This window comes from Octopus sinensis, unplaced genomic scaffold (assembly GCF_006345805.1).
Source record: "Octopus sinensis unplaced genomic scaffold, ASM634580v1 Contig13491, whole genome shotgun sequence".
Classification (NCBI taxonomy): Eukaryota; Metazoa; Mollusca; class Cephalopoda; order Octopoda; family Octopodidae; genus Octopus; species Octopus sinensis.
Window position 1 is genome coordinate 1 of NW_021832990.1, and position 59,263 is coordinate 59,263.

The 59,263-nt window shown below is 30.3% G+C and overlaps 5 protein-coding genes and 3 long non-coding RNA genes across 8 annotated transcripts; 3 read left to right on the plus strand and 5 right to left on the minus strand.

Moving 5' to 3' along the window:
* Positions 1-8,517: 8,517 nt before the first annotated feature.
* LOC115229680 lies at positions 8,518-9,099 on the plus strand. Its single transcript, XM_029799996.1, has 4 exons — positions 8,518-8,627; positions 8,679-8,842; positions 8,873-8,998; positions 9,034-9,099. Exons 1-4 carry the CDS (start codon positions 8,567-8,569, stop codon positions 9,097-9,099), a joined length of 417 nt encoding a protein of 138 aa, XP_029655856.1. The 5' UTR covers positions 8,518-8,566.
* Positions 9,100-9,599: 500 nt separating this feature from the next.
* On the minus strand, positions 9,600-10,008 carry LOC115229679 (coiled-coil domain-containing protein 124-like). Its single transcript, XM_029799994.1, has 3 exons — positions 9,815-10,008; positions 9,734-9,779; positions 9,600-9,699 (listed from the first exon to the last, which is right to left on the minus strand). Exons 1-3 carry the CDS (start codon positions 9,975-9,977, stop codon positions 9,666-9,668), a joined length of 243 nt encoding a protein of 80 aa, XP_029655854.1. The 5' UTR covers positions 9,978-10,008; the 3' UTR covers positions 9,600-9,665.
* A 2,783-nt stretch (positions 10,009-12,791) lies between these two features.
* LOC115229681 lies at positions 12,792-13,269 on the minus strand. The gene is made up of 3 exons (XR_004997371.1): positions 13,081-13,269; positions 12,944-13,050; positions 12,792-12,912 (listed from the first exon to the last, which is right to left on the minus strand). It is a non-coding gene; the product is annotated as an uncharacterized LOC115229681 (long non-coding RNA).
* An 835-nt stretch (positions 13,270-14,104) lies between these two features.
* Positions 14,105-14,569, minus strand: LOC118761429. The gene is made up of 3 exons (XR_004997370.1): positions 14,432-14,569; positions 14,287-14,398; positions 14,105-14,252 (listed from the first exon to the last, which is right to left on the minus strand). It is a non-coding gene; the product is annotated as an uncharacterized LOC118761429 (long non-coding RNA).
* A 6,643-nt stretch (positions 14,570-21,212) lies between these two features.
* Positions 21,213-22,444, minus strand: LOC115229682 (nuclear pore complex protein NUP98B-like). The gene is made up of 2 exons (XM_029799998.1): positions 22,402-22,444; positions 21,213-21,967 (listed from the first exon to the last, which is right to left on the minus strand). Exons 1-2 carry the CDS (start codon positions 22,442-22,444, stop codon positions 21,213-21,215), a joined length of 798 nt encoding a protein of 265 aa, XP_029655858.1.
* Positions 22,445-23,359: 915 nt separating this feature from the next.
* Positions 23,360-23,783, minus strand: LOC115229685. The gene is made up of 4 exons (XR_003883357.1): positions 23,717-23,783; positions 23,583-23,685; positions 23,431-23,470; positions 23,360-23,396 (listed from the first exon to the last, which is right to left on the minus strand). It is a non-coding gene; the product is annotated as an uncharacterized LOC115229685 (long non-coding RNA).
* Positions 23,784-30,190: 6,407 nt separating this feature from the next.
* Positions 30,191-31,000, plus strand: LOC115229683 (kinesin-like protein KLP2). Its single transcript, XM_029799999.2, has 3 exons — positions 30,191-30,234; positions 30,288-30,478; positions 30,668-31,000. The coding sequence occupies exons 1-3, from the start codon at positions 30,194-30,196 to the stop codon at positions 30,928-30,930; spliced, it is 495 nt and encodes a 164-aa protein (XP_029655859.1). The 5' UTR covers positions 30,191-30,193; the 3' UTR covers positions 30,931-31,000.
* Positions 31,001-58,037: 27,037 nt separating this feature from the next.
* LOC115229684 (probable 28S rRNA (cytosine(4447)-C(5))-methyltransferase) lies at positions 58,038-58,675 on the plus strand (the record flags this gene model as incomplete). The annotated part of the gene is made up of 3 exons (XM_029800000.2): positions 58,038-58,181; positions 58,236-58,534; positions 58,570-58,675. Coding segments are annotated over 3 exons (549 nt in total), but the record flags the coding sequence as incomplete, so codon positions are not given.
* Positions 58,676-59,263: the final 588 nt, after the last annotated feature.

Genomic DNA, 59,263 nt, shown 5'->3' on the forward strand with positions numbered 1-59,263 from the left:
TGGCAGCTGTCCATCTGTGAGTCCAGATCACATCAGCAGTGGACCTGCCAGTTCTAAAGCCACTTTGTCCCGGTGACAGAAAGTTTTCCACCTTGGTTCTTATCCTCTCTAATGCGATCAACGACAGTGTTTTCCGAAGCGTCGTTAGCAAAATAATAGGTCTTAGGCTGGATAGGGGTTATAAATTTAGAAACTTTTCCAACATTATTTTCATTTTTACTAAGAAGATGGATTTATTACATTGATTTTTTAATAATGAGGTAATTTAAATAATTAACAATTACAATCCTGGTTAAAATCGAAACTAAACATAGTAAAAGGGGATTAAAAGTTTACATATTTGAAAGTCCATTCTAATCACTTTTTTAAAAATCTTTAAGGTCACTAAATCTTAATAATAAAATGGTATGGTGTGTGTCTGTCTGTCTGTCTGTGTGTCTGTCTGTCTGTCTGTGCACACCCACATTCAAATTGTTACAAACCAGATCAAATTGTCAAAACCTTCCCTTTTGTAGTTATTCGATAATGAGGCACAATAAAAGGTTGATATCCTCTAAGAACCTTCCTGTCAAAAAATTTTAATAAGAAAGAATATCCTCGATGATGAGGTCCCCCAAAACCTTCAAGTCAATTTTCTGCGTTTTTGTTAAAATGAACAACAAGAAAGTCCTCGACTCACATGATGTGGTCCCCCAAAACCTTCAAGCCAAAAAATTAAAAAAAATTATTTTCTGCGTTTTTGTTAAAATGAACAACAAGAAAGTCCTCGACTCACATGATGTGGTCCCCCAAAACCTTCAAGCCAAAAAATTAAAAAAAATTATTTTCTGCGTTTTTGTTAAAATGAACAACAAGAAAGTCCTCGACTCACATGATGTGGTCCCCCAAAACCTTCAAGCCAAAAAATTAAAAAAAATTATTTTCTGCGTTTTTGTTAAAATGAACAACAATAAAGTCCTCGACTCACATGATGTGGTCCCCCAAAACCTTCAAGCTAAAAAATTAAAAAAAATTATTTTCTGCGTTTTTGTTAAAATGACCAACAAGAAAGTCCTCGACTCACATGATGTGGTCCCCCAAAACCTTCAAGCCAAAAAATTAAAAAAAATTATTTTCTGCGTTTTTGTTAAAATGAACAACAAGAAAGTCCTCGACTCACATGATGTGGTCCCCCAAAACCTTCAAGCTAAAAAATTAAAAAAATTATTTTCTGCGTTTTTGTTAAAATGACCAACAAGAAAGTCCTCGACTCACATGATGTGGTCCCCCAAAACCTTCAAGCCAAAAAATTAAAAAAAATTATTTTCTGCGTTTTTGTTAAAATGAACAACAAGAAAGTCCTCGACTCACATGATGTGGTCTCCCAAAACCTTCAAGCTAAAAAATTAAAAAAATTATTTTCTGCGTTTTTGTTAAATGAACAGCAAGAAAGTCCTTGACTCACATGATGTGGTCCCCCAAAACCTTCAAGGTAAAAAATTAAAAAAATTTTCTTTCTGCGTTTTTGTTAAAATGAACAACAAGAAAGTCCTCGACTCACATGATGTGGTCCCCCAAAACCTTCAAGGTAAAAAATTAAAAAAATATTTTCTGCGTTTTTGTTAAAATGAACAACAAGAAAGTCCTCGACTCACATGATGTGGTCCTCCAAAACTTTCAAGCCAAAAAATTAAAAAAATTATTTTCTCTGCGTTTTTGTTAAAATAAACAACAAGAAAGTCCTCGACTCACATGATGTGGTCCCCCAAAACCTTCAAGCCAAAAAATTAAAAAAATTATTTTCTGCGTTTTTGTTAAAATGAACAACAAGAAAGTCCTCGACTCACATGATGTGGTCCCTCAAAACCTTCAAGCCAAAAAATTAAAAAAAATTATTTTCTGCGTTTTTGTTAAAAAATGAACAACAAGAAAGTCCTCGACTCACATGATGTGGTCCCTCAAAACCTTCAAGCCAAAAAATTAAAAAAAATTATTTTCTGCGTTTTTGTTAAATGAACAACAAGAAAGTCCTCGACTCACATGATGTGGTCCCCCAAAACCTTCAAGCCCAAAATTAAAAAAAAATTTTTCTGCGTGTTTGTTAAAATGAACGACAAGAAAGTCCTCGACTCACATGATGAGGTCCTCCACAACCTTCAAGCCTCGTGAGGCCATTAATTAGCTTAGCTATCTTTTTTCGATGACATAAATTCTTTTTTGTTAAATTTTCGTTAAAAAAATAAAATAAAAGCTCTAATTGTTATCGACCATGAATAGACTGTGCAATTATCAGATTTTGAAAACCACTAAAAAGGAAAAAGCAAAAATATTAGAGATTTACATAATTGATTCTTTTTAACTGCCGAAACTGACAAATTCGATTATGCTACTGTTTAGATTTCTTAAAAGATAGAGGCAAATAAAATTTAAATTAGTCATGTAAATTTCAATTTGCCTATATTTAAATCTCCTTGATTTAACAGGCTTTAATTTTTTTTCCTTATAATACTACAAAGATGAAGCTGATTATCATTTTCTTTACCGAAACAGACAAGTTCGATTATGCTAAAGTTTCAATTCCTTTAAACATAGAGGCAATTAAGTATAATGGCTTTGATTGGATATACATAACTTTACATAATTTCACTAAATAAATTTACGTAGAAAATTAATATAAATTACTGATTCGCGTTTACAAAATCATAAGAATGTCCTATAAAGAGAGATCTGAGAATGTTAACAAACAAGAGAATATGAACCATATAACAAAAAAAGAGAAACGAGGGAAGATGTGCTTAAATGGTGAGGGAACTTAGACAACAGCTGAACAAGGTCAGGACTGCTGTTAGACTCAACTACGGGTAATAGAATTATGCATTCTAGGTTAATTGTTTGGGATGAATGTACGATGGCTCATAAAGGCGCATTCAAGCAGTTTACCGAACATATAGAGATATCAAGAATTGTAGCGACCATTTGTTTGGGGGAGCATTAGTTGTATTGGCAGGTGATTTTAGACAGACGCTGCCAATTATTCAAAGAGGGACGCCTGCGGATGAATTGAATGCCTGCCTCAAATCGTCATATTTGTGGACACACGTGAAAAAGGTAAGCTTAGATGTAAATGTACATGCACATTACAAGGCGTTAATAGCATATTCCCACAAATCCTTCTAGATATTGGAAATGGGGCAATCACTCACTCAAAATGCACGACCAGAAAATTAGGCTACCGGAAGAATTATGTATTTTCGTAGAAACAGCAGAAGAATTATTGAATGCCGTCTATTCCGAACTATCTGAACACTACGTGAATTTCGACTGGCTGCGTGAACGAGCTATATTAGCTCCACTTAATGAGGTACTTAATATAAATTTAGATTATTAATGAAAATCCCTGGCAGAGAAAGAATATATAAATCGGTCGACGTTATTATGGACCATGAAAGGGCCTGCGATAGATTTAAGATACAATTTCCGCTGAAGAAGTTTTGCTATGACAATAAACAAGCCCAGGGACAGTCTTTAAAGGTAGTAGGCTTATTTTTTAGAGAACGAGTGCTTTTCACATGGCCAGCTGTATGTGGGTGCTCAAGGGTAGGTAGAAGAGAATTATTTATATTTGCCAAGGATGGACGGACTGCAAACATCGTTTATCCACAGGCCTTAGAATAAGGTTATATCAAAGCAGGTCGCATTTATATATCTACATAAATTTATAGTTATTTAAGGAAACTGCGAGCGTAGCGAGCAGGGCCTCCGCAGGAGCTAGCTCGCAGTGAGCGAAGCGAACTGCTGAGCTAGTTAAAAATAATTGTAATCCAATTATTTGATTTCAATAGAAAGCATGACTTTATGTCCAGATAAATTCAGCTATCTTTTGGCCCTTTTTTGCGGGCGGGAACCAAAAATTGGGACTAAAATTTAAAAATAACCAGATTTTTAGTAACAAATCTTATTTTTTTAATTCTTTGGTCTTGTATTTATGTAAATTAAAATATTTAAAAATTCAAAATTTTAAATAAAATTTTCCAAGAGGCTGGAATTTTACCCACAACCACCTACTTCCAAAAAAAACATGGTTAATAAATAATTCACCTTACGTCAGTTCTAGTGGAACTTATATATTATTAAAAATTAAAATTTATTAAAATAACACATTAAATAAGGTTTAATATTTTCATCTTTGAAGTTTCTGCCTTTCGCTAAAAGTTTATTTAGCATCGAGAAACTTCTTTCGACAGATAATGTGGTTCCCGGACATTTCAATAAATACACGAATAATTCAGGAGGGAAATCTCCCGAATTAGCTTCTTGAATGCTATTCCATGGCATTGAATTTGTTCTTTTTTTAAATATTGTGCAATCGCACATGGATCTTCCCCAAAGTCGATAGAATTAATACCTTGAATAGCATCTTTAACAGTATAAAAATTATCTTCACATTTCTTTATTCACTCGCTTAGACAGTTGTAAAATGCTATGTTTGCTAGGTTCCGCTCCGGTGAATCAAAATTTATCGCCTTCTTTGCATTCAAAACAATTTTTCCATTATTCGATAACGAGGAAACAATCCTTCGGATTTTGTTCAAATGTTTTGAATAATATGTTGCAGCATTAAGCAAGCTGCCCCATCTTGTGACAACAACATCTGGAGGTAGACCAAATTCTGAAAAAAGCTTTTGACGACCTTTATTTTTAAGCGTCACAATCTTCATCGATGATATTAAGAAATCGATGTCTTGATAGTGAGAACGCACTTTTAGTGCACAATTATGAAGTAAATGGGCGAAACAAGTAAGGTGAATCATATTCGTATGCTATACGTATGCGTAAAATATACGTATGCTAGTTGCGGCTGACATCATATACGGTGCAGCATCAGTTAACAACAAAACAAAGTTTTTTCTTTCAATTTGGTAATTTCGTAAGCAATCATCAATTGTTTGACAAATTGAACTTGCATCACACGTCTCAATCGAATCGTGAAGGCCGGTCTCGAATCGGCGGGCCATTCGTGCCTCCTCGAATTAGTCGGACTCGATCGGGGAGACGGCAAAAGGCCTGACGGGATGACAATATTCCCGTACTCGTCGGGGAAGGCCCTCGTATGGGATGTTACCGTTATGGATACCTTTTCAAAGTCGAGGATCCATTCTTCCGCCGCGAACCCTTGTTCGGCTGCAAACCACGCCGAAAAGATCAAAATACAAAAATATTCTTCGTTCGCGGACCCCTACCGCGTTACGCCAATCGCCCTGGAGACCGCTGGAGCCGCGGGAAAGGAGACTGACTCGTTCCTCAACGAGGTCGGGCAGTCCATTGGGAGGAGGTTCAAGGTCCCGAGAGAGGGCCTCTGGTTCTGCCAGCGCATCGGTCTGGCCATTGTTCGCGGAAACGCATACTGCGTCCTTGCCGCTGGGACTTAACGCTTTTCTTCTATCTCTTTGTTTTGTAAAAAAATTAGGTGAACTTTATACTTTTGGAAAAACTTAAATAAAACAGTTATGTAATAGAAAATAAAATTATATTAAAAATAAACAATTCTCCAAAGACCAATTTGATCCACTGTACCTTCCATAAAAATTTCAGAATTTTTTTCTGAAAAATATAATGTACCTATTTCTTGTATAGATCTATGATAATCTGAAAATAAAAGAAGAAATATTTTAAATAACTTAAGATCTGACATTTTTCTTAAATAATATTTAAAGTTTTGTGAAATCGATAATGATACGATTTCTTAGATTAATTCAATAGATGCTAAAGAAGCCATTTTGAACGATGAAATTATTACTCAGAAAGGCAAAATATTTGCTTCGGAATGAGGATTCAATGATTTTAAAGAATGCAAGGGTGGCTTGTTAAATTTAAAAAAATGAATGATTTGAAGTTACGAAATATGCATGAAGAATCTGCAACTTTAAATTTTGACCTTAATGTGATATCAAATTAGCCGAATTTTTAATCAATTCTTTTTGAAATAAGAAATTGGGGAAACATAATAGAAAAAATTTATAAATTATGAAAACCCTGTCATTAAAAATTACGAATATATTCTATAAAAAATGAACATAAGTGATCCTCTAGAAGAGAGAATTTATATCGAAATTGACTACAGTAAAAATGAAGAATTTGACTTGAATGATTCGGAACATTAGAACAAGAAATTTAGAGAAAAGTCAGAAAGCTGTAACGAAGCTTTTAAGTTTTAAATAAATTTCATAGTCAAGAAGAATTCTTAGATGTTGAAAATCTTGAATCCATTGAAAGCTTAGATTTTCAATGAACAGAACTCTAAAAAATCAAAAGTTACTGAGTTTTTGTTATAAATAATTTTTTTGCTTTACATTATGAATGGATGAAAATTTGCTTTTTTGCATCCTGACACTTTCTTTTTGCTCCCATCAGACACAAGATCAAATTATCCCGAATAATAATTAAACTTGTAAGTAAATTATATAATATTGACATACATGTGATTGGACATAAACCATCTAGTGATCCACAAATTTCTTTTTAAGAATTAAATAAAACCAAAACTCTGGTGAATATATTTCACTGACTATTTCAATAATTTATGGCATGATACGCCGTGAAGGGACTCAAATTTCTTGACAAAAACGATAGACACCGTCCCATCCATAAGACTTGTAGAAATTGCAAATACTCAGAAAAGAATAATCAACATTCTTTTTGAAAAAAACTCAGAAAAGATGTTTTTAGAGGAAAATTGATTTTTCAGTGAAAAATTATACACATCTATATTTTTTAATTTAAAAATGTCGTTTGAGAAATTTCACAATTCCGTAAGTCTTTTATTTTGACATTTTATTTTTTGTTATTTGTATAAATATAATTTTGCTATAGAAACCATATAAATTTTTTTTGTGATGAAAAAGGAAAATGGTTTACAACAATATTAATTTTCAGTATCAACAAATCGACAAATGACGGGAACGGCAACTCGCTTATCTACTGCAGCTGTATTTAATGAAGCTTATTTAATATTATAGAGAAATCAACAGTCTTCAAAGCCTTCTGGAGTAGGTATTTATTGATTATTTGAATCTCAATTTTTGCACTATAGTCATTAACCCGCCAATCAAAATTCAAGACCGTCCCACAACTCAGCATGGTCTAGGAGGACTTCGGATGGATACTGGTTGCTTAGTGAAATCATGAATTTATAGCTTCCACGCGAACTGTTCAAGATAAAACTTATTATATTGGACTTTTGAGGTTGCAATTTGTATTTATCATTTTAAAGGAATAAGATTAACGAAATTGTGGCTGAAAATAACCGACTGGACGAACAAGTTGAGAAACAAAAAACTGAAAACGAAATGCAATCTTTTTATAAACAAAAGTATACAAATATAATATTTATCCATTAGACTAACTCAAATCACTATAGATAATGAAAATTTAAAAGATAAACTTGCTCAATACAATACGGTCTTATTTATTGAAAATTTTTTAGTTATTGGAAAAAGTTAACATCGGAGAAAATATTAGCGATCTAGAAAGAGAAGTCAACGAAGTATAATTAAAATAAAAAAGCTAGATGAGTTTTGATAATCATAAATTGTCAAAAGAAGTCGACAAATTACTTCACAGTAAAAAAGAGTATGGATTAATATTCAAAAATATCTACTTCTAGACTTGACAGACAAATCGAATTTTATGAAACACAGCTGAATGATAAAATGTACGATAATATAATTGCAGATATGGTTTATTTAAAGCTTATTCTATATGAAGGATGAGGTAATGATCCAAGAATATCGAAGCCTTTTGATAGAAAAAAAGCAGTGTGAATTGAAATTAGATAATGATCACTCACAAATCATATCCCTACAAAACATAAAACAAGAGATTTTAGAAGTAAATTATAAATTCAAATGATTTTATAGACTCTTTCAGTAGACCCCGACAAAAGCGAAATTGGTAAGTTATTTTTAATTTGATATTCACATACCGAACGTGTGATTAATGATTGTAGTCAATTTACTTTACGAACTAAACAATCTGACAAACAAAAGAGATGAATTGTACCATGAAAACTCGCCCAGAGTCGATCCAGCTAGAGAACGTGAAGATTTATTAGCAAAAGTGATTCAAGACAACCAAGAAATATCCATCATGGAAAGACAGTAATGAATTATTTATTTTAAATATATAGAATTGAAACTTCAAAATCTGAGATTCAACAACTCGAAGATGAACTCTCAAAATTAAATTGTGAATTAAATTCAAGTGAAGGTTTTTAAAACAAAGCTAACCTTAAAGGAGATTTAAAAGCCAAATTAGAAGAATTAAATAATGAGCAAAAATATATAAATGGTAAAAAATCAATTAAATGGCAGAATTTCTTTACGATTACCAAAATATTCAAGACGATAAAAACGTATTTTCAAATTTAATTTTAACACCAAATAGAAAGAATTAAAGAGTATTAAAAATCAAATTGATCAATTGAATATGTGTATACAATCTGTATGTTTTCTATTAATAATATTTTTAGAAAGAAAAACAAGCAAGAACAGTTCCCTCTGAGATAGAATTAAGTACAATACGATCTCGAATGCAAAATGATATGAAAAATATTAGCAACTCAGGAATATCAGTTACAAATTTACTTGCAGGTTACAATTATGTGTGCTAAAATATTTTTTTTCTGATGTTTAATTAAGCAGAATCCGAATCTCGTAATTCTGAACTTGAAAAACTTAAAAACATTGAAGAACAAATTGCAGCAGAAGCACAGATATTACAATTTGAGTATAATCAGATGCAATCTAGCATTCCTCTACTTTCAGATTTTGATAAACTAAAGCAAGATTTTATAGAAAAAACACAAGTTTTATGAGATAAAATATTCTTTATAAAGAAAATTCAAGAAGATATTGATATGTTTAATAGATCTGAAAAAATATATGATTCATTTTTGGAAGGTATCGCGGAAGAAATTAAATCAATAACTACAAAACTTTCGGGAAATAAAAACTATAAATATGTATATTTTAGTTGTTAGACTAATAAACTCATTAGATCTATTCAATGAAAAAAAGATTGAAACATTTGACAGAATCTAATTACACTTACAAACAAGGTTGAAATTTTTTTAATTATTTTAGCTATTCAACAAAAAATGAATGAAGGAGGATTACAACCTAGTAGAAATGAGCTTAAAAAACTTTTAAATAGTTATAATGCTGTCTTAATTAAACATTACGAATAATTACTAGCTTATTGATTTAAAATCTTCAAAAATCATTTAAATTATAGATAACATATCAAAAACCAGTTAGAAAAATAAAACTTTACTCAAAAACAAGGGGTTAATAATATACAGAAAAAACTTTTTTTTAAATATTGAAGAATCAGCAAAAATTTTTAACATTTTATCTAGATAAATAATCTTAGAAGAAAATCACAATATAATTTCTGTAACTGCCAGGCCATCTTATGCGCCGAAGTTTAAAATAATCTTTGTCGGTGTTAGATAAATCTGAAATCATTAATTTTCTACAACTAGTAAGTAACTAGCAAGAACTATTTCTTAAAACTAAGATATTGAAAATAAGAGATAGTAAAGAAAAATTATTCTGACAAATACCAAATTAAAAAACGAACCAAATACGATTGCCGAAAATTTGGAAGTTAGTCAAAATCAATGCGACTCATTCCTGATGATTCTCACACCCTGTTTCCAGACTAATAAAACTCAAATCAGTATAATAAAAATCACCTCAACTTTTCCAATTTCTTCTCCAGAACCTTAACTTTCCTTTCATCTAATATTAAGATAAAGTTAACAAATATGGAATACCGGGAGCATTATACGACATGTGAGGCTTATTCATTGGATTAACATCTGATTTTTCAAATTCGTCTCTTATCATCTTCAAATGTTGTTTATATCGCATTTTTGGAAATTCTTTGCGTAATTCAGGCAACCGAGCTTCCTCAAATTCGCGAAATGCAAGCTTCATTCTTTTTTCTGGATGTCGATCAATTTTTTGATCTTTTTTATTTCTAAAATTTTTAGGCATAATTTTACCTTGAATTTTCATTTTCATACTCGGCTTCCTCCATGTTCAAAGATTTATTATTAATGGAAAATTCTTCATCAAATAAAATGTTATTTTCAGCTAAAATATACACATAAAGAATTACCGATTCTGCTAGGAGCCTTAATAGGCTTCGGCTGAGGAACATATTCAGGTTCAACTTTTAATGGGGTTCCAACTATTGCTTCTGTGCCTTGGTTTTCCTGTAATTCAAATTCTTTCAATTCTCTTCGGCGAGTTATTTTTTCTTGTTTTTTGGCTTCCTTCTCTTCCTGAATGAATATATAATTTAAAAGTAATTTACATTTCTTTTTTGTTTTTTTAAAACTAATCTATCATCATCCTTCCACAATTCGTCTTCACGTTGTTTTTGTAGGGCATCTTCAGCTTCCTTTTTGTTGAGCTTTCCGTTCTCTTGCTATGACTGCTTTAGTATTTTCAGTTTTAAATTTTTTCGGCATCTGTAACTTTTCGTTAATAAATGATGCAACCACAAAATCACTCAAGAAATTAATATTTTATAATATTGGTTATAAAATTAGAATATTGGTTTTAAAATTTAAAATTAAAAAAATTACATATTATAAGAAAATAAAAGAGAGATGCTATTTTTTAAGAGAATGATCATTTATTTGTTCTCGATTTTTCTAGCCAAGCTTGAACAAACTTCATACTATTAAATTAATCATTTGATTTAATATTTCGGTGAAAAATTTTTATGAGCAGAAAATGATATTTTGACAATTATTTTTCACTAATAAAATCAGTTTAAGTCATTTTTTGCAATTAAATTCTTAGGAAACGATTAATAAATCATTTAAAAGCTTCTAAGAGATTATATTTTAGAAAACCCAATCGTATATTTTACTGTTTCCGCTGAATTTTAAAATTTCTAGAAAACGAAATTTTTGTATATCTGTTTAGCGGTTCTATGTTTTTAATAAAATTGTTTTTTGTACTGTCTTTTTTGATTTTATAATAATTTGGACGAAATATCAATTTGGTCTAATAAAATTTTGACAATCGGACTCGAGAAGAAGGTTAAAATTTTTTTAGAATATTGCCATTCTGTATTTCTTTTTTATTAATTTATTGCCCAATCAGTTTATTGAAACTAACATCACTCTCACCTTTTTAGGGTCTACGTTCAGTCACGAATGGGCAGATCCATGACAGCGCACTACCTCCTCAGCAGGCATCGATAACCAGTACCTTGTCTTGGCTTACATGTTCTCTTAAGTCTTCTGCGACACCAAGGTCTGGATATATTTCTTCACTCTGTCCTCCACTTCGAGCACCTTCAGGTGGTTCTTGAAGAATTTTGACACAATTCCGTTCAGGTCATAACGACAGGGGCAATCTTCAGTATCGTCTGGTGGATTGCTCCTAGTTCTATTTGCCGGAAAGTCTTGTGAAACTTTTCCACTTCGAACGCTTGACACAATTTTGTGAAGTGATCCCCACCTCGATAAGTGTAATTGTATTGATCGATTTGTTGTGAACAAAAATGTCGGGCCTGTTATTTGGATAGCATTATCTTATCCTTCAGGAGTTTTGTGTCAACTCGGATTTCCACAAATTTTTGGTGGTAACAGATTAGACTGAATGGGTTTTTTAATTTTTTCGACTTTTTAATTCTATATTGGCGACATAGATGCAGATGGAGGATTTGACCACTTTGTTATGGCATCTAAGATAGGGGCCGTTATCCATTTGCCCACACCTGGTGGTAATGTGAGTTTATATAATAATTATTCAAAGCAAAGAAATAATTAATAGTCATTCAGTTTCCGTTTTCGTTATTTGTAGTGTTTTGTTGCATCAACATCACCCTCTTAGGACCCACGTTCAGTGCACGGATGGGCAGATTCATGTCAACGTGCTGTCTAAATTCAGTGGGTACCTCCTCAACAGGCATCAATAACCGTGCCTTGCCTTGCATGGTCTCTAAGGTCTTCCGCAACACCAGTGTCTGAATGTATGCCTTCACCCTGTCCTCCACGCCAAACGCCTACAGTTGGTTTTTGAAAAATGTTGACACTATTCCGTCCCCAGTCATGACGACAGGGACGATCTTTACTTTTATTCAATTTTCATTACTTCTTTTAAAAAATTATTGTAAAATAACGTGATGTTTATTTTTATGTAAAAGGTATATTATTTTTTAATTAGTAAGCATTAGCTTTTAAATTATTGATACACCTGAATTCGATGGCAAATTATCTAATTAAAATAAAAATTTCACTGACATTCGATGGTAAAAACATAATTTCTCTGAATTTTTTTATCACTCAAACCATAAGGCTGTATGTATCAAGACTAATTAATTTTTTATTATTGACTTGAAAACTCCAAAGGTGGCCACCTAAATATAATATAATAAAAATTTATTCAGAATAAAATCAAAGTCCCCTTAGTTGATTGCGCAGGATACGAATAGTATCTGCTCTTTCACCATTCTCTTTATAAGCATTAACTTCAGGCATACTATTAAAATTAAGAAAAACTAATAAACTCGATAATATCTATTTCCGCATCATGAGCACATTTTTCAATCCAGTTATGATGCTGTTTTGTTTTTTCATTTCTATACTCCGTTATTATAAGGGAAAACGTATGTTCTAATTTCATAATCTTGACTGCAATTGAAACTCGTTCTTTCGACTTTTTAAGCAAATCAAAATCCTTTATCTCAAATGTAGCCATATTAGAAACTAATAATCAAGACATAAAATAAACCTCTATTGAGCTGATGTTGAATATTCAGAAATCTTTTATGCTCATCGTAACCAACGATAGTAATAGTACACCCAGGTTTATCAGCCCTCGCCGTTCTTCCACTACGATGGACATACACCTAAAAATAATTATATTTAAAATTAAATAACTTCAGTCATAGTCGATACTTGATAGTGTATGACATTTTCGATATCCTCAATATCCAGTCCGCGCGAAGCTACGTCCGTTGCGACCAAAACGGAAGGGCCCCTTGCAGCTAAAAGATAACTATGACAGCTTAACAAACCACGGAATCTTTCAATATTACGGAATCGATGTTTTTGAAGCATGTCGGCATGTAGAATGCAAACAGAAAAACTTCCAGTATTAGGAGGAGATAAAATTCGAAGAATTGCAGCAATTCTGCGCGTGCAATCTTTTGAGTTTGTGAATACAATAGATCTCCCTTTTAAAGATTCCAATATATAATAAAGATAATCATCCTTTTATAAATTATAAAATTAAATGCCTTTTCTTCTCGTTTACAATACAGCTTTTGCTCGTAAAGAGTGTTTACAAGGAAAGAGGTATTCGATAAGTCAATTAAAGTATAATTTCGCCTTATTCCAGTCTTACTCACCAATGATTCTAATTATTAGTTAGTCTTATTGAGCTCACTAAGTTTTGACTTGAGGGTTTGCTTTTTTCCATTTGGATTTTGACGATTTTTTGTATCCTGAACAAATGTCATTGTGGCCGAAAATACAAATGTCCGTCTCATTGATCTCCCAGGAGAACTGTAAATATAAAATATATAGAACTACCTATTCAAGTCGTCAATTATGAATGAAAAATGTTCGAAATAATCTTTTCCAATCATTCGATCTGCTTCGTCGATTACCAGAAATCTAACATTGCGGATTTTAGAAGCAAAATCAAATCCCTTAGTTTCAATTTTATGAAATAAACATCTTGGATAAGTTGCCATAACCGCCCTGGAGTTGCAACTACGATTTCAGGGCAAGATTGAAATATTCGTTCTTGTTTAACTTGAGCAATTCCTCCTACAATACATTCAACCTAAAAACTAAAGATTAAACAATGACCTTAATATCGGCAGTATTCACAATACGGAGAATATGCTCACGTATTTGAATTGCCAATTCTCGAGTAGGGGTTAAAACAAGTGCTTGGGGCTGAAAATTTATAAATTAAAGTAACATTTAAATTAGATTTCGTTTTATTTTTGAGAATGAAATCAACTATTGGAATCCCAAAAGCTAACGTTTTCCCACTTCCCTTTAAATTTATTTTCAAAGTCAACTGTTTGAGCACATCCAATGATGTCTGATTGAGTTTTTAAAGCGGAAGAAATGGTTTTTGATTGAATTTCAGTCGGTTCATAAAATTTTAGCTTTTTTAGCGCAGAAATAATTTTTGGATGTATTTCTAAAACGTTCCAGGCAGAAATTTCAGAATCTAGGCAAATTTGGATAAAGAGGATCAATAAAACCAAAGTTCACTGTATTTTCAATTTCCTCATTGTATGTCTTTTTGGATTTTCTATTTCCTTTATGTCCCTCCACATGCTTTCTTTTTTTTGAAAACTTCAAAGTAGTGTGGATCTGAATTTCTATGTGTACACTATTATTTGGAACCTTCTTCGTTGTTTGTAGGCAGTAGTCATTAGTTTCCTCAATGTCTATTACACCATCGAAATTATTGCTTTTTAAATTTGAATTGTCTACTTTTTTCCAGTTTTTGGAATTGGTAATCATTTATTTCAAGAACACACGTCGACTTAATACAAACGCTAATATTTTATTTATAAATTTAAATAACATGTTTCACACAATCTTCAATATAATAAATCTTTAGTTATATCTTAATTAGATTATTACTTAATAAGTCTGGTCATTATTTAGGTTGGTTTCATACACATTTCATAAAATTGAAGGGAATAATGGAGAAATGTGCTGTATTTTAACAGCTAAAAGGTTTTCATGATTATTTAAGCACTGATAATAACAAAATAGTCTACTATATATTTTGAATCTGAAGCATTTTCTGGTATATTGTTTATTATGAATTCTATTCCTTCTTCCATATCTCTAATGGGCAAAAACGCAAGAGCGTCTATCATAGCGCAAAAAATGTTTAAATTAATATTATCTTTATATTCTTTTACAAAATCCAATTCTTGAATTTTTTCCAAGTTGACTGCCTTAAATGATAATAACATCCTGTAATATGAATCACATTTTGAATAGTCTCAAAAAATTCTTCGTAAATCTTTTTTGATTTAAAAAGTAATAATCCATAAATAGTTGTAATTCGACTGGGATTGAACTCAATTCTGATAAAATACATTTCTTAAATATACATGGTGCCATAGAGAAATTTATATCCACATACCATGTGGAATTTTCCAATAACGTTAAATTAATATTGGTGCTAAATATTAAAATTCTATTGTTTGTTTTATGATTATCATAAATTAAAAAGTTTTATGAATCTGGACTAAAAGTTAAAAATGATGGAATATCTTTGAGATTTGAAATATTTTTTTAGAATAAGTAGAGACAAGCTTTAGTCCCTTATTGTTCGCTTGAAAGAATCTGCAGAAGGGAGAATAATTCTGGATGCTGTATCACATTTAGAAACAACATTTGAATAGATTTGTAAAAAATTCTGGTACTTTTGTCGAAGTGGTCGCAGTTTTTGTTAGGCCTTTTAAAAAATCTAATAATTTTTGAGGTGGAATATATTATATTTTATTTAAGTCGCTCTATCAATAATTTAAAATATTATTAATTTTTTACTAATTTATTTTCTAATTTTTTTAATATTATGGCGAGCATGTACCTAATATTGATATAAACTGGCACTATAGGTCACATGAAATTCTGTTGTGGACTTATGCAACATCAAATTCCGACACAGCTCCCAATAAGTAAGGAGGATGCTTGCATTTTCTGCAAAATGTGGATATCCTTTCAAATCACGTATATGTCCGAAGGGACATCAGATGGAATTAGTCTTGGACCGAAGCTCAATTGGAATAGTAATTCGATATGTCGAGGTGGGAAGCATTATTTATAGTGACTGCTGGAAAGGTTAGCATTATTTGATTAACATTTAGGGTATTCAACTGATCATTGGTGGTTGAAACGGCTACACACACGAAACCGTAACCATAAGTAAGGAAATATATATATTCAGAAAATTCTTTGTGGATCCAACGACGGAGTGCACACCCAGACAGTAGAACGAATGTGGGGAAGTGCAAAATGCAAGAATAAGCTCAAAGAGGAGCTGTAAGACATCATCTGGGATCTTATTTCGCAGGTTTTTTTTAGTTAGTTATTTTTTCAGAATTTATGTGGCGAAAACAAATACAGAACTATAAGGAAGTTTTGCACAGATTGTAAAAGACATAATTCCTTCTACAGTCCTGGAATTTGGATGCCGCGTACTAAATGACTAAATTGGTTAAATAAATTTTTAAATAATTTTAATAACCATTAAATTATTGATAGAGGTTATAAATTAAATAATCTATTTTTCACTAAAAAAATTATTAATTTTAATTATCTTCTAAAAAAACTAAATTCTTTTGGCTCTTTTTTTCATAAGTTTTGCATTGTTTCACAACTTCATCAGTTTTATTTGATTTTCGTTCAAATAATGATTGTAATAGATTCCTTTGTTAGGAAACTTAAAGTTATGATCTGTTCTTAAACTTCTGCATCCTTTTGAAGATTTTTTAGCACAATTAAAAATCATGCAATGAACCTAATTGTCAAGAACGCTTTGCATGCAGCTGGTTTCCCGGCACAGCTGGAGCCTCCTGGTCTCATCCGCACAGACGGAAAAAGGCCTGATGGGATAACAATTTTCCCGTACACCAACGGGAAGTGCCTTGTTTGGGACTGCGCCTGCACCGACACCTTCTCAGAAACAAACCTGATCGCCTCAGCCTCCTCTCCAGGATATGCTTCACAGAACTACGAAAAAATTAAAAAATTAAAATATTCAGAGCTCAAGGACAGGTTCATAGTGCAACCGATTATTGTGGAGTCATCTGGAGTCTTCGGTCCGGAATCAATCTCTTTCATTAGGAAACTTGGATCCCTGATCTCGGTTCAGACGAAAGAAAGAAGGGAGACCGAATGGCTGTTTCAACGCCTTTCAACAACCGTTTTCAGGGGCAATAGCCACGCTATCCTTTCTGCTCTTAAGCAACCTTAATTAACCTATATTTTCTTTTGTTTTAGTTTCATTAAAAATTACATAATATTTTATTGTCAAATGCCTTGTATATTATAACCTTTGAAACAATTTTTTTCCTCCTTTCTTAGATGATATTATCTCCATTTTGTCTTTTATTTTGGCGGCATACATAATATTTAAAATAGATAGGCCTTTTAACATAATATAATTAAAATATACAAACTTTTAACATAAAATACATTTCCAGATAGGCCTTGAAATTGATTACAAGTCACTTTTATTATAACCTTGAAATTGTTAAACTGATTTAGGGAAAGCGATTATTTCAAAACGAAAAAAAGTCAAGTTCGTTAGCGAAATTACGGACTTGACTTTTTTTCCGTTTTGCGCAAAATTTAGAACATTTATAACGGAAAAAATTTCAAAATTTGGAAAATAGAAAACCGGAAAAAAATTTAATTATTGAAAAAAATCGTTAAAAATTAAAATTTGTTATTATTCCTATAAAGATACGATATAAAGTAAACAAAGAAGACTTGATCTTTTTCTACTCGACTTTTTCCGCTTGACTTTCTTTCCGCATACCGTGTTAACGCAAATATTGAAGAAATTTTTTGAGCATTACATATTAATCTGACTCAAAAATTCAAGTCTGACTCAAAATATATTGAATCTGACTCCAAAATTAAAGTATTCTACAAGTTTATATCCGATTGTAACTCGAACAGATCCATTTGAAATTTGTCAAAAGCAAAAGCAGAATCAATATGAATGGGTACTGAGAATACTTTTAAAAAAGGCAAATGCTTTTTGAATTTATAAAAACGTTTATCACATTCATTAATCATATATTTTACTGTGAGTTTTGTAGTTTATCCCAACATTATTTGATTTCATAACGTTTATCCACCATGTGGCATAAAAGACGTGTGCCTTGCTGTCTTTTTCGATTATAAAGTATCCCAATCAGTTTTTAAATACACGATTCTCTTCTTTTTTTTCCTAGCTTTTTTAAATAATTCTCGTACGAATTTTGACAGGTCATATCATACAGATATTCAATAATAACAACAATGTTTTGAACACCATCATTTAAAGACAATACATACCTAGCCTAAATTCATTAAATAAATTTAATTTGAAAAAGTAGCTATGGGAGCACAAATAAAATTCGAGAACTGCTGATCTAGTTAAAGATGATCTAAAAATAAAGAAAATGTGTGATAATATCAGCAGCTCCTTTTGAAGCAAATCGTTCTATTGGTTATTTGTTAAATAACAACAAAATTTCTATGAAAATGATACTTATTTTATGAAATAACGTTATTGAAATTAATTAGTTAAGATCTGACGCTAACCATTTATTCCATTTATTTTCTAATCTATTAATATAACTCCTTTCGCACACAAATCTATAATTTTTAATTAAAGCAAGATTATACCTATTTTCATAAATTTTATACAAATCTTCATCATTTTTACGTGTTATATCTTTGTATTCTTCTGAATCATGTGGTTTGAATATTAAATCAAACTCATTTAATGTTTCATTTATATCAAATTTTAATAAAAGACTTGAATTTACATCTAATTCAGATAAATTTTTTAAATGAATACCTTGACCATTTTGTCCATATGCAATTATTTTGTAATTTTCAGTTATTATAAATCCTTTAAAGAAAAAATCGTCGAATTTGAGGTTTAAATTGCATAAAATATTATTTTTAATTACATCAATAACAATGATCCTATTTGTTTGCCCAACAAAAATCTGTAATATTTAGAAAAATAATTACTAGATCTTTACAATAATCAAGACTTTTTAAACTTTCTATTTTACCCTCTCTTCCAAATTCATTTCTTAAATAGTCATTTAAGACGCCACCTTTGCAATACTAGTGAAACTTCAGATTTCTTGTTACAAAATTCTATTTTATAAATAAAACTATCTTTGAATAAAATAACAACGACTCCGTGGTTCTCGTTTTTATAACAAAGCTCATTTATAAAAATCATTTTCTTAACTTTATGTATTTTAGGTATTGAGGTGACAACAAGTGTTTCATCTAAAAATTTTATAATTAAAAAATTGTACTTGTTGAATAATTTTTGATCACAAATACGTTATCTTTTAAACTATAAATAAAAATTGATTTTCTTTTTGCCGTTGAAAAGCATGTAATGCTGTCTGAAGTTGGGACTAACGAAATGGGTTTTGTATCACCTAATTTGGTAAATACGCAGCTTATACTTGTTTTCTGTAATTTGTAACAATAAATATTATTATCTCCTTCCCAATGCATGTAAAATTGTAAAATTCCTTAAATAATTTCAAATATTTCATTACCATTTTTAGAAAACGAAATTTTGCCTGGTCTTAAAATTAATTGCGTAATGAATGTTAATTAATTAAGATTCTAAATTGAAATTACCCAATATTATAAGATATCTCTGTTTTATTAAATACTCTTGAATAATTTTCAAAGAAGGTCTGCGTTAGCAAATGATTATTTCCGGTCGCAATACATTTATCATATTCACTTTTATTTAGCAACGATTGTATTGAGTTTAACGTAGGAGCTAAATGGATAATAAAAATTAATTAATTCAACGACTCAGTTTGCTTGGAGGAGAAATTCTAAAAAGGAAGACAAGGGGAGAAAAACTAGATGACTTGTCCTAAAAATATTTTAAAGGTTTCTAAACAATTATTAATGTATCTTCCACTTCAAATTTTATTATATTAAGTTCATTCTCCCAATTTTTTCTAGGAATTTCATAAATTTCTACGCAATAAGAATTATTTGGTTCTAAATTTATTATTTTCATAAAATTATTACTCTTAATGTTAATTGCAATAAAATTCTTGCATATGAAAGTGTAAAATCGTGTATTGCATCATCATTATTTGATTTCTGAATATATTAAAAATGAAAATTACTAAATTATCAATAGAACGTATAACAAAAATGTTTTTATTTTGATAAAATATAAAATCCATTCTACCTTAAAAAGTCATCATTATTAAAAAACCTTCACTAGTTAGAAATAAACAAATTTGATGACAACATAGTTCGTCAAATGGAACTCCATGTATAACATCATATTCAAATTTCATTAGATTTACAAAAGATGAATCGTATATTAAAATAATTCGATCAGAACCAATTATAAAAGTTCCAACAATACTGTCATGAATAACAAAATTTATAGAATGTTCAATCTAAAAAATATTAATATAAAATTCTAATTTTTTACATCAAATGTATCACTATGTTTGATATGTGTTTCGCATTCAATTTTATTTTCTATTCTTAATTGCTTAAAATACAGTAATTCAAAAACGTTATCCAATATTGACAGAATAAGTTCTTTAACTATATATATGACTCAGTGCATGAATACCATATAAATTATTTGTAAACTGAGAATCACAGAAATTAATGTCACACCCAAAAGACATGAAGTAAATATAACCATGGTAACATTAATAATTTTTGGCAAAAAAAATAAATATCATAATTAAAATATATGAATTTAACTTTAATGAGTAGTCAACACTTGAGTATGAATAGTAATGTTAAATGTAATTTTACTACCTCGCGACATTTAAATTCGCATTGGAAAGTAAATCGCAAGTAATTAAGATACATGCTAAAACTACTCAATTGTAAAATGGGTAAAAGTGTGACCGATTCACATCATAAAATTATCTTCATAAAATTGTTTGATGTTTCAACATAATAATTTTTTTATAAAATAAAAAATGGCTCATGTTGGAAAAGATCTTACTATCAAAGATAATAATGATTTGTTGACTTCCCAGTTCTGGATATAAATGAAAACTTATATTTGAAATTACTTTTGTAATTGGCAAAAATTATGTTGAAAATAAAGTTTATTTCTGTTAGAAATTAAATAAATCGTCAATATTTGAATTCTGGGTTGTTGTTTTATTGATGGAAAAATTTTGACGAGATTGTTGGTTTTGAATCGGATATGTAGTTCGTTGTTCAGCTGGTTGATTTTGCCTAGACTCAAATGGATCCTGTGCGAATGACTGAGTTTTAAGATTGGATAAATTAGTAGTAGATTTTTCACTAAAATGGTGATTTTGTCCAAAATTAAAGGGGTCTTTAACAAATGGCTGTTGCTGCATTGGATACGTAGGTTTTGAATCAATTAGCTGATTTTTATTTTTTTGATCTAAATATTAATTTTTCGGAAAACCAGATTGATAATGCATAGATCCAAAAGTGTTTTGTGTAGATCCAAAAGGAGTTTCTCCAAATGGCTGATTTTGTGCGGATCCAAAAAAGTCTCTCCAAGTGGTTGATTTTGTATGGATCCAAATGGAGATTTTTTTGTTGATGCAAAAAGAGTTTCTCCAAATGACTGATTTTGTGCGGATCCAAATGGAGGGTTTTTTGTAGTTCCAAAAGGAGTTTCTCCAAATGACTGATTTTGTGCGGATCCAAATGGAGGGTTTTTTGTAGTTCCAGAAGGAGTTTCTCCAAATGACTGATTTTGTGCGGATCCAAATGGAGGGTTTTTTGTAGATCCAAAAGGGGTCTCTCCAAATGGTTGATTTTGTGTGTATCCAAATGGATGGTTTTGTGTAGATCCAAAAGGGGTCTCTCCAAATGGTTGATTTTGTGTGGATCCAAATGGAGGGTTTTGTGTAGATCCAAAAGGGGTCTCTCCAAATGGTTGATTTTGCGTGGATCCAAATGGAGGGTTTTTTGTTGATGCAAAATGAGTTTCTCCAAATGGTTGATTTTGTGCGGATCCAAATGGAGGGTTTTGTGTAGATCCAAAAGGGGTCTCTCCAAATAGTTGATTTTGTGTGGATCCAAATGGAGGGTTTTGTGTAGATCCAAAAGGTATTGTCCAAATGGCTGATTTGGTGCGGATCCAAATGGAGGGTTTTGTGTAGATCCAAAAGGTGTTTCTCCAAATGGCTGATTTGGTGCGGATCCAAATGGAGGATTATGAGTAGATCCAAAAGGTGCCTCGCCAAATAATTGATTTTGTGTGGATCCAAATTGAGTTTCTCCAAATGGTTGAGTTTGTGCGCATCCAAATTGTGGGTTTTGTGTAGACCCAAAAGAGGTCTCTCCAAATGGCTGATTTTGTGTCGATCCAAAAGGACAGAAAACGTCATTAGAACAAAATGGATTTGATTTTTCTTGAATCACTGGCTCCTGCTGGAAATATGTACTTGACTAAAATATTCTAAAGGACGTTAACTATATTAATTTGATTATTAACAGCAGACGATGAATCATACTGCTTCATAATATCATCAATAACAGTTAGATTATTTTGTTTTGAAGAGTCTCGAACTTCTAAAAGATATATGTTTAATATTAATGCTTTGATGTATGATAATTACCATTTTTTGAGGAACTAAATGGTTGGTCAAAAAACGAATCCATATTTTGACCGCAAGAAATTCTTGAGGGATCTTCCATATACTGAAAAGAAGTTGAATTAACTTTTGTTGAGATACTGAACAGAAAATGTCTCTTGCGGGCTCTTAACGTATATCCACATTTCAATTACCATTAAAGGAGAAAAGATCATCTAATTCACCTAATTAGATTAATATATTCCCGTACTACCTGAAACAGAATTGATTGGATTTACATTAATTACTGACGGTCGTGGGGATGTATCTAATCAAATTTATTAAATACATATTAGATAAATATATACGTCATTATGTTAATGTGCTTAAATTAGTTAAACCTGTAAGAAAATCAGTAGAAATTGGTAATAAATTTTTTTTGCCTACTTATTTAAAAAATAATTTAACTTTGATTCGGCTTTTTTAGTTGTTCTGAGACGCTGGCCTAGAATTTAAAATAATGGAAAAACCGAAATTTTTTTCATTGATTTTACATCCCTGCCGTCAATGCTGTTCAAATGATTCTCCATAGACTCCAACAGTGCAGGAGATACCTTAAATAGAAATTCCATATTATAAACTTTTGTAATAGTCGGAACTCCTTGAATATCTGGATTATCCTAAAAATAGCACTTAAAGAGCAAAAGACCTTAAGAGAAGTAAAAATTTTATCAAACGCCTTACAAGACCTTTGAAATTGTACATATTGAGTATAGACTGGTTTCGCGGCATTTTTATCAAGCTGAAAAAAATTTTCTAAAAGGAATGTGAAATCACAAAAAAACTGATAAAGACGATAGCTGCGTCGTTGTAGCAGCAAAATAAAGCAATTGAATCTTTTCGGATTAATTTTGAAATAAATGTTGCAACTGGGTTATAAATAATAAAAGAATCATCCTAAAATGTTTTAAGAACAAAGTTACATCCACTTCGAAAAGACAGTTTGCCTGTTTATTGAATAGTTCTGCTGTATTAATTAACTAATTTGGAATTAGTAAAATCTTAATAACTTACAATGTTGACGTCAGTATTCTGCAAAGACCCAGTTTGGTTTCTAAAAAATGTGTAATATGCTTTATTATTAAAAAACTAAAGTGAATACATTTAGTTTTAACATAAAAATTACATAACGCTATTTTAGTACATAAAATTCAAAATATTCAAACCCTTTTGGATGTCTAAAAGTGTCAATTCCTAAATCGCAATAATTTTTGGCCTTGATTTTCAAATAATTAAGGTAAAGCTTGATAAAAATTGAAGCACTTCTGCCTAATAAAAATCAGTTAGACAAAAATAGCACTTTGTGCTTTCTTTGGATCAAAACGAGGTTCGAATTTAAAAATTCTCATATCCGAAGAGAGATATGAAAGAAAACGCTAAGGTAACCAATCAGGTTGAAAAACCTCATCTCCGTAAAGCATAAGATGATGAATAGTTGCAGCTGTCTTTAGAGTGACAAAATAATTTCCATTTTCAAGACGTTCGGCGAAAAGACTGGACATTTGAGGCAAGGAAACTCCTCTTTCACGTGTATATTGACATAATGCTATATATTAGGAAATTTTTCAAATACATAATAAATGTTTAGACTTTGGTGGGATTTCTTCTTCTGTGGTGGCTTTATAAATAATTTTGGACACGCCATCGCCAACTACTCCCTGAACTGCTGCATTCACTCTATCTTTAATGGTTTGATGATTCATTTCTGTCACAACAATGTCAACCTGAAGAAGGTCAATTAAATTATAAAAATTACAAATTTTATTCAAATTTAAAAATATTATGCCAAAAAAAATATAATACATCAATCGAAAAATTATATGAATAATTTGATTTTTGAAATTTTGATATAGCGATTAATTAGCGCTTACTGATAGGCTTAATTTAACCAAGACCACGGAACTAATTAATCCCGTGATCTCGATGCACTTCGCGAGCGACCTCTTCTGCCCAAAAAAAGAAAGTGTGTAGTGGATAATGTGCGTAATAAGGCGGCGATGATATGCATGACTGACCTCAATAAAAATAACTTACATCATGCCTTGAATACAAGGTCTCATTTCTCTACTAGTAAGTCGATCTGATCGAATTCGAGTCGACTATTATGAAATAAACCTTATTTTTAGAAGATAATCACTTCCTCGTGTTGACAGCTATAAAGAGGGATCATACTTGCCTCGCAGGCTGTTGGGGCGTGGACTGAGTAACGTCGTACACATAAGTGAGCGAATTTGTACTAAGATTCACGACAACTTCTGGAGTGGGTTAAATGTATCTTACTGGATGACTACTATTCTTAATATCAAAAAAGCGTGTGGTACACATCTAGGAACCACAAAAGGCTAAGTTTTGGCTAAGTATGGTATACGTGCTACCCAGATTAATGAAAGAATTGACCAAACTTAAAAGGGCATTCTTAATTACAAGGATCAACTTAAAAGTCGTTCGTAAGACTCTTTTTAGCAGCCTGGGCAACCCACGTATTGACGGCATCAACGTAAAATATGAGTCACTGTCATTATCCTCAGAAGCTGAGATTGTTTGTATTGCTCAACTTGGATGGTTCCAATTTCCAGTAGGTAGTTCCATGTCTAAGTTGAGAAATTCTTCTGTTATTGGATTATCGACTAGTCTATTTATGAGAAGTATAAACAGTAAATTGTTTTCTAGATTGTCGTTTAAATTATATATTTTGACTGAAATGCCAAGCAGTTAAGGAAAACGAAACCTATAGGCCTTCCTGCAAATAAAAATACAGTAGTTTAAAAAAGACAGGACCGTCTCCTTTGGGACCTCATAATGCCACAAGAGCTAATGATGTTAAAGAAGATCTTATTGATAAAGCTGGTAGAACTAACTTACATTCTCTTTCTGCGATTATCGGAAATGTCAATGGTGTCTCTGAAGGCGAATGGGTGTCTCAGATTGCCTTTGCCGCGAAGCAAAGACTTGGAAGGATGCCAAGAGGTGGCTGGAACCTTGTCCTGGAGAAGTTCAATGAGAAGTACTCGGCAAAGTGCTCCAGTTTATGCAAACTAAAGAGCATGGCTAGACGGAATAACAATGTGCAAGGGAGATACGACTCTTCCAGAGTGCAAGGTGACGTGGACGTAAAAATCTCCAGTTTCAGAAATTGCCTAGAGGAACTCAAATTCCAATTTGGGAAAGTCCAGTCTATTCGAAGAGACTCTCGAAAGCCAACTCCAAAAGTGCAGCGAAGGATGGTAAAAACTGATATCCTGGATGGATTAAACTTTGCAATTTATCATATTACAAAAGATGATCCGTCCCAAGATATTAATCAAATTACCGATATTCTATATGCTGCACAATGTGCTTATTTGGCTTTAACTACGAGAGCCAGATCACAGAGCACATGGTTGGAAAACACGGAAAGAAAAATCTCTAAATTAGCAGTTGATTGAGATTTTACAAAGTTATCATAAAATGTTTAAATAAACATTAATGGAACATCTGGCCTGAGCATCAATGTTGTTGAAATTTTTTTAACGTTTTCCTTTACTTTTTTTAGTAATTTTTAAGATGGTTCGATGTGATGTTCTGATTTATTTTCATTACGAAAACTTTGAATTTCATCCTTCGATAAATACTCAGTTCTTTCGAATGATGATCTGGTTTCTCAATTATCCAACAAAGAAACAATATTAAATCCCGAAGATCCGAAAAATAATCTAAAAATAAAATTCATGAAAAAACATAAAAGATGACTTTCCGGTAACAAGATGAATAGTAGTGGTCTTCATAAATCTTCTTTATCTCTCAATCACGTAATCAAGATGAAACTTCAGAGTTATAAAACTCTTTTTCATTACCTGTGTGTAAGGTTTCAGGTTGTCCAACTAGGTAAAACAAGTCTTCAAAAGAATTTCTTATATTTTGAGAAGTTTTACTCATTACACTATGACATACGACAGTTTATAATTTAGCGGACTACTTAATAGAAACAATTTGGTTTATACTATGGACCCTAAATTTCTATGATTATTTTAGTTTACTGTCATCAATTTAGTGCTAACAATGTTGACAAATAAAATAATAACACAAATAAAATAATAATGTAGATAGATTAAAATCGTGATTAGAGACAATCAACAATTGAATAGTCTAGAAAAAATGATGACTGCGTAAAACATTTTTTTGTTTTAGATATATGATACGAAAACAGGAATTTTATAAATAATTTTAAGGACATTTTTGCCTATCATTTAATAAAATATGACCTCCATTTTGAGTTTTCTAAAAAATCTTTATTTTCATTATTTTATTAATTTTTGCAGCCTTTATCTTAATTCCTACTTGTGAACAAAGATTTAATTGAACATTATTTATGAGAAATTCCATAGTTTGAATCAAAAAAAATTTTAATGATAATATTAAATCTTAAGCTTCCCAATAATCAACTACCGCATCAATAAAAAAACTAAGACAATTTGGAATTAATTAGAATAATTAACTTATTCACTCGCTTGCTCTTGAAAAATTGTGAAACCTTAAGTGCTTCTGGATACACGGACGTGCTATTGTCGCTGTTAATGATATTATGTCGCGAGCGCTGCGAGCGATCGAGCGCTGAGAGCGACTTTGACGCCTAACAAGCCTGTCATCAACAAATATATTTATTAAATTATTTAAAATTTTAACATGATTTAAAATTAAAATTGAAATAACTTAAGTTTTCCATTGAATCCCATAAAATAATTTATAAGTAGACCTTAATATAAAAAGTAAAATCAATGAATACTGAACGCTAATTTGGTTTAGGTTGTGAGGGGGGTAATAATTTGACAGATCTCATTGCTATTTCTCGTTTCAATCTCTAAAATTAGGTCTTCTAATCACAAATGAACTGTGCAGACAGGCTTGCTCCTTCAGAAGATTTCTTTTTTGACATTTTAATAATTATGAAGCATTTAGATTTTTCTCATTATTCTAAATATCAATTACAAATTTTAAAATATTATTTTTATTTATGAAATCGGTTTTAAAGCACATTCTGCTTTGGCATCGATTTTAATTTTTGTAATCGAATATATTTAAACCCAAATACCAGCGCGGGTATTTGTCAATTTATGAATTTGTTGATTGATCGCATCTAGAAATTGAGTGATCGCTCGCTGCGTTCGGTCGCTCGCAGCGCTCGCGACATATTAAATACTAAAGACTAACTCATCAAATTAGTTTTTTTAAAGATTTATTTAATAGTAAGTATTATATTGATAGTTTATTTTATCAGTTTTTTCCATTTCTCTTCGTTTAATTTTAGCGACATCTACAATTAAAATTTTTTGAAACTTTTGCAATTTCAGCTTTTCGCTGCCATTCTTGACATATTTGTGTTTTTTCTTTAAGTTCTTTAGTTAATTTGACATAATCAACAATTTCGGGGACAATATATTCCTCAAGTTTTTTTTTCATTCTTATATTCACATTTTCTGCGAGATTTTTATCCTTTAAATCTATTTATAAACTCTAGCGACTTTTTTAGTATCAATAATTTCATTTTCTACACGTTTTATAGCTTCAAGTTTTTGTAATATTTGCGATTCTAGATTCTGATATTCTTCCGTAGCCGTGTTTAGCTTTTTCTTTTGGTAATTGATAAATGATTTTTACTCGATAATTATTTAAATTTTGAAGGGTTTTTCCACTTAATACTTTTAAGTATAACAATTCTTGATTTTTTTCGTCAATTTTGTCCAAATATTGGGAGTTTTCAATTTTTAACTGCAAAAAATCCACTTCTTGCAACACCTCACCTGTTTCTTCTTTCTAGTATTGAGTTGTATTACTGCTATTTATACCTGCCTTAATTGTAAAATGAGTTTTTTGTGTTGTATTTTAGCAGAAGATTTTTTTAGTTTTGTTTTATCAATCAGAGTTGACTGTTTAAAAATTAAATTAAAAATTAACCTTGTTTTTGATAACAGAATTGAAGTATTTTATAATTTTTTCAGCTGTCAGTTTTTGTGCTTTGGCCATTTTCTCTAAAACTCCATTCTCTGTTTCCAATTCTGTTATTCTTATTTCACATGCCTTTATATTAGTCTATCTAATGATCAAATTACTTTATACAATGTAATTTTGCAGTATTTTTCTATATCGTATTTTATTTTTTTTCACAGAGTTGAATACTTCGTCATATTCAGCTAATGCTATTTCATATTTTTGTTCAGTAGTAAGACGATTGAGTCGTTCAATCGTACTGCTCCGAGATTTCGAACGTTTTTTCAAACTTCCTTTTGCAGAAATGTTTTCGGGTTGATCTGATTTTTTGTCCGCACGAGGTTGTTCATTTTTGTTTTCCAATGCACTCCACTGGAGCTCTTTATTTGTCATTTTTGTCAAATAACGTTCAAACATATCTAATTCATTTTGAAGTTGTCTGTTGTTTTCCCTACGGCGATGTATTTTTAATAAAATACTTCAATTCTTCAATTTCTTCTTCTAATTTTTCTCGAGAATACTGCTCAACGTTAAATTCACTTTCGGCACTCTTAAAAGTCGAGCTGCTATCTATGTCGGAAATAGGCATTAAAATATGCTTAGCAACTACTGCTATGATAATATACATTTTTATAAAACACCTTAATATAAAACCTATTTAAACAAAAATGATTAGATGCTTATGATAATAATAGTTTATAAAAGTTAACAAAAAGTACTAAATCTTTTTCATTAATTCAATTATCTGCCATATATAAAGCATAGTTTGTTGATCTTTAAAAAACTGTAGTCAAATAAAAATCATGACATCATTTAGATCACCTTTCTTTGATTTTATTTCAATAATTTTGCGATTATTTCAAAAATTACTATTTTTAGACCTCGATTGTTTTTTATGGCTACTCATATTTTAATTACTTAACTAACATTTTGTTATTTTGATTCACATTTTTTGGGGAGACCACTGTACTAAATACATAAAGAGATAAAGTTTAAGCTTTAAAGTCAAATTAGTGTTGACGTATCAAGCATTAATATTTTAGCTCTAAACATTACCGTTTAAACCGGATATAAGAAAGAATGAACGTTTTTTGAGAAATTCAATGTTAAAGTAAGAGATACATAAGGACAAAAAAATATAATATACCTTTTAACAAAAAAACTAATTTTTGAGCTTCAATTGATGAAAAATTCAGAATTCAAGGACCAGGAATTCAGCAGGGAGATTTACTAAAACTCTTTTTTTATTTATCATAAAATCGTTTTCGCCTATCAATTTTTTGTACATCAATAACATTACTCCTGACAATTTTTTATGAACGTTAAAGAATATTTTTCTGGTTTTGAAAACAGACTTAGGATTAAAAACCAAAAGTCCAACCCGACTAATACTCTTATGTCGGCTAATATGTTCACAAAAGCTTTAATGTCAGGTAAAAGAGTTAAGAAAATCATTCATCTACGGAGTTTTTTGTTCAACAATAAACAGGAAAATTGAGTATGACAATCGTATCTGTGCAAGCTTTTTTTGTTCGTATTTGCTTCATTCTCATACAAAAACCTGTAATGTCGTATCACCTATTTGTCTTTTTAGCTTTTGAGTGAACACCGCTGTATCACCGACATTCTAGTGAACATCGCCGTTGTATTGATAGAATTTCCGAAGTAATTCTCCGGCTATTAAATAATCAATTTTTCTGTTTACTTGATTCTCTGCTTATATTATTATTTATTATACTCTATATTTTCATAATAAAAAAACTTAACAATAAAATGGCTCATTTACAATTATTGCGATTGTAATTTTATTGTGATGCAGTCTAATTCGAATATAAATGCATACATCAGAATAAAGTAAATGAATTTATAATATTCTCAACTAATTAATTAAATATTTTAACCAATAGACCTTCAAATAAAAAAGAAAAGCTCTCAGATTTATTAAGCTGGACTAAAGAGACTGTAATTTTAAGCAACAAAATAACAGCAGAAAAATCGTTTCAATTCAATCAGGTCTTTGACCCATCGACATCTCAAGAGGAAATTTTTGCTCGAATTGTGTTACCTGCAATTGACTCTTGCTTAGAAGGATATAACTGCACATTTTTTGCGTATGTTAAGTACTGACTTATTTGTACAGATATGGGCAAACTGGGACAGGCAAGACATATACCATGGAGGGATGTGGATCAACAGACAATGATGACGAGGAAGGAATAATTCCACGGGCAGTTGCCTCAATTTTTCAAAAAATAGCGAATTTTGTATTTGTCTGTAATTATTGAAGGGTTCAAGGGGTTTGTGGTAAAGATATCGTTCATTGAATTGTTTAACGAAGAATTGGTTGATTTATTGTCGAATGAGTCAAACAAATTATATATCTACGACGATACTATTAACAAAGGGGCAGTTATCGTAAAAGGAGTTAAAGAAATTGAAATTTCTAGTCTTGATGAATTTCGGTGCCTTTTTAAACTAGGAGTCTCCAAACGGACAACATGTTCAACCGCATTGAATGAGAGATCAAGGTTTTTTGACATGATGTTATAATACAGTCGGTCTCATTCCATTTTCACTATCAAAGTGTACAATCGGACTGGAAGGTCTAAGGAAATATTGAGAGTCGGGAAATTTAATTTGGTTGATTTAGCAGGGTCAGAAAATATAAGTCGAACAAGTTCTGATTCTCGCGTAAGTGGTAAGGCAACCTTGTTAATGTATTTCAATTTAGGAAACATAAACAAGAGTCTTCTCACTCTCGGGAGAGTCATCATTAGTCTAGCCAACAAGGGAAGGCATATTCCTTATAGGTTATTAATTATAATAAATATTTTAAATTAATTCAGAATAACTAATGAACTATTTATTATTAGAAAAAATTAATAAATTTAGAGAAAGTAAATTGACACGTATTCTCAAAGACTCATTGGGTGGGGCATGCCGTACGAGTATTATTGCAACGATATCAACCTCGTCTCAGTACATAAATGAGACCCTGTCGACATTGGAATACGCCTGTCGTACAAGGACTATATGCAATTCGCCATCATTGCACACACAATATACCACAGTGGAATTAGTAGAGGTTATAAGTCATTCAACAATTCATAGCAATATAAATGCACAATTGAACGTCTCAAAGCTGATTTATTAGCAACCAAGAATAGAGTTGGCGTCAAAATGAGTTCAAAAGAGTTGGAGGAGTTGGAAACATATATTTCTTCCTCTCAAGCACACATAAACGAGCTGACAGACATGATTATCTTCATGAATATGGAGACTTCGACTGTATCTAAGAAAGTGGAAGAAGAGAAACATAATCTGGAAGTCAGAAAGTCACACCTCGAACACATATCGATCAAGACTCACCGGTTTAACGACTTGATTAAAGTTTTCACCGATTTATTGGAGGATACAAAGCGAGACTTGGACAAAATTGATGGAAAAATGGCCGAATCAGCCGAATTTGAGTCGGAATTGAGAGAAAGTATTGAAAAGGTTGTTTATGATCTATATTTTCAGATATATGGAGAAATCTCTGAGTTGACAGATCAGTCTGTGGATATGATAGACTGTTTGAAACAAAGGAAGGATAAAGTGGAGTCCGTTTATTCCAATCTTGAAGAAAAACGTGACAAATTAGTTACAAAATGGAGGGAATTTTTGGAAGAAATTACCAACAGAAAGCCACAATGCGAACCACTTGTCGACCAAAAAAGTAATTGGCCTTTTTTATTCATAGTTCCCGATAATTCAAAGCTTTCTTTTGAAAAATTGCAGGATTCTGTGATTGAAAACTTTTCCAATGTTTCTGATGAGTTTTTGAGGAAAGTTGATGAAGTGAAATTAACCTTATCAATGAGCAATGAAGAGCAAGAGAAGGAGGACGTGATTAAGATTATGGAGGAATATCCACAGAAAATAAAAATGTGGTCAAAGGGGGTTAAAGAAAGTTTCGAATTATTTTGTGTGGTATTTCAACTGTTATTCCATTTAGAATTTTAAACATTTTGTCAATCAAAAGTTACTAAATTTTGATTTGTGCGTGGAGAGGAAGAATAAAATTATTGCTGAAAGTCTGAGAATTTACAATGATTACACAACGAGGCTTAAGAGAGTCATTACAATCATTGATATAATCGTAGTCAAGTTCAATGAACTTAAAACTGTTGGGCGTTATTTTTAAACGATAGTTCGTATATTTGAGTGACATACAGATTGGAAGTGAGGTAGTCTGTTATATAATAATAACTGATAGTATAAAGAAGCGAAGGAGAATGCAGAACGTATCAATAAGCAGCTTAATTTTGAATGTGACATGTGAGTAGTTGGGGATATTTTTCGTAGGTTAGTTAAAGATTTGATGGACCATTATTTACAAAGGAAAGACTATGAATCACAGCTTGCTAAAGTTTTGAATGGAATTAGTGAGAGAACGAAAAAGGTGTTGAGAATTGTCACTATTCTCATAGTTTGATGACTATAGAGAAAAATTATTTTTTCAAGGTCGTAGTTACTTTGAGTCAATGTTGAAATATGCGGAAATTATGAAGCACATAACCTCATCCTTTCACACAAGGATTCGATCATTCTTGGATAGTCAGAGAAATGAAGAAAGAAGTGATTTTCAAAATCACATTAACAATTCTATGCATATTACCAAAAAATCGTCGAGTTGTTACTTGGGTGAGTATTTTGATGGTTTTGAAAATCTGATTTTGGAACAAAAAGAGGTTTCAAGCCAAACTGCTGCTTTTACTGATGTTTGTTTCCATTCACTGACAACATTATTCAACGATTTCTCTATGAAGCTAACTATGTTAACAGCAATGTGTCAAAATGGTTTAAATAATTTTTAGAGTTTTAGTTGATGTTCAAGAAGTTTTGGGAAGCAACAATAGTGAAGAAAAAAGTAGCGACGATACCGTTGATTAATTTTGCGATAATTTTGTTTTGTGAATTTATGTGGTTTCAATTTCTGATTAATAATCTCCTAATTAGTAATTTAAATAATTTACCTAAAATGGAAGTGCGAACCCCCGCGATCTGATTGTGACTTTTTATGTATTCACATTTTTGCACACCTGCTGTCACAATAATGCACAGTTTTCTTGTATTTGTTACAGAATTCAGATAGTTTATGACTATGAAAAGAACCTTCTGACCGCGGGGACCTATTTCCACACTCAAGTTAATTAGTTAGAACAACATGACATTCCTCTATCTTGTAAGTTTATATTCTTCTCATTGATTTTGATCGGCAACTTTGGTCTGCGTCTTTGACAGTGTCTTGATAATTTTTTATTTAATCGAAGAACCACCAACAGTTAATTAGGGTAATAATTAGGTGATTCCAACAATCCTCAAGATCTTTCTCAGCTTTTCCGATGTTGGACTCTGGACTCAACGCAAGTGCGGGACAGGTGGGGAGAAGTTTTTGTGAGGAATTGAATCGGGGTGATGTGGTTCGGATTGCTAAGGTCTTGGTCTGTCTCGATATTTAATTATGTGGTGAGGGAACTCACTACTTATGTCCGATATATTCTTCAACAGTGGTTAAGTAGGTTTTCTCATCTAATTCAGCCTGAAGAATTGCGACACTTCTATTACAAGCACCGTTCCTTCATTAGTAAAAGATTTTTCTATAGTAGTGGACGCGACAAGCAATCCACTAACTTTAGTGTTTCAATTTTTTGTAAAAGAGATTCTCTGGAGTTAGCGTATATTCTGGCTTTAGAAACATCTGAGGATAAATCAAAGCACTGATTTTGTTGATAACGATTTCATATTTGATTTTAGAATCTGTAATGTTCCCTCCACAAGCTTAACAGAAAAAACATCAAGGCAGAAAAAACATCGAAATCTATTGTCTTTATTATTTTACTTTTATCAGATAAATCCAACAAATCATTTTTTGAAAACAAGCTTCTAATTAAAATTGATTGTACCTGAGAAGATACTTCAAATTAGAATAATTAAAACTTAATTCCTTTTTATCCACTCCAAATCAATTTTTTAAATACATAAGTACATTTATTGGAAATGTTTTTAATTATTGGAACCTTTAAATGAGTCCATAGTTTTTGAACGAATTTGGGTTCGAAAGGTTTTTCACTCTTAAAATTAGATAACTACTTCTTTATGTAATATGAGAAACAAACATCTATTAATTTCAAATTAATAAAAATGAAATCTCTTATATTGTTTTCTGAGGCGCAAAACAAATATGTTTCTGTTTTTTACTTGGAGTACCGTCAAGTGGGGAGAACTGTCTTTTATCTTCGATTTCAATTTGTAAACATAGAAAATTATCTGCATACTTTTTTCTTTGGTTCAGTGGCATTATCAATATTTTTCCTCGTAGGTATTTTCAACTAAACCAAATAGTTTTTACTTTAACATTGAATTCCCCGAAAAACGTTAATGTTTACTTACACTCCATGTAATAAAAAACCGGATTTTCGAATGCTTAATTTTTGTGATATCCTGCTTTTAATTTTAGACTTTTTTTAATTTATAATGATAATCTTCGTAACTTTCCTTTTTATAATTTTTTAATAATCTTTTTGTATAGCTAAACTGACTATATTAAATTTTTTCTGTATAAAAAAATACCGTATTAGAAAAAAAGTCAAATGATTAATAATTAATGTGTCCTCCGTGTGCCTTATAAAGCTCAATGCTTCTTCTTGGCATGCTTTTAGTTAGTTTTCTCACAAATTCCATTGGTATTTCGTCCCAAATTTTTATGATATTTTTGCATAAATCCTTTTTACTATGCAGCTTTTTTTTACTCAATTCTTCCTTTTTGTAGCTCCACACATGTTCAATTAGGTTCAAGTCTGGTGATTGTGGTGCACAATTTAATAATTCAATTTTTTTCTCATCCAAAAATTGTTTTGTTCTCCGTGAATTATGAAAGGGGGCCAAATCTTGTTGGAAAATAAAACGATTTAGCCCCATTTTATCTGCCGATTTCCACAAATTATTTATTAAAATGTTGATATATACAGCAGAATTTATTTTTTCATTTACTATAACCAAATTCCCCTTTCCATGACAGGAGATACAATCTCATACCATAATTTTTCCACCACCAAACTTCAAAGTTGGCGTTAAATGGGCATAATTTAAGGCTGTATTTTTTTCTAAAGCAAAATTTTCTTTTTTAAGATGAAAAAATTTCAAAGGAAGCCTCGTCACTCTATATAACAGTTGTCCACGTTTGATTGCTTATTGCAGAAAAGATTATTGAAAGCTCGTATCGTTTTTCACTATTTTTTTGATAAAAAAGGTTTTCTTTTACACACATGCTTTGTAATGATTTTTATGTAGATAATTGTTTATTGTTTTTTTGCAGACAACTTTTCCTGTAAAATCGAAGACTTCTTTCAGGTTGGCAAGTGTTTTTTTGATTTTTTCACAATGTTGACAAGTTTACAAATATCTGAGTTAGAGAGCTTTTTGGGTCTTCCAGAACCAGGCATACGATCAACAGTCCCTTTTTTATTTAACTTATTCAGAAAATCATTGAGAGTCGAAGTTGGAATATTCAGCTCCTCAACAATCTTCTTTTGTGTCCAATTTAATTGAATGAGAGCTAGAATCTTTCCTTTAGTGATTTTATCAAGCATTTTTTTCAAATACCTGAAAATTGACTTAGCAACAGACTAATCAAAAAAAATCCAAGATTTTATCAAGATCAATTATTCAAATATACATTATAATTTTAAAAATAGTAAAAAAATACAACAAACGATTGCTGAAAAGTAATTTAAAAATTGATATACATTTAAAAAAATACTAGTAAAAACATGCAAACTTGAAAATCCGGTTTTTTATTACATGGAGTGTATATGCAGTTTAAAGCGAATGTTTAGAGCTTTGACATTAATGTTTGATGCGTCAACAATAATGTTTGAAGGGTCAACACTAATGCTTGCGTTTTTGACGTTAAAGCTTGGAAAATCCTATATTAACAAGATATATTTCATCTTTGACACAGAATAACCAGTTTTTGAAATAAAATTCATGACAAAATTGCCCAGATTAATGACCCGTAACATATCTTACATTTGTAAGAATCGTGATTTTCAAATTCTATAACTACAGAAAGAAAAAATACGGTAGAGATAATTTATCAATTTTATGACCATTAATAGGCCTCCAAAAATCTTACCAGGGACGAGTATAAGTATGGCAAATATATTACTGTCATCTCATTCGATTCCGAGACTTTCAATGTGTCTTGTACCATAAAGACATTTTTTTCATTTTTAAGATGTTTTCTAATACCTTTGAAGTCAACCGGGAATGTTGTTTTTAGTAGACTTTGTAGCGTGGTGCGTCTAATAAAAAGTAATCATTCATGACCGCATCCGCGGAGGCATTCATATCTATTCATGTTATTAACCAACTAATTTTACAGAAATACTTTGAAAATATTATATATGGATTCCAAAGAATATCTTGCTGTAATATATTTTTACAATTATGAAATAAATTCTAGTTATTCTGACACAATTGTTAATTTTTGTGTTGTGTTTTTTTATTGATTATTCTAATTTAAATAAGAGTTTCAAAATATATAAGTATTAATTAATCAAATAGTTTGGGTATTCTAATAAATTTCCTATATATTCTGTTTGTTTTTTCTCAGAAATCGGAAGTTCGTTAGTTCGATTAAAATTTGTTTTTCTTAAGATACAGTGGGGCAAATAAGTCATGGCACACCTATCATTTTTTTTAATTCAATATATTTTTACAATGATAACTTTTTCGATTTAGTTCATCATGCTACACAATAAAATCTTGCATTCTTTTGAACCCATTTCGTGCTAATTATATTCATGAATTTCAAATAAATATAATTGTTTTGCTTCATATTTAGAAAAACGTCAAATTTGATGTGTAAAAAAGTGATGACACTATCAAAAAATATGGATTTTTTGACAATAAGATACAAATGATTATCTTTTGGTGCCTTGTTTTTTCTTTAAAATAATTGATTCTTAGTTCTATTAATATAATTGATTAGTAGATTCCGATTAGTATAAATATACTTTTATTTTGTATGTTTTCTTTGACTTAATATGATCTTCAAAAACAGACTACATGTTCAACTTATATTTTATTTATTGAATAATTAATACTGTAAACAAATATATTACCAAGAAAAACTATTGATCAAACCCAAAATGAGAAATTAACTACTTCATTACCCTGGTCTCCGAAAATTTTTCTCCTCTTGGGAGAACTATCCTCGAACGATCTATCACTTTCATTCTCCTAGTCATTCATAATTTGTCTATTTGTTTTATCCGAGGAGTCTTTGCAAAATTAATGTGTCATTTCAACCAACTGGCTGGTTGCCGTAATGAATTCTTCTTGTAGCGTATGAATGTCATGCCTATGCTCCACCACCATGCTTTTAATGTATTCTTTATCACAAGTTCCTGAATGTATGTTCTCGTCGGCCCTTCAACGGATAATTTTTCCATTTAGGCTTGTAACAGGTTGAAACCAACCCTTCCCATGTCAGCACAATTGGAATGATCTTCATAGGTGCCCCGTAAAGTATCCTTGATTATACAGCCAGAAGATCGTATTTATGTAATTTTCCACTTCGATTTGCTGGGTCTCTCCTGCGGTATAATTTCTTCTTCAATTATGTTAACATAAATGATTAAGAAATTAATCTAGAGCAATGGTTCTCAAACGATAGACCCGTGTGAAATCCAATAACTGTTTCACGTCTCTCTGATGGTCATTCGGCGATTCTATCCGCTGGGGGTATGTGACCTCTTCCATTCTTCGTTTTTAATACAATTAACCCCTGAATAAATTAAAAAACTATTTATTTGTGGTATTTTGTTATATCAACCTCACCTTCTTAGTGCTCGCGTTCACTGCATGGATGGGTTCGATTTTTCGTGAACAAATATGTCGGGCTTGTTATTCGGATTAATTTAAATAAATAATTCCCTCTTCAGTTCCCCCTCAGCGGGATTTGTGCGCCTGACAATCTTCAGCCAGAGGTGCGAGACTGAATAATGTGTCTTTTGTCAGAGGATCTAGAAATAGAAAGATTAGTAGTTAATAAACAACATCATCCATCTCATTAATTGAATATTTTTTTCCTTATTTTTTTAAAAATCGATAAGGGGTACAAAAAATATATGCTTTTTTGAGATTCAAAAAGTTTCCAAGCATATACCAAAGAGTTGGTTTGAACAAAAATTGATAAGCATAATAGTAGAATAAAAATGTGGTTTTGAAAATATATCTACCTCAGGCAACATATTTCACAAATGAAGATAATCGGGAAAGAGACGCCAAGATTTTTATAATTATCGTTGATGAACGAAACAGATCTGAAGTGACGCTGCTGAGCAAAAAAGTATCATGGGATACAAAAGTTAATTAATTATTTATCTTATTTAAAAGTTTATGTAATAAATACTCATTGATTCATGAGAAATTTTAATTTTCAATATAATAGTTTTTGAACTTATTTTTATGCTGTCTAAACACAAAAATAAATGAAATTAGAAATTGTTTTAATTAGTATTTGTAAAATCTTATTAAATTAACAAGTTTTGTTTCCATTAGAAGATTAATTGAAATAAAATCCATGTACCAAAAATCATAAAAGAGAATTTAATAATTGTTGCAGACAAACCTTGAATGAAATGTCGATTTTGAACATTATTTAAAGCCAAAAACCTAAATAGCCATTTTTTCATTGAATAGAAAAATTCTCCATTGATGTGATTAACAAAAAGCTGATTTTCTATAGAATCGTATGATTCTTTAACATATAAATGATTTGGTTCGACATCAAACTCCCCTTCATCAATTGACTTAATTTTATGGAGCTTGCAGAGTCAATTGGTTTGATCTTAATACAATCTTCTCCAACTGAATATCTTTTCGTTTGATCAAGATGGTCTAAAAACCATTAGGTGGTATTCGAACCAGAATAATCTGCAACAATTGGTTTATGCTGAAAAAAATTTAAAGATTCTTTATTAATGCATGGAATTTCAAACGCTTTTGTGGTAATTTTCTTTGTTTTCATTGAATTTAAAGAATCGTCTTTAGGTGAAAAATTTTGTCTTGGACAAAAACACTCTATATTTTTAATTTATAATTTGTAGAACCAGAATTATCAATGTCAATGGGTTGATTCTTAATAGGGTTTACAGTTTCTTCAAAATCAATTGATTTATTTTTTTCTGTAATTTCGTCGTTTTGTATAGAATCAAAATCAAATTCGGCAATTAGTTGATTTTTGGCATAATTGTTAGTGTTAGAATCAATAACTTTGTTTTGTGTAGAATTGTAATACTCTATATCCTCTGGTTGTTTATTTTTAAAATCAAAAATATTTTTGTCAGATAACTCATTTTGTTTAGATTCAATCTGTTCTTTTGAAATTAAATCAACTTGTAGAGCTTTAAATTCTTCCTCGGTAATTTCATCGCCTTGATTAAAATAAAAACCGTCATTTTCCAATAATTGATTTTCAATAAAATTAATCTCTTTAACTAAGTCATTTTGCTTGTGGCAAGAATAATCCATGCTTCTTATAGAACTTTTTGTAGAATCCAAAGATTTTTGACTATGTGATGCTTTTGAATAGAAGGCTTTTTTGTATTGAAACAAATTCGTATCCTTTATTGTTTTGTTTTTCAATGAGAAAACCGTTTCCCCATTATTTTCAAATGTTTCTATATGATCGTTCATACCGTTTGGTCGAATTTGTTCAAAATTAAATTCATTATTCGATTTTTCATTACTATCATAGACAACGTTTATAAATGGAGAGATTCGTGTATAATCCAGAATTTCTTTTGAACAAGATTTTTTTAGAGTAATAGTTTCGGGACTTGGCTGATTTGTATCTAAATTCTGATTAATTTTCAGCAATTGTCCCCTAATGAAATTTTCAGAATTAGATAGCCACCTTTCTAAAGGTTTTCTGTCAAATGGAAGTTTTTGGATAGGAGAAGAAAATTTCTGAACTAAATTTTTATTACAAATACAGAAAAACTACAATTATAATCACTGTCATTTTGGAAATAACATAGTTTAGCATTTTTTGATTTTACAAACTTATGTTTTAAATTTCTTTGTAATTTAAAAAGTTTCTAAATGATTAAAGGGAATGTAAAACAACCGTAACAAATTGAGTATGATCATTAATTGAAAAACAATTTTGCTGTTTCACCGTATCGTCAAAACTTAAAATTTTACGTAATTTTGGCGGATTTGTAGATACTAAAGTTTTTAATATTTAAAATTTTTCAAGTAATAATATTTAAACCTAAAGATATCTAAAATAACCGTTTGTTGGAAATAACTTTTGATCTAGCTCATCATAAGATTCTATTATGTATTATTTTTATGATTTTAACCTATGTTTGCAGAATTAACAGTGTGGGTACAAATTTGATCTAATGCTTCGTCACTTGAAGTACTTAAAGTTGTAATTTAGACTATACATTGACTGAAATGAATGGTGACGATGTTCAATTGTTTGACGAGATTCGATACAAAATGTTAAACTTGTTTTTTCTTAAGAGTAAGTCACAATTTATTTACCATTAAGAAAACATGAATCATTCATTTTGTCTAATTGTTTTAATATATACAATCATACATGGAATCGAATTGGACGGATTTAAAGTATGTAATAACGGTTTAAGATTAATATCTTAGCATATAAGTCGTAAAAAATTATATTTAGTATGTAGTAAGTCAAAAATTATACCACTTTTACAATAATCAAAATCTTTAGATAACTTTTTCAAACCTGAATTAGTAAAAAATTTAATTTAACTTTGTTTTGATAAATGAATAGGTTTATTCAAATTTTCAGAAGAGTTCTGCTTCAAAAACTAGAAATATTACTTTAGTCAAAATATTTTCATCCATTAACGAAATAGTCTCTATGTAATTTGCCATTGATTTCAGCATTGAGGGAGATATCTTAATTGTATTAACTTACAGAAATTAAATACTATGGCTATAGTAGGAACTACTTCGTTTTTAAATAGTTTCAAATTGGATGAGAGATTAGAAAGAAAGCTCTAATCACGATTAATCGACTTAGTACTTCATTTCCATAGAGCATAAGATAATGGATAGTGGTCGCAGCTTTTAGGACAACGAAGTAATCAACGTTTTCTAAACGTTCTGATAAAAACTTTAAAATCTGATCAGACAAAACAGCACTTTCAGATGTGTATTGACACAATGCTTTAGATTAGATTAAAGATTATTAAAAACTTTGTAAATAACAAGATTTTGGTGGTATTTCTTTTTCCGTAGTGGCTTTATATATATTTTTCGATACTCCGTTTCCAACTACTCCTTGAACAGCTTCTTTAATTTTATGTTTAAAGTTTTGATGTTTCATCAGAATTAGATTGAAAAAAATTATAGTTTATTTAAATACAATACTGGGTAAAATAAAAAAATTATTAAAAAATAAACCAAATAATTATATTTTTTAACTTTTAATCATTAAATAAAATAAATTGGTTTCTAAATTAATAACATTCTTATTTTTTGAAAAATCGTAAACAATTATGAAACGACAGAAAATACACTTACTACAGTTAAACCTCTCGAATCCGCCGATTTTATCGCAATTTAAACAATATTTTATAGTCGAAACGTGAATAATTTTTTGTTTTGACAAAAATAAAATTATTAGAGAAGTGGCCGGGTGTCTCGTGAGGCCAGTAATTAGCTTAGCTATCTTTTCACGTCCTTATTGTTTTTTTTAAAAAAAAAATTAAAAAAAAAAAAAAAATTAGAGAAGTTAACTAAATTAGATGAGTCGCCGAGCGAATGGACAGGCAATTTCCACGTAATATCGCGAACGATATCCGCTGAAAAAGCCAGCTCGTTTCACGACTGTCGTGACTCCTCCTCGAGATGATTAAACCAATCTCTGAGAGGAGTTTGAGGGCTTTGGGTCCAATTATCCCACTGGTCTCGAAAGCCAGAGGAATGAAGCAGCAGGTATCGGTCAAAGAGCCATATTTTGCAGTTTTCCTAGATTCCGCAAGGGCAGATGCAGATCCTGGACGAGAAGCGGAGTCAACCAACAATGATGAGGAAAATGAGTCTACGCAGGTAACATCCCACTCGAGTGCCATTCCCTCCCTGAATGGGAATAAAGTCGACCCATCAGGGCGTTTTCCGTCCCCACGGTCTAGTCCTATCAGTTCTAACATTGAGGGGAATCCAGCGACGTTAAGCGCGCGCTTCACAACGTCATTCAATGAGGCGTCCCTGGGGATCCTGCCGGCACTGAGGCGACAAGAGAAAGGGTGTAAACCTCTCCTGTCGATGAGTTGTCCATATCTGCAATGGTGCGGCTGGCAAATCTCTATAGCAAGCCGTAAACAAATTCCGATGCGGACTGATTCGTTGTCCAGGAACATGCCAGCTGACGAGATCGGTAACGCATTCAGCCAATCGCCCGAATGTGGTTGACAGGCACAATGAATTTACAATATAGATTAAATATTTCTTTTTATATAAAAATGACTTAATACATAACATTATTTATATTCAAAAAAGTCAGAAATTTTATGTTTTTAATTAATTTTCTTAACATTTCTCCAATTTTCATAATATTTTTGTCAGCATCTATATCTGCATTTACCTGAGAAGCATAAGTTTTAATAATCTCTAGAGCTCTGAAAGTTTTTGAAAGATTAACTCTTTTCTCACTTGATTCCTGTTTAATAATTGTTTCCTAAGTATAATTATTAAATAAAATCACTAACTGATTGAACTTTTTTTGACTGTAATGTATCAGTCTGTTCAGATTTTTCTAAAAATTCTATTAGCTCTTCATTTTCACTATATCCATAATCAACAAATTCACTATAAGATATTGGATCGTCAATTTGAAATTTATTAATTATTTCTTCATAATTATTTTCGTAGTTCTTAGATTCACTGTTGATTGTGATTGTTTCACATTTTATCCATTGTGCATGACGGAAACAATTTTTGATGATCGTGAAGTAACTTTATTCCAAGCGAAGAATGTTAATTTCTCAGCAGTTTTAAGGGTGATTGCATTAATTGCATTCTGACAATTTTCCTCTACCTCAACCTTTTCGATTATATCATTTATTTTCAAATTGATAAATTCGGCTTTAAAGCATTTTATAATTCCTTTATCCATTGGTTGCAAGACCGAGGAAGTTCTAGGAGGCAAAAAAAAAAATTCAATAGAGTTTAACGAGACAATAATTTGATGAGATGGGCATTGATCTATTGCAATTAGAATTTTTCTTTTTTTCTTCGCAAGTTCACAATCAAAATCACTGAACCACTTGCTAAAAATTTCACGGTTTATCCATGCCTTATTGGAATGATTGTAGGTAACATATTTTCCAATGTTGAAATTTTCAAAACACCTTGGACTTTTGAATCTTTCTATCATTACAGGTCTTCTTTTATCGGAACCAGAACAATTTGCGCATAATATTAAAGAAATTCGAGTCTACGACAACTTTATTCCAGACCTTGATTTAGTGCACACACTTTTAGAAGGAATCGCTTTGTAAAAAACAACAGTTTTATTTGCGAACACTAGTTTTATTATTTTGGAATTTTTTAAATCTTTTTGTATTATTAGGAAACAACATCCTTTTTTCTTTCATATTACCGTCTTCATTTACATGTTAAAAAAAATTAATAATTATTTCTCATTCAATAGCAACTTGATTTGAAACTGTACTAAAGCCTCAATTTTGAATAAAATGTAACTATCTCATAATCTATTAAGCGGTCGTCGTTCTTAGCTGTAGAAAAACTTGGAGACTTGATTTTTGTAGCGATGACGACTTCGATGCTTATTAAAAAATCTCTCTTTGCTGTTACGTATAGAAATGTAACCAAACAAACTTTATTGACTCAACTACTTTAAGATTTAAAGCGTAGTTAGTATTGAGTACATATATTTCGTAACAGCCTTCAATATTTATAGTTAAATTATGCGAAATTAAAATGTTAAAGTTACATGATTTATAAAAACAGGATTTTAAAAAGTTTTAAAAGAAAAACAATTAGATCAGAGAATAAATTAACTAGAAATTGTTAAAAAAGATTGGAAATGAAAACTTTTAAAACAGTCAGCGGTTGTTTGACAATTCCACTAATTTAAATTTTGTATTCAAACAACTTTAAAAAACAAGTTTGTTAATTCAAAAAATGCTAAATCATAATTTTACTTTTTTTAAAAATTGAAAAACAAATTTTATTTGTTTTTTGTCATCCATAAACAAGCCGTAAAAGTATGCGAGCTAACTCACGAGGCTGCACTACTGAAGGGAATTTCAAACTTCATCTGTCTAATAAGATAGATTTTATTTAGAAAATATTTTGACAAAATAATTAATTAAAATTAAGTTTGACTTGTTTTTCAGGCTTAATTGTAATTTTTAGCTTCTGGTTTTCCTCCAGGTCTTTTTTGTTTTTAATTTTTTCAAAATCAACTTTTGCATTTGAATGCATAGCATTAGCTCGGTTTTTACAATCACTAACCGTTTTTTCAATTTCACTAATATTTTGTTTTAAAATTTTCACTTTGTTCATATATTGTGGCAATTTGTATACATTTTTTAATGATTTGACTAATTCTGTAAATACTTTGCAAGTTTCATCTTCATTAGTCAACGACTCGTAAATTATGTCACGAGAATCTGATATAGTTTTAGGCGTATCGTTAATTCATTACATTTTGATAAAATTTCTCTTAAGATATTCATTATTTTCAAATTATATTTATCACCATCTAAATTAGCTGTTTTTAAACCACAATTACGGTCAGATTCACTCATTATGTTTTAATACAACAAAACAGTTAATTAATATGAATTAATTGTAAAATATTAGAAATTAAAAAAAATATTTTCTGAAAATAAAAAAATCAACTTTTAGTCGTTCCAGGTGGACCGTACAATTCATTTGCTTTTATAATAAAAGCAGAAACAATTCGATTACTCGCATCCTTAAAGAAAATTGAGGAAATAGAACCATAAAATGCCGATTTAAAATGAAAAGCAACCTAAATGAATATAAAAATCAAATATACCATAAAATCAATATAAGTATGGCCTGGATGTTCAGATTCTTCAAATTTCCACAAGCAGTTAAGTTTTGTGAATATATCGCTATCAACACATCTGGACTGAGCAAGAATTAGACAAAGAAATATAACTTTAACAAAACTGGGCCGTTCAGTAGTGACATGTGATGTGTATTTTGTAGTTATATTACCAAATCCAACTTGCATTATCACTTTGAAGCTTTGATTGTGTTTCAGGAAATACGTTGATTTTTTGACACCAAGGGACAAAGTGGGGGTAGTTATTCACATTGGCAGCAATTTCATATAATTGTTCTTTGTTGTAACTTTTTTATGATTTTTTTAAAAATGAACCCAATTAAACGACGTTCTTTGTATATTTGTTCGGGATTTTGACCAAATTTCATTAGTGAAATTTTTCGAACTTTATCATTGAATAATTTTACTTTTTTTAAAAAAGCAGTAAGAATTGATAAAGACCATTTCTAATTTATATTTTATGTGTCCACCAAATCATGAATACTAAAATATATTTATTACCTTAAATTAAATATCTAATATTCAACAGTAAATTAAATTCATAATCTTAAAAATACAAAATATTTAGGATCATACTCCAATGAAGAAAATAACGCTTTTACTTTTATTTAAAACCTCAGTATCATTAGATTTTCTATCTAAATATGTCAGCGAGCGACCGAGCGCAGCGAGCGACCACTCAATTTCTAGATCCGATCATCAAAAAATCGATAAATTGAAATACCCAGCTTGTATTTATAAATATATTCGATAACAAAAATTAAAATCCATGCCAAAGCAGAATAAGCTTTAAAACGATTTATAAATAAAAATATATTTAAAATTAAATTAATATTAAATAATGAGAAAAAATCTAAATGCTTCATAATTTAAAAATGTAAAAAAAGAATTAGCAATTCACATTATTTTGATTAGAAGACCTAATTTAGAGATTAAAACGAAAAAATATAGGATCTGTCTTATACTCACACCTAAACCAAATTAGCGTTCAGTACGATTTTACTTTCTATTAGATACTTATAAATTATTTTATGGGATTCAATGAAAACTTAAGTATTTTAATTAATTTAAATATGTTAAAATTTTAAATAATTTGAATATTTTTGATGATAGGCTGTTAGGTGTCAAAGCGTTCTAGCGCTTAACTCGACAAAATATCATATTTAGTATTTTTTAAGACTTAATCTATTTTTCATGATTTGTTTTATTCGCGATTTAGTTTTCTAGAAAGATTAAACCAGTGCAATTCTTGATTTATCATAAAACGCTGAAAGAACAAATGACGAGAATAATCCTCAAAAAAGGCGATCAGAAAATTATAACAAAAAACTATAAAGGTCTGAAATTTATGAAAATAATATTTTAAAAAATTAAGATGCATTGATTTAATAAAACTCAAAAGTAACTAGAAAATGATTCTCCACATACATCCTCGACCAAAATCAAAAAATCATTGCACTTTTTCGAAATTGCCAAATTAAAATCTTATAAAATGAATCAAAATAATACCTTCAATTCTTTCAGAAACAAATGGAACGATTGGGGGTATAATTACACTAAATCTTGTCGAAATCTTATTACAAATTGCTTCCAACAGTTCAAAAGTCGCACAGATGTTCGCCTATTTTCAGGAACAATTAAAAAACCTCTGAAGAATGACGCTTAGCCATTGATAAAAGATATTGGCATAAATTCTGCCATTCATTTTCGTCATCATAGGCCAGAAAATATTGAGAAATCACTGGAATTAAATGCAGGGACACTAAATTAGATCCAATTCTGTCGACGGTAAATATCTAAAAAAATAGATACTCGGATATAGTACATAATCGACAAGAATTCTTCCGATTTGGGCTAAATTAAAAGTTCTCAATAACAAATCCACATTTGAGCTAATAAAGCAGTAATAAATGCAATCAAATATATATGTGTAAAGTTCTTTCTTCAAATCGTCGACATAAACTGCATAAATTAAAAAAAACTACCAATATTTTCTAATCCATTTGATAGAACATGTATAAGATTATCGTGAAAGATATTTACGAACAACAAGAAAAGTGTCTTTAATTCAATTGAAAGTCTAAAAAACGTATAAATTATAAAGAAAAGAATAACCTAAGACAAAATTTATAAAAATAAAGCATTCGATAAATATTTGCATCCTCGGCAGTAGACCACGACCAGATCTTAAATAAAATAAAAAAATATTTAAACCTCCATAAAAAATGGTCGAAAAGATGATTCTGACAATTTCAGGATAACTATTACAGCAGCATTAATCGAGGATTGTAGAGAATTTCTATGTCCACATCTGAAATCCTCTTGGCTCTAAATTTATTAAATTTTTTAATCAAAACCTCATTTTTCACGAGAACTGTCCAGACTGTTAGAAGAGTTGCTAGCAAGTCATTCAGAATCATTTCCACGCGAGGCTGATCAAATAATTCAAAATGAATTTTTAAGATTTCAAAGGTTCCAAACAATCGATTCTAAAATTGATTAACAAAATGGAAACCTCCGAAAATTTAAAGCCAAGAGAATCTATACAAGAAACAGAATTCTCGAGTGATTTAAATATTGATTCTGTCTTCAAGACTTGTGCCATTTTTGATCTATATTTTTTCAAATAAAAAAAACTTCATGTTATTAAGGCGTGGCATAAAAGATGTCCATTCGAATTGAAAATCAGAATTGTACTCCCAGTCAACAATCTTTGGTATATATTTTAAATGAAAATACCATTTGAATTAACTGTAATACAAACGGGTTTAAGAAATATCCCAAATTGCAGATTATTTTATCGATGCATATAAAACAACTCACGAAAAAAGATTTATCGCTAAAATTAATTTCTCCAAACAACCTTAGCAAATAAATTGAATTCTCGGATAGTAAAGAGAAGTATGATCTGCATACTGTATTTATAAAAGGAATCATGTTATATTCTCCAGCAGAAACGAGCTCTGCAATACAAAGCAAAACACTAGCAATAACAGACGAGTTAAGATCATTAACTTTATTGCCAAGTACTTTAATACAAATTGGTAAGAACTACAAAATATACGAAAGCAAGTACCTTATCAATGTGAGGTTGACCAATTGGTGCCAAACCACGTACAATTTGTTTTATGAGTAAAAATATTGTTTTCTGATAATTCAAGTCAATTAGCTCATTGGATAAAAAGTTATTACACATTTGATCAGTTAGTAACAACAAATCATCTCTCTGAAACAGTAATCAATCTCGGTAAACTTGTTCCAAGAAAATTCCATCCTCCCGTTGTATAAAATCATAGAAAATTGATAACGAACGACATTTTATATCAAGATTCGGATGTTCAAACAACGTAGATAATATCTTCATTACACAAAGCGAAGGCATCACTTTTAAAGTCTAAAATATATACAAAAGTATATAACCAATAACAAAATCTCATTAAAACAAGTTTTTTCTTCTTTTGAATTATTTTGAACATCGATTCGAACTATGCACAGCTCGACTATACGACTTGAATAATTGAGACAATCATAACCCCGTGCTGACGTAGCATCTATTTCAGACGCCTGTAATAATTATAATAAAATTAAATAACGAGTTGATTAAAAGCTTTAGTTCTTAAGACAGAAAGTAGGAAGGATAAAATTGCTTGGTGAAATCGGTAGTAATTGTCACAATTGACAGTAGCCATTCTAAGATTGTCAAACCAAATAGAATAATGTTCAAATGAACACAGATTGAGACAATCGGAATTATTTGGGGATATTTCTTTAAAATAACATTTAATAACAACCTTTGGACCATTTTATTGGTAAGATAGTATAAAATTCTACAAGTTTTGCAATAGCACAGAGAACAACGTCAATAGAAAACTGGAGAGACAGGGAAATAAAAATATTTTCTTTGAACATTTCATCAAGTGGCCCAGTATTCACCTGGGTGATATTGAATTCACAAACAAGCAGATATATAAAACATAAAAATCTCTTTTCCCCCAAAATTCGAACCAAACATCCAAGCATTGAACGTAAATGCTGAGACGGGATATCAGGAATGGTATCAAGAAAAATGTGGAGAATTTCCGTCACTGAAGTAAATACAATTTTATCGTCATATTGATTCTATAAGAAAACATTAGAAATCAAAAAGAAACATTAATCAGAAGTGGAATTATCGAGGATATTAAACTGTCCACCAGATTAAATAAATATTGATCGAATCGTGATACGAAACGGCTTACAAAAGTAAAAACGTTCATCAAATTCGATAGCATAAGGTTCTATAGATTAATCAAAAGTAAAAACAAACCGGGAAAAGTTTCGTGATGCTAATTAAAACTGCCAACCCCTTTTGATGGACCATAGCATACTTTGAAGTAGACATTACGTTGATAACAACATCTACTGACAAATCAGATTCCTTAATCATTTCTGGATGTAAAAATAATTAAAAAAACCAGAGATATTTTCAAATTCAAGAATCTTAGAAATAGAAGTAAGAAGAAGCTGGATGTAATAATTTTCATCTTTCGGAATTCTGAAAGCTATTCAACATTCAAATTAAACCTGTAAAATGCTTTGAAAAGGAGTGGAATTAAAACTGTGAAATTATTATCATTCAAAGATTCAGTCGTCGCTAATAATTCAAGAGAAACTTTGAATGCTTCAGGACTTTGTGAAATAGGAAAATATCGCCCGAAATAGATCGCTTCTGCTTTCTCAAACGAGGAGGAATGTTTGAATCCCCATGAATCCCATTTTCTGAAGGATTTAGATGATTAACAAAGAATTCCAAAGGAATATTAAACTATCGTTGTTATTTTAAATATTCATACCGAGTGGAAAAAATCATAAAATGGCCTGACAAACGTTGATTTTTCCTCATTTTGAATCCGTAGCCAAACCGAAAAAAGTTTTTCAACAAATTGGATTTTGTTATTAGCGTAAGTATCAAAAAAATTAGAAATTAAATCTGCATTTAACGTTAACTGAATTTATTAGACAAAAAACAACCTTTTCGACTATAGAAATACCCAATGAATCCGGAAGCCACTCCAATTCGATAACTTTAATCAAGTCATTAACAACCATCCTATCATAAATTCAAATAAAGTTAATACAGTATGGTGTTCCCTTGTAGCTTATCAACTAGCAAATGGATTACTCTAAGAGTATTCTCGTTTAAATGATTATTCGTTTTGATAACTTTTCGGAAAGTTTTAAGCAAATACTTAAACACCTAAAGATTAAAATATAATATTACCTTAACTGCATTATAAGGTAAACAACTAAGGATAACTTTAATAAAGTGTATATTTGATGAACTACAATAGTAAACAAATAAGCATTCGATTTCATCTAATGAGTCAGTGGTAGCAAGCTTTTGAGATTTGCCAGTCAATTTACAATTGGATCCTACAAACAAGTCGGCCAAATACTGAAATAATTAATTATTATAAAAAAACATTAGAAAAATTTTCTGAACAATCAATGATTATTTCTCGTTTCTCAAAAACAAAATTTAATAATTTTCTCAAAGAGCTCTCACATTCGATATCATCCAATAAATCACTTATAATTTCAAAAACAAACTCACGGATCGAGCGGATATCAGAGGAGAGACAAGAAATTAGAGATATTGTAACTATAAATAGAATATAAAAATGGATTACAATTTAAACTGTTTTGCGAATTCAAATGAGATTTGAAATTTAGTTTATCTAATGAATTGCGACAAAAATTAAAGTAATTTGGATCGGATGACTTTTTTGTTCCAAAAGAATTATTAATCATTGAAAAACTCAAAAAATTTAAATATTGGAGATAATCGCCATCAAAGGCAACCTATTAAAATTAAGTTAGTTTCAAACCCATATAAACTCATCGATCAAGGCATTGAACAATTTCTTTGACTTAATATCTGAAATCATAGATATCAAAGTCATAAAATCTCGCACAAATATCTCGCATTCGTCTACAAATGTGATTTTGTTCCAAAACTCGCAAACATTCACTAATAATAAATCAGAAATATTACTATTTGTATATATCCTATTGATATGAGAGCAAAGTCCACGAAAAGTGAATGCAAAAAATTTAGGAACAAAAAGTGAAGTGTTTTGTGAAATTTTCGACGATATTGTAAAAATTGACTGTTCGGAACAATCTAAAAGATTTCGATAATTTTTTAAATTGGGTTTTTTGAATTCCGAAATCTAGAGGTAACTGACATTAATTCTAACCTTAAGCTTACTGTAAACGGTATGGAAAGATGTTTTTAATAATGAAAACTGATTATAGTCTGAAATGTGAGTACGACAAATAAAAGAGAGACATATCAAAACAAAATTCAATGTCCTCACACACATATTTTCATCAAAGAATAGCAATTCCAGCTTAAATATAGTAAAATAGATTCAATACTTGTTTTATGCTAGTTTCCAAATCCTGGTCGGTAAGTAAATCATTTAAGGAAATCAGACAATGATTATTTAAATGTTCTTTAGAGAATGGAAAATCTAGTCCTATTAAAAATATCTCAATATAAAGCTAAAACCGATGATGTTAGAGTTTTTAAGCGCAGAAAATAGTAAAGCGTTATCTTCTGACTCAAAAACCATCAAGTCACTCAAAAGAAGTAGTTTGAAACCATATCTAACATCGTTTGAAATAGAATCATATGAATTCAGCAAAGAGTGGAGGCAGATAAGCAAATTATATCTAATATTTAAGTTTAATGAAAAGTATAAAACCTTTTACTAATATCAATTCTTCCAATTCTTTTTAGAAAAGTATAAAATCCTGTGAATAATTCATCGGGGTTCAGAAAATTCCAGATCTAAAAAAGTTTCTAATTACGAATAAAATAACTGGAATCGAATAATAAAATTCGAGAAAATAATCAATCTCGTCAATTTCACATTCAAAAAGTCCAACTGACAAATCTCTAACAAATTTGCAATTAACGTTCTAAAGTTTTTATCAATTAAATTCATACATTTTCTTCGATACATTTCTTTAGTTCTGAAATAGCACCAAGTCTAGTAGAAAGATTCGAATCATAGAAAGCCAAAAATAAAGTTGTCTCTGATTCAACCAAAAAACGATTTTTCATTGAACAGTGCATAGAGAGTTGAGAAAGTTTTCGTTTTGAGTGTTCATTTTTCTCAACAGAAAAAAGATATCTCCAAACTCATTTTGATAACTAAAAATATTAATAATTCCAATAGTAAAACCATCTTTCAAACATTAAAAGTAATTCTGAAGCTTCATTTTTCGTATCTGAAGAAACATGTTCATAAACAGACAAGAAATGCCTACAATAGCAAATAAATTTCAAAACTTCATATATTCTTTTTGATGGTTACAATTAAGAAATGATTCATTGAAAAACGACGATAGAATATTCAGAGAATTTTCGAAATTGAACTCAGAAAAGACCACAGTAACAAGTTTTTTGATAAAGAGAAAACAAAGACCAGTTACGTTCATTTTGTAAATCGTAATAAGACGATGACCAATGTTTGGTATTTGATACAAAAAGGTGAATATTCTAAAAGTAAGAGAAAAATTTAAAAAATTAAGAATATATAATTGATTAAATACATATTATCCATTTCTCCGTCTTCCCGTCTCTGAAAGATTATTGATAACAAATTAATAATCAAATTAATTTCTGAGTCCTCTTTAGGACAATTCTACGTATTAAGAGCATATTAATAACCGAAGAGACAATAGCATGTGCAAAATTTAGATGTTCACCCAAATTCAAATATGAAGTATGAGCGATCAGATGCCCAAGAAGCACATAAGATGCATTACGATAGGAGGATGAATCTGAACAAATTCCTTCGTCTATGAATGGAATTAATTGGGCAAGAGCAGATTCGATCCTCTTAAATTTCATTTGGCCGAGGGCAGACAGCATTCTTACACATAAAACGAGTAAAAAATATTATTGGATGATCCATCCTTGAAATTTAATAAAATTCTAAACCAACCCGACAACGTTCAGATGCGGCTTTGCATAAAAATCCAAAAAAATGAGAATCTCTAGCAAGTCTAGTAACGACAGCATTCCTCGAAAGAGGACATCCACTTTTCTATTGAATTAAAAATGAAAATAAAATAAAAACTTTTACTTTTTCAAGCCAATACCAATGTGAGGATTCATCTCCAACTGAAACAACCTGCAATGCTCGTACAAAGGTTTTTGTTTCGTGGTATGGAATGATCATAGAAATGAAATTTTCCTTGTTGAAAATGTGAACATAAAATCTAAAAAATTGTATTTTTGTTATTAGATTTTAATTGAGAAAATATTGTTTATATAAACCTGAAAATTAGCCATTCTATAACTTTATGGGTGCATTGCAACATAAAATAAGGAGAAAGTTTGCATAAAAATTTATTTATTGTAGAATCTAATTCTTCATTTTCCAAATCGGTTTTAAGCCTTCTGTCGAAATTTAATTTTTTTTCATTAAATAGTTTCGTATAAAATGGAAAAAAAATCGCATCAATAGTGCACAATTCCTCAATTCCATTTAACCCTTTGATTTTAAAATCATATAAATACCAATGTTGTATATAACTTCTGGTTCCAACTTAGCTGCTTCAGATGGATCAAATAGAAATGAAACCCTCTGTTTTTCAGCATTAAAAATGCTCGTTTCTTGTGGTTTGGCTAGCTGTTTTAGTTGTTTTTGAAGGCTTGATTTCATTGTCTTGATAATAAAAATTGCAACAAACAAAATAAAGTTTTTGAATCACGTTAAATTGAATTTTTTATTAATTATAAAGTAAATATATTTAATGAAACATTAATTAATAAAAACTTAATAAAATCTTAGCTATTAATCTTTAATAAAAATAAAGTTTATTAAAAAAGTTTAATAAGAACTACTATAAAGCATGAGGGAGAAAACATCATGCTGTGGGGCTTTTTTCATCAGCAAACTTCTTTGAATTATTTGTAATAGATGGAATAATTATTCTCTCAAATATTGCGAAATCCTGGGAAAATGTCTGTTTCGTGTGTTCGCTTAATTAATTTTGACACAACAATGGACATTTCAACATGACAAAGAGCCAAAAATAAGTCATATAAGACTGTTTGGAATGAACAAGTTAATCACCAGATTTCAATTTAATCGAACATTTATATAAAATCTTAAAAATAAATGTTGGTTTAAGGAAACCGAAAAACATTCACGAATTGGAAACAAATTTATAAAGAATGGGAAAATATTACTCCATTCGAATGTCAGAAGCCTATTTATCTTTACAAAAAAATGATTGGAAGCAGTACTACTATCAAAAAGGAGTCCAACTAAATATTAATTTGATTTCGTTCCATGACTTTTTTCTTCAATAAATTGATTTTTACATATAAATTGCTAAATATTGCAGTATAAATGGCTCAAGTGAGTATAGTTTTTTCAATGATTAATCTAAAATTTTTTATATTTTTATTTTTTTAAAGTTTTAATATTAATTTCGAGAAGAATTTTTAAATTTAGTCAAAATATGAAAGTGTTCCATGGCTTTTTGCTCCACTGTATGTTAATTTCCATAAATCCTCCCTGATTCAAATTGTCTGTTTTAATATACGGTCAGACTTTTAATTAGGGAGCGCCTCTAAAAGCCGGATACCTCTTTTTTCGAAAACTCCGGTTTGAGAATTATAAATTTTTAACAAAATTGTAAAATATCAATTAATTACTCATCATCCAATATAAAGTGATTATTCATCTACCCTGTAGAAAAATTTGAACCATTAATAATTTGAAAATATAGAAATCCTAAATATGCTTTATTCAGCCCAGATGTAGTCCAGCGCTTCTTGCTAACTAAATGTCAGGAAAGGATTGGATTGGCGAGAATCAAACGAAATACTCGCCAGAGTTCTTTTAAAAACATTAGACTGTATATAGCTCCTAGAGACTTATATACACCTAACTGTCTTAAGTAACCTACATGGTATTTTGTGACCAATCAATGTCATGCCATTACACGCGGGAGATAAAAATATTCAATAATGTTATTGATGAATGTTTTGATGAAACTAAAAATAATGATCCATATCTCTATGAGAACATAAATGCGAACAATTAATATTACAAATTTTAAGTTTGATGGATAACTGAATGAACAAGTATTGATTGGATTCCATATTCTCTTTAAGATTTCTATGAATTCAGAAAGTGTCTTAAGGAATTTAAAATAAACAGAAATATTGAGAAAAATTAACTGATTATTTTAAAAATAATGTTCTTTTTGTTTATTTATTGCGCTTTTGGAAAAACCTTTATTTTTGGAAACCTTATTGTATTTTATCTATTAACAGTCTAGCTTAAATCATGAAAAAATTGAATTATACAAAAACATATTTATTAGAAACAGATCCAAATTGCTTTTACTATATATTTGAACAGTATGTGAAGGTAAAAAAGGCAAGAACAAATCTTGTGCAATCAATTCTCTTATCTTTGAAAATACAAAACAAACATGGAAATGACAAAAAACAGTTTCAAGTACATTTAAATGCTCATATTATCTATAGTAAACTAAAATTCTATCAAAAATAGTAAACAAAAAAAGGAGTAAGATAAGTCGAAAGAGTCGTCAAATATTCAAAAATTAATAAAAATTTTAATAAATTAATCGTTGCAATTTTTTTGATACAAGATATTTCAAAAATATTTTATTGTCACTTTTATTAATAAAAGGACTAGAGAAAAATGGTCATTGGCAGATAGCCAGAGTATTGCCTCTGACTATGGCTATAGATATTCTTTCGGTTAAATACCGGTGCTCACACGGGTCGCCGGTAACCCTTTCGATTAGTGAGCCAATCCGCTGGAGTGGACTCCGAGTAGAAGGCCCCTGTGTTCCTGACGTCTCAACAGCCAGGGGCACAAACACTCTCCATTTTATTGTTATTTTTTGATCAAAAATTATTATCAATTATTTTCAAAAATATTATAGGAATGTTAAAAATAATATAATTTAATATTTTAATTTAATCAAATTTAAATAATAAAAATACTTATTATTTAAATCTATAACGTGCATATCTATTTTGTTGGAGTTGCTTATTGTATTAAAAATGGGACGAAAAAGTCGAGATTTCAGCTTACGTGTTAAAAAGGGCAAAGGAAAGTCTTCGAAGGTTCAGCCTGATCCTGAACAACTGCTACGGCGTGTTAGACCCGATATATTCAAAAATATCAAAGTTAAAGATCATCGAAGATTGTATTTAATTTACATAATTTTATTAGATCTAAACGAATTCTTAAAAATGTTGATAAACTCGTCAATAATTCAGCCACTACATTTCCAGGTTTAAAATTCAAACAATATTTTAAAGAAATTCCTGACGTAGAATGTGATGCAAATCCAGTATCTCCTCCTCCAGCCCATAGTCATCCTCAAAGGTACTTTATACTTCTTATTTTTAGTTGCCTTAAAAAAAGTAACTCAAATATCTCCACTTCTAAGAAGGTGACCTTCAAAGGTATTTTCAAGTTTTTATTTTTAAGATTTGCCTCCACTGAGCGACGATGGTGATGATTCCGAAAATGATTCCGCGTTTGATAATTCGGGTTTATTCATAATTAATACATTTTTAGAAAATTTGGACGAAAATGAACAAGTATCAAATTCTAGTGAAAGTCTGGATAGTGGCTCCGATGATGTTTTGAATTTTTTAAAGTTTTTAGTTGCTTCCGATTGAACGTTTAGCAAAAGAGGAGGAAGAAAAAGCAGAAGCTGATAAAGTGTTGATGACTATGGACATTGAAGATCAAATGAAGGACGAATGTAAAGAAGTTGACATAATTTTCTATGACGATTCTCAAGATGGAAACAATTTATTCAGTATTAATCTTAATTTGTATTTACGAGATGGTGGATTTTCTGATTTGGATGAGTTAAAACGACAAATTACTAACATTATGTACGTTCTGGACGATTTTAAAAGGCGTAATCGACTCGACAAGTTTTATCTTGATTTATTACTTTTAGACCCAGGAAAGACTATGTTAATACTTTATTAAAGAATTTATGTTTATATTACTCATATAATGAGTTTTTGATGAAGGAACTGATGGATCTTTTCCCCAAAACTGTACTAATTTTCTCACAATTATTTTCAGCTGATTGAATTTCTTGAAGCATCTGAAACAAAGCGACAAATGACAATTCGAACAAATACTTTGAAAGCTCGCAGACGAGATCTGGCTCAGGCGTTGATAGCTCGGGGAGTCAATCTTGATCCGCTTGGTGACTGGTCCTCTGTTGGATTGGTAATTTATGAATCACAAATTCCAATTGGTGCCACTCCTGAATACTTTGCTGGGCACTATATTATTCAAGGAGCTGCTAGTTTCTTGCCAGTTCTTGCTCTCGATCCAAAACCAAATGAACGGATTCTTGACATGTGTGCTGCTCCTGGTGGCAAGACAACTTATATATGTTTAACTTAATAAAAATATATGTAGCTGCACTTATGAAGAATTCTGGAGTATTATTTGCTAATGACGTAAACCCGGATCGATGTCAAGCCGTTGTAGGAAATTTCCATCGTCTTGGAGTTGTTAATGTGATTTTATTGTCTAAAGATGGCCGGAAAATCCCATCTGTATATTTTTATTAGTTTTAATATTGTTTAAAATGGAAATATTATTCTTTTTAGATGCATCTTAACTTGGATCGTGTTTTGCTTGATGCCCCTTGCAGTGGCACGGGAGTGATATCAAACGACCAATCAGTGAAGCAGTCGAGGGACATTAAAGATGTCTTAAGAACGGCACACCTTCAAAAAGAATTGATTTTGGCTGCCATTGACAGTTGTCGTCCTGGTGGAACAGTTGTTTACTCGACTTGTTCATTATTGGTCTCAGAAAACGAAGATGTTGTTCAATACGCCTTAAACAATCGGAAAGTTCGTCTCGTCTCTACTGGTTTGGATTTTGGGGATTCTGGATTTAAGAAGTAGTTTTGTTAAAAAAATTATATTCTATTTTTAGATTCAAGCATTATAAATTCCACCCGTCTATGTCTTTGACTCGTCGTTATTACCCTCATGTTCATAATGTAGATGGATTCTTTGTTGCTAAATTAGAAAAAATATAATTATGATTTTTTTAATTACTGTGTATTACATTTTTAAGAGATCTGGTCAGCTTTTTTAGGATTTAGTCCAGTTTTTTCCAACTTTTTGTGCTTTGGTATTTAAAACCAGTGATTTGATAATCTGGCAATGACCGCTAATTAGTAATTAAAAAATCAGACAAAAAACAAAATACATTTTTTATTAATACCTGATTGATTAAATTCAGAATCTGAATCATTTCCATGTCAATGGTCTAAATTCACGGTTTGCAGTTTTTGGAGATTTACACTTTATTTGTGAGACATATGTTAAAATATTTGTAGATGTAACTTGTCGTTTCATATCATTTTAATTAGTATGGTTTTTCTATTTTAATTTAATACGAATCCATTATTTTGATACATGATAAGATATTTGCCGGTATATTTATACTCGAGTCAATATCATTTTCAAATGGTATTCAAATTTTACAGAATTTTTATTAACTGCGTCAACTGTATATTAATTTACAATCTGTTCAGTATCCTTAGTCAAGTGAAGAATCTTGTTGTGACATAATTAATTTGACGAGATGCGAATTCTTTAGATTCTACAAATCATTCTATCAA

Excerpts from the sequence above, each read along its gene's own strand:
- LOC115229683 (XM_029799999.2), top strand. The coding sequence starts at position 30,194 with ATGCAGTCTAATTCGAATATAAATGCATACATCAGAATAAA. Across the intron at positions 30,235-30,287 it reads AATGCATACATCAGAATAAA|ACCTTCAAATAAAAAAGAAA; the intron begins GTAAATGAATTT and ends TTTAACCAATAG. Across the intron at positions 30,479-30,667 it reads TTGCTTAGAAGGATATAACT|GGTTCAAGGGGTTTGTGGTA; the intron begins GCACATTTTTTG and ends TAATTATTGAAG.
- LOC115229682 (XM_029799998.1), bottom strand. The coding sequence starts at position 22,444 with ATGGATTCGTTTTTTGACCAACCATTTAGTTCCTCAAAAAATG. Across the intron at positions 21,968-22,401 it reads ATTTAGTTCCTCAAAAAATG|CCATTTGGAGAAACACCTTT; the intron begins GTAATTATCATA and ends GCACCAAATCAG.
- LOC115229680 (XM_029799996.1), top strand. The coding sequence starts at position 8,567 with ATGCAAAATGATATGAAAAATATTAGCAACTCAGGAATATCAGTTACA. Across the intron at positions 8,628-8,678 it reads AGTTACAAATTTACTTGCAG|AATCCGAATCTCGTAATTCT; the intron begins GTTACAATTATG and ends TTAATTAAGCAG. Across the intron at positions 8,999-9,033 it reads GAAATAAAAACTATAAATAT|ATCTATTCAATGAAAAAAAG; the intron begins GTATATTTTAGT and ends TAAACTCATTAG.
- LOC115229679 (XM_029799994.1), bottom strand. The coding sequence starts at position 9,977 with ATGAAGCTTGCATTTCGCGAATTTGAGGAAGCTCGGTTGCCTGAATTA. Across the intron at positions 9,780-9,814 it reads CATGTCGTATAATGCTCCCG|ATGAAAGGAAAGTTAAGGTT; the intron begins GTATTCCATATT and ends TCTTAATATTAG. Across the intron at positions 9,700-9,733 it reads AAGAAATTGGAAAAGTTGAG|TCTGGAAACAGGGTGTGAGA; the intron begins GTGATTTTTATT and ends GAGTTTTATTAG.